This window comes from Falco peregrinus, chromosome 4, assembly GCF_023634155.1.
Source record: "Falco peregrinus isolate bFalPer1 chromosome 4, bFalPer1.pri, whole genome shotgun sequence".
NCBI lineage: Eukaryota > Metazoa > Chordata > Aves > Falconiformes > Falconidae > Falco > Falco peregrinus.
In genome coordinates this window covers 39,576,810-39,648,898 of record NC_073724.1, presented here as the reverse complement: position 1 = coordinate 39,648,898, position 72,089 = coordinate 39,576,810, and the positions used below count along the sequence as shown (strand labels likewise).

At 40.9% G+C, this 72,089-nt stretch overlaps 1 protein-coding gene across 2 annotated transcripts; it reads left to right on the top strand.

The window, feature by feature from the left end:
- Window positions 1-35,550: 35,550 nt before the first annotated feature.
- On the top strand, window positions 35,551-71,641 carry MED14 (mediator complex subunit 14). Of its 2 annotated transcripts, none has more exons than XM_055802004.1 (31): window positions 35,551-35,978; window positions 37,869-37,895; window positions 42,472-42,577; window positions 43,237-43,410; window positions 44,192-44,321; window positions 46,014-46,142; window positions 46,496-46,603; window positions 47,470-47,602; window positions 48,153-48,303; window positions 50,878-50,989; window positions 51,607-51,732; window positions 52,616-52,694; window positions 54,287-54,446; window positions 54,844-55,038; window positions 55,621-55,755; window positions 56,183-56,259; window positions 58,231-58,391; window positions 58,667-58,813; window positions 58,903-58,994; window positions 60,100-60,252; window positions 60,474-60,743; window positions 61,179-61,334; window positions 61,917-62,013; window positions 62,658-62,789; window positions 63,861-64,043; window positions 64,726-64,961; window positions 65,607-65,786; window positions 65,989-66,096; window positions 66,559-66,684; window positions 67,298-67,487; window positions 70,999-71,641. In XM_055802004.1, exons 1-31 carry the CDS (start codon window positions 35,797-35,799, stop codon window positions 71,070-71,072), a joined length of 4,329 nt encoding a protein of 1,442 aa, XP_055657979.1. In that variant the 5' UTR covers window positions 35,551-35,796; the 3' UTR covers window positions 71,073-71,641. The 2 variants fall into 2 exon arrangements, with proteins under 2 accessions (XP_055657979.1, XP_005234558.2); XM_005234501.4 differs by having other exon boundaries at window positions 61,902-62,013.
- The last annotated feature ends 448 nt before the right edge of the window (window positions 71,642-72,089 follow it).

Here is a 72,089-nt window from a genome sequence, read left to right as displayed (position 1 = left end):
TAATTGACAGCTTTTTAGGAGTTTCAGTGGGGCTAGGGCATCAGCGCAAATACATCCCAGACAGATGAAGCAAAACACCCCACAGTAAAATAAAACAATTGCTTTGCTATGAGAAAAATGCTATGAACAGCAATTAGACTTAGCATGCCATATGTAGAGTTAATTTCTGCAAAAATACAGGCAGCTCCTAGCTATTTTTATACCTATTTGATTGTAACAATGTCTTATAACTGGTATAGAGCCACAGCCGCATTTTCCTTTTCTTGATGGTGGTGTAGTTCAAAAGCTCTCCGGTTTTGCGTCTGACAAGCCAAAGGCATATACATTCTGATCTTGTCCAAAAAGAAGATTGTACCAATTTATCTCAATCTTTTCTAAATTGAAGTAGTTAAATTGATACGTGTGTGTGTGTGTGCAGCTGATGGTGTTCATCTACGCTTCTCTTTCAATTAATCTCTCTGACAGCTGCAGCACGCCCTGCCTACCAACCAGTCCTTTTGTGGGCTTGGGAGAAGTTCAAAGACTGTAACTAGAAAAGGACTGGGCTGCAAATAACACAAAGCAGAACTGAAACTAAAGTCCCAATGTGTTTTGCTTATTGCTCAGACCTCCTTTGCAGTGTGACGTCTCACTGTGCCCCAAATTAGGAGGCTTGCTGACAAGGACTGGTTGAAGCCAGTTTGATAGACCACATTTTCTAATGCTGTTTAAATACATTGCCCTTTCTAGAGCTGCAGTGCAGAAACAATTAACATTTACCAAATTCTAGCACAATTTGTCTTTGTAAGACTTGAGCCTAATAACCACCTCTACTGCTGACAGTCATTCTTGCTTTTCTCCTAAGGATTCAGCTTGACCAACATTTAGGCAGGCAGATGCTGGGCACTCCCATCGCACTGAGTGGTTCTGCTCACCCCCAGCATCTTGTCCTGGTCCCTGGGCTCCCTCTTTCTTCATGCTATTGTAAATATTTGTGCAGTTGCTCAAGGAACTGATATAGTTGGGAGGAAAAAAAAAGAAAAAAGGTTGCTTTCAACCATATCGGTCTCCTGATACTACTTTGTCATGTGGATATTGAACTCATTTTGCCAGCAGAGCGGAGGAGGTAGCATGGTTGAGTACGATGGTTGGAGGCAAGAGGAGAGGACAACAACACCCTTCAGTGGCTGTGCTGACTTGGATTGTTTGTCAAACAGTACACCCTTTAGTTCAACGTTTTATTTCACATGATGCCTCCTCCTAAGGAATTCTTCACAATCACTAATATTTGCCATGCTGACTAAGTGCATCTAGTGCCATCTCACCCTGGGACCTGAGCACCTGAGTCACCCTGGGGCTGACTTTTATTGCCTGGGATGCCATGCAGGAGTTCTGGCCACTGGGGTTCAACTCACCGTTAGCATCAAATATTCAGCAATAACAAATGGGCAGAAAGACTTTGCCATGGCCTATCTGAAAGACAGGAGTAAACCAAAAGCTTATTTGTGCTTACATGTTCCTGTAATTAAGACACTAGCACACTGAAGTCTTAATCCAATTGAAAGCTGTTTGATTACAGTGTTTAAAAGTGTGCCTTCATTATGAACTCAGTAGGCCCACTCAGTTTGTGATTATAAACATTAATAAGTGGTATAGGAAAATCAGGGCAGCCTGGAGGATTTGGGGATGATAACTGCTCCTGAGAAGGATATGAATGTGTTGCTTAGGAGTGGAGCTGATCGGAACCTGCTACCAGGCAACCTGGGACCTGAGGGAACCTTCTGGTATGAGGGGCATGACCTACCTAATCTCATGTCCTTCCAAAGGGAGAATAGATTTGAGAAGGCTTCCCCACCACCATCTGCTCTGAGCACGGACAGGGCAGCCCCTCGAGAAGCAGAGCAGGGCCATGTGGTCTTTTCCTCAGGGCTGCCAGAGAACCAAGTGTTGGCAAATGACTTCTACAGCAAATTTGGTTAAAAGTCTTTCAGCCTGGCTTTATCACGTGCATAGATACAAGAGAAATCAGGCCATCTCATTTAACAAAAAAAAGGCCCCAGCTCCTGGCTTGGTGTCAGTGCTCTTTGGATCAGGGCAGAGAAGTCATGATGGTCATGAAAAAGACCGTGACAACAGAAGCCTCTCTGACTCAGCATGGTCTTTGTTCCCATACCTGCCTTTTTGTTGAAATGTTAGTTGAGGTCCCTGGAATAGGGTTTAGGCTTGACTCAATTAAGCTCTTGCTCCTGCATGTAGTTTTCTCACCAGCTGCTTTGCTGGTCCATTATTGGTTCCAGATACTAAAGTAACAGGACAGAAAAGGGACCACAGGCTGGTGACTGTTTCAAATTACAATCTCCTTTTATAATGCCAAGAATGCAGAAGTGGTGATAAAGCACCAGTTACTTGAAAAGATTATGTATTAATGGTAAAGTAGCATTAAGGGCACTCAGAAACCCACAACCCGTTTTGGTGGAAGAAAGGTCTAGTCATCAATGCTGTCGTGGCTCACCTGGTAGCTCTACTAAATCACCATTTTGAAGGCAGCTGGAATATGAGATGATGGCCCAGGCAGGGTTTGTAGGCATCCATCTCCTGTCAGCACAAGCTCTGAAGTAGAAAAGGCAGCAGACTAGCATGTAACAGTCTCAGGGCTTTGAACTCTACCTGTTATTTCTGTCCTAGAGAAGAAGGCTTCCCATGCTTGATGGGAGCACATCCAGCACGTTACAGAGCAGCACTGGCCTCCTTCAGAGGAAATTTTCTAATGTTTTAGGAGGCTGGGAAGCAGAGGTTCAAGGTAAGCAGTGAAGTTACTGTAGTTGACATGTTACTTCCCATCACCTGAGGTAAGGTAGCCTGTTCTGAGCCTGCTTCAGCTGAAAGGTATTGTGCCTTGATAGAAAAACTCTCCCTGGAGGTTCAGCTAGGGCAGTGCCTGCCCTTTCCCGTCCTCCTGGCCTCATCTGTGCCTTCCTGCCCTCCCCATCGGTGCTCCTTGATGTGAGCCAGATGTGAGCGATGCTGATGTGAGCCAGACCAGGGAGCCAAAATGGTAGAAAGAAAATCCCTTCTTCTGAAGGGCAAGTTTTAGCTGACTCTCAGCAGCGCTAGAGGAGTCCCATCATCACTGAGGAGGAGGAGGAAGGGTGGCAACGGGAGCTGGGCACAGCAGAGGAAGAGCGGGGCTGCCTTTTCAGCTGCACGGAGTTGTTAGACAGGCTTCGCTGTAATGTCAAACCACACCTTGAGTTAGTTACACCGTGCCACTGTTGAGCCTGGCGATGTGAGTGTGTGGGATGGGTTACCAGCGGCAGCCTGACAGGCAGTAACATGGCCTTCTGCCATTGCTCTGTTTTATTGTCGTACTGTTTGTGCAATTGCCTTCTCATTCAAGGCCAGCATTACCTGCAGCCTTAAAGGAAGCATTCCCATTACTCGGGTGAGCCCCATTAGCTGCAGGGGTAGACCTGAAGAGCTTAGACCTCTGTGCCCAGGCCAGCCTGCAGCTGGATTCTTGTCAAATGCAGTCAGGGATGCTAAACTAGAATTACAGAAATATAAGGCACATGCTAAGCATGCATGCCTGTGCAGTGCTGTTACAGTGGAGGGTGAGGTAGAAGGACATTTTGGGACAAGACTGGTCTGTTCTAACTTCAGACCTCTCTCTACAGTGTAGACAGTTACACTGATGCAGCTGGCAAGGCTCCCTTTGGAGTCAAGGGAGAAAAACAAGCCCTTTTAGGATGCAGTTCATCCTATCCTGGTGTAGATACACACATCTAAAGGTGATAAATACTCCCCTGAAATTTTAAAAGGGGCTAAATTATCCACAGGCAATTATTTTTAAATCAAAGAGTTGTGCCCTACCAGGGCCTGTTTCTTTCCAGCTGACTCTGCAGAGAGCCTTCAGTGGCTTGCTGGAGCACACACTTGGCCAGAGGAATCGCACCATTTCTCTCCCAGGACCTGAAGGATGAGGAAATGCAAGCAACGTTATTTCTCCGTGTTTACAGAATCATAAACATATTCTCATCGCAAAGCAATAACCAAAAATTGCATCAGACTTGGAGGGAAAGGTAGTGATGAAAGAAGGGACTGCATTCCATTCTCCGAAGGACAAAGAACAAAAAAGCTTTTGAAAGAAGAAGAAAATTGCCACAAATTCAGCTTTGTTCTGGACTGACGCAGATACTTCTATGCAGTGAGATGCTGACCACACAGCTGCTTCTTTGCAGCTGAGCCTTGACACCTGTAATGAAGTTTGGTTTGGTTTGGTTTGCTATTAGCATCTTAAGATGTATTTTTTATTTAGAAAAGTGTTATATGGCTCCCTTTAAAACCAAAGGTAGATGCTACTCGATTTTTATTCCGAACATTAATCTACATTTAGGGCTGTGTAAACCCTCAAAGCGATAATTGTTCAGAAATAGCACTGTACTGTTCAGCGTGGAAGCCCAGGCCTCTGTTACAGTGTTTTACCAGCTACAAGAAACTGCCAACACACCTACATCTCCTGGGGGTATAAAGAGGCAAAGTATTCTTTGCTGCCAGCAGCAAGCCCTTGTGCAGACAGTTACACTAGCAACACAGCCCTTCCACTGATAGCACTCGTCTCCTCCAAGGGGCGGTGGTTCTGCTATAGCAGTGAGAAACCAAGGTTTGTCAGTTTATCAATATCCACAATAGGGATGTTTTATCAACAGAGTGCACAGGTTAGATTTTTGTACAGCTGCAGTACCAGAAGTAGTACCTATTGTGCTTGACCTTGATGTCTGTACATTTTCTTTCTTTCAGTGAAGGTTTTGACTGTTGATTTCAACTTGTTTATTCTGGGGCTATTGGTGATGGGCTATTTAGCGTATTCATGTCAACAAATACTCTTCAGAGAGCTTTTTAAACAGTCACACTTCATCACAGATTGCTAAACTTCCCTTGCATTATTTTATGAAATAGTATGCAGTCTATTCAAATCACATTTATTCTTAATATGTTTGAGACGCTTATGTAAGCATAAAACATATGTTTAAGAACAAGTTCTTGTCCCCCTTAAATTTGGCCTTCATCTGCTGTTTTATTTAAATGAGGGGGCACAACTGGCCATGGCTTAATAACATTTATCTGGTTTTGTAAAAAAACATGCACTCCTGTAACATTTCTGAAAGGAGGCAGGTTTACACTCTGACAGCTTCTTTCTCCTTAAGAAGAGTGCATAACCCCTTGCCTCTGCTTGGGACAAGAAAACATGTGAAACAATGCTGTAATTTAAGCCAGGCTGCTAATATTTGATCCTCCAAGGGTTAAACAGTGCCATTGCACAGTTTCAATTCCTCTTCATCAGAGACAGAAGTACACTGTATGAAATAATTTGTTTATATTCCTTTCCTATTCCAGACAGACTTACGAAGCACATTAATATGACTACTGTGTCAAACAAACACTCTTGCATTCCTTTAGCACAGTGCAATTGAAAATTGAATTTTTTGAAAGGGTTGGGGGGATGGGTTTGACCTCTTCCCTAAATGGAAGTAATCCTCAGAAAATTTTGCATTAGATAAGTAATTGGCCTTGATATAAGCCTTTGCCCCGCAGAAGCATTTTCAAGTGTTTGGAGTGATAAACTGTGTCTCCAGAGATCAGATATCCAGCAGATTGGTGTGACTCTGTCTGTGGCAGATGTGATAGATGCTGAAGTTTGGGTATGCATTTCAGGAGAGTAAATTTAGGATACTATTCAACAATCACTTTGGATAATGTAAAGGAAAATGCTCTTAAAGAAGTTTTATTAAGTCTATATGCCTGTTGGATGACAGACAAATGACTGCTAGAAGAAAAGCTCATTGACAGCTCTCAGCAGCAGCTTGTGAGACCATGATATAGATACATTCAGCCTGAAGCACCTGAGTGGGGGCAAGGTGGGGACAGGAGGGGAAATCAGGGATGTACAAGACTAATTCCAGACTGTGCTGCAACACGCTCAGCGTTCATGCTCAGGTGTGTTCTCTAATCAGTTGCTCAGGAAAGAGTGACAAGATTGGTGACAAACTACAGGAACCTTATTGAAGTTAATATAAGGAATAGAAGCAGGACAGAAGAGTCAGAGGAAAAGTATGGGAAGAGAAAAGAGATGCTGAGGGAAAGGGAGCAGAGAGAAGAATTTCTTCTACTAGACTAACCTTCCTCTCCTCTGTTGTCTTCTTTGGGCAGCCTAGTCTTGCTGTAGGGACAGCCATACAAGCTGCAATTTCACAAAGGTCCTTTGCCTGACCCTTTTGTATTCCCTCCTACTTTATTTCCTTTAGCCAAACAAAGTAGGAAACACACCTGCAAGGACTATATATGTATTTAAATGGTGCAAATGATAATCTCATGGAGAGAATGTCCTTGTTTCTTGACTCCACCAATCCACTCCTCTGCCATAGTAGGTCATTTCCATTTGCTGTTTCAATGCTGCTCCTCTCCCATAGCATGAATCATGTTCCCCCTGCCTGGCTTGAAACGAAGTCGGGCAGCTCTCCAGCCCAGGATGACAAGCTGCTGCTCAGGTTTTGCGAGCGGTGATTTAAAAGGAAGATGGGCAATTCATTGTGTGGTGGGGCTGGAAAAGGCTCTTCAGCTGGAGCAGAGGCATTGCAGTAAAAATTTCTTGCAGAGGAGAAATACTTGAATGTTCTTAATTTCAAGGAAACTGTTGGCAGTTTTTGTGGGTTGCTTGCCAAAGATTTATTATGCATGTGTATTCAAATAAAGGCCATGATATTTGCTTAACAGCAGGAGAGCATTAGTGTGTGACAATGCTGTCTTGCAGGATCTGGCCAGAGCAACCTTTCCATGCACTGTATGGAAAAAAGTCCCCTGAGTTAATTTCTCTTAAAGATGACAACTCAAAACTTCCTTCTGTAGTTTCCTTTAGTGCTGTTACTTACCTTCATATTAATTTTCTTAAATCATTTGCAATTATCTGCCTTGGCTGTGCACAAACTCAGCCTCTGAGCAGTGCAGTTTACAGCCAGGTAGAAATGGGGACACCGCCACGTGGCATTAGCTGTATTCCCACACCCCAGGAACATGCCTCCAATTCAGGCAGTGCTCGATAGGCACAGATTAAAACCACTGAAGGAAGGAAAAGTTTGCTTAATGCTGAATGGGGAGTAAATAATAAAGTCCATACCACATGATGATTCAATGGATGAGAGAAACCCTGAGAGCTTATAGAGACCCCACGGAGGTAAAAACAGAGACTTGAAAGACTGCTGATTGACACTTAGTATTTGAAAGACATAAACAAATCCTAGTTAAGTCTCTCTGCTAGGTGAATCACTGCCACCAGTATTAAAATGTCAAAAGATACTAATGTTCAAAATGATTGCTGAGATGGCAGTTCTCTTCTAAATCCCTGTTTTCAGTTGCTCCACATCTTACCTTTGGAAGTGAAATTTCTCCATTAGCCTTGTCTTGGAAATGAAAAATTGGGGACTTTTGAAACTCAATTTTAAACAGTGCTGCCCAGCATAAAATAGACTCTGTTGTTCTGAAAAATGTGTGACTGCCTGACATTTTCTAGAAAAGCTGCTGGCTTTATAATTTTCAGTCTTATGATTTTGGCAGGTTGGGAAAAATGTGCAAGGAGAAATACTATACAGATACAAGGGCTTAGGAAAAATTGCTCTGTTTGGCAAAAGTTGGATTTCTTTTTTATATTCAGAAAAAAAGGAATTTCTGGTGACACAGATACACTTAAAGAGTTTTGAAACCATTCTTTCAGCTACAAAAAATTACCTGATTTTATTTAAAGGGTTATTTGGAATCATCATACAGCTCCTATATAGGCATGATAATACAAGTCTTGTAATCTGAGCGAGCGCTGCTCGGATGTGCCTACTGCAAAGCCCAAAGCCCAACTAACCCACCAACTGGTTACCTGTGGTTGGGCTTGTAGCACTAGAGCTGGGGGGGAAACAAACACTCCGGTTGCAGTGGAGACAGGACCACAGCCTGAGAAGAATTAATTGCAGGCCTTGTGGTGATGGGGGCTTCCGAGAATGCACTCACCAATGGCCTGGATACATTTGAAAGTAAGGATTTTTAAACCCCACGAACATTTGGATGGCAGTGAGGAAGCGCTGGTTTTGCACCTCTGTGTGGAAACGGCTGCTTGTGAATGATGACTCCATTGACTGAAATTTTTGCCCAGAGACGTAGTTATTGATCAGTACCTGAACTGTTATTAACAGAAAAGCAGCACTTTTGTAACAGAGCAGGTATCCCACTTCTGGAGCAGGGGTTTTCCACCCATGACCCGCAGCTCACTGAGCCCTGTAAGGTGACGGTGAGCAATCGCTCCCTGCTCTGCTGAACCTGATTAAAGTGTTTCCAATTAACAGCTCAATAGTAACAGGGGGCCTGCGAGGGACTGTAAAGGCTGACAGTGGTCTGCTTTTTTAAAGTCTTTAGGAATCGCTGCTCTCACAGCAGAGGTGTCTCTTTTAATTATGTTTCAAATTACTCCCTTTTATAAATGGTTAAGGACACGCTGTTAGGCAGCCAACCGGTTCTCCACCTAGGCAGTAACCTCTTGCTGGCACAGATTCATTTTGTTTCAGCAAAGTACTTAAGTACATACTTAACTTTAACCACCTGAACTGTCCCACTGGAGCCACGGAGATGACTCATGAACTAAAGTTAGGCCCTGCTTGTGTATCTTGCTGACTGTGGGCTTCTGCAGCATCTACTGCCAGATGTTTGGGAGAGGAAATGAAAGAAAGTCTGTAGTGGACAGTTAAAGGAATAATTTACTAACAGAGGAAACTTTGTATTGCTTCCAAATATCTGAGAAGTGATCTAACGTGACTGTAGATATTTTGGTAGTCCAGACATAGGTTTAAACCGTATTTAGCTCAACTCAGGTCTTGATCTTTTATGTTTATTCCTGTGGTTTCTTCTTTAATGCTCCAGTCTGTCTACAATGGGCTTTATCAACTTTGGAGTTTTGTCCTAATTTATGTATGCATTAATATTCTTCACACACTTACTATTAAATACAAAATTGCTGGATAAGAATGTATAATAGAAGAAAGAAAAATGCTACACTCAGTGGATGTAACCCTGCATTGTCGAAAGGCTAGAGTAAAAGATGGTGGGGTTTCCAGTATACCTCTACTTTCACAGTCCATACACTGGTTTTCTTTTCTTTTTTCCTTTCCAGAATACTCATCTTTCATTTGGATTGTCTTCCAAAAGCTCCTTAAGGGAACATAGCACAATGTTTGCACAAATAGCATAGTGTTGCGATAGTGTTAACAGGAGACTTCAGCCTGAAAATCTCACAACAATTTTCTATGCCATAAGCAGCACTCATTACAATAAGGTCTTTCATTCAGATTATACAACCCTGCACAATGCCCCACACCGGTCAGCTAATACAGTCAGAGCTCAGTTTTAAATGCAACCCTTCCCACAAATCAACACACAGGCCGGATACCTCTGATATATTATCTATAGGATGAATGAGACAATTGTCACTTGATAGGACCTCATGCATTTTGTAGAAGTGCTGTTCGTTTGTCTAGCTCTGGGTTACGTGGAGTTTTAGAGAAAAGTATCGCAGACTTGTGGCAGGCTGACACAATCTCAGAGACAGCAAGTGAAAGATTTATTAGGGGAATCTCCTCCTTGTGCACAGCTTTCCCTGGGGGCTGACGCTTCATTTCTTCCTGGTGCCACCTCCAAGGGCTCTAATTCCCCAAGTGATGGCAATAGACTAAACCTCGCCATCTCCTGTCTTCATCACCAGCGTGGACTTAACCCAGTGCCTCCTAAAACCACCCTGGACTGTTCATGCACAGGCAACCACCTCAGATCTTCGCTGAGTTACTTCCACTGGGACAAATCGTCTAAGCTGCTGTTCCATTTGCTGACAATTTCTGCAGAGAGGTCAAGCACTGGCTGGATCTAACACTCAATTTAAAAGCAGGTTGCTCCAGCACAGTCCTGAGACAGGCTAGAAGGGGACTGTGTAGGAAGCTAATGCATAGCTGGGGGATGTTCTGCAGGGGAGTGGAGGCCTGCAAGACAGCTCTTTGTGAGCACCAGCTCCATTTTGAAAAGCACTGGAGAAACAGTACACAAGAGGCCACACTCAAAATATAACTGACTGCTTTAAATTCCTTCTGTATGAGTTCTGCCTTTCCTTAACGTCTGTGGGAACTCTGCCAGTAATTGCCCTTGCACTATGGTTTCTCCCTTTATATTAGCGTCCAGCAAAGCCTGATCTCCACATTAACTCAGAAGATGGCACAGCACTGATTTCTAGTCTGAAAGAGCAAACAAAGCTATTGTATGTACCTTATTCTTGACCATAGTTTTATCCTATATGACAGCTAATTTTTAGTTATGTCATATCCTATATGGCAGACCTCTCTTCCTTGCTAACACTAGAAGGGAAACAAAGGCTTGTTGTTTCTCTGAAGTACTGGAGTTACTCTGAGTTTCCATCTACAAAAAGCCCTTCCCACCACTTATTCTGTCCAGAGAAAGATCATAGATAGCAGTGGCTGCAACACTGACTGATATTTTAGAAAGTTCCTCTGCTGCTGTTCGAGCAGAGAAGCCAGGAAGAGAATAAACAGCTACATTCTTCAGTACAGCTAGTAGCCCTAATTGCCCAAACAGTTCTTAAGGTGATCTTTTTTTGAATTGTTACTCAGCTTGCAGTCTCCTTACATACTATATGATATGCACAGCTACCATCAGTGTTGCTCTGTACTGAGTGTAGACTATAATTCAGAACAAAAATTAAATACTCAGCTGGGCAAGGGCATTCAAAAAGGTCATATACTGTTCTTCTCTGGTGGAGAAGAACCTTCTGTGGTAGGTAGTTCCTCTCTTTTGTGGCTTTTGAGCAGGGTTTGAGCAAGGAGCCATCCCCATCAGGGCTGGCAGCTCTTGCACAATGGCTTCTCAGTCTGGGCAAGCAGAGTGGCTGCCATTGGTACTGAGCTATCAGTCTGCTCGGAGCTTTGCAGTCTGGGCTCATGTTCCTAGGCAGGTGGGTCAATAACAGCAAGAACTTTATTAAAAATAGATCTAGGCTCATCAATATCCACCAATATAGATTTTTTTCAGAGCACATGACCTTTTAAAATGTATTAGCTTGTATCTGGGACTGCCTTAGCTTCCAGTCTACTGAGGTGCTTACATAACATGCAGAGCCACTATTGCTGTTGCTTGTACTGGACTGGCAACCTCTCACCCTGCCATGAATGGAGAAGGAAAGGGAAAGGACACACAGTCTCCTTGGCTCCTTGTGCAAAAAGCAGTGTCAGCCCGAGTCCTGGCATTCAGGACTGGATCTGTGGGTCTTCCCTGATGGGGCTCCTGTCCATTATGGTTTGCTGTATATCGCAGCAAGAGACTTCTTACTCTGACCTGTCTCACTGCTTAGTAAAGAGCAAGAATGCCTTCATACAGAAAAGCTGCAGCTTTCTAAACACTGTTACAGCTCCTATACTGGACTGCATCCTAAACCTTGCTGGGGGATGGGACCAGGGCAGCTGCTGCCCCTATACCAGGTTCTGATGCCAGTGAGGTCTTTGGCACTCTCTTAAGGTACCTCCCTGGCCTTGGGATGCCCTGTGCTAGGGGAGTAGCTGCTATCACTTCAGAGAGGCTTCCCCTTTAGCTAAACTCAGCTGATGAGAAAAACCAGCTTTGTCCCTCCAGGGAGTTTAACTAACTTTTGCCTACTGTGGTTTGACTGATAAACTGAAATGTTTCAAGTGGCCCATCACCTGTAAGGAGGATTGGAAGAGTGATGCATGGAGTCGGGGCTGCAGTCAGCCCCTTCAGTCCTGCTCAGCGAGTGTGGTATGCATCTTTTAAGAAGCAAAAGGTGATTCTGGATTTGGATGGCAGATACTTGACTTGAGGGTAGGCTTAACCACAATAGCTTCCCAGCTCCAGGTTCTTTGCTGTAGGCATTGGATATGTGACTTTGCTACTCTTTTCAGGCTCAGTCTGTGGGGTTCTTTTTAATATTACTGTGTACATTTGTGGGTGAATTGTTTCATATATATTTCTGAGAAGAAAATTTGTTTTTATAAATGCATGGATGCATATAACAAAATAAACTTGTATATTAAAAATAGCAACATCAAAAGAGCTCTTATCCAAGTAAAGAGACTACACTACAAAACAGTTTTATTGAAAAAGTGTCTTGTAATGCTCATTTCATTCTTGTAAACAAGGCATCTTTTTAAATGTGGACTGCAAAAATTACACACAATACTTCGGTTCAGGAATCTGCTGGCTGATTTTCTGAATCACTGTTTTTAATATAGGGACTGTGGGCGTCTAGAAAGGGTTCTATATATAATTCTGAAGAGCCATCTCATTCAGCTGCTGCAACTTACTTTACCAGTTTCTCCTGATTCATTTTTTTCTGAATGCTGAGCATTTTAAGAGTACAGACTGAGCAAAAATGCTCTATATAGTTCATTATAGTTTGCAGCTCCCTGGCTTCCCAAGAGGTTATTATATCTCAGGCAGAGAGAAATAACTCTCACAGAGCTGTGAATAAGAAATTATTCCATTGTACAGTATTATTCAAGCAATTAGAAATCATACTGTGTACAAAATACTGTATCTCTAGGTGTAGAGGAATGAAGCTGGATTAATTAGCATTGATAATATACAACTGTGGGTTGGCTTCAGGGGTGGTGGGTTGGCCGATGTAGATAAAGTGCAGCTGTGGCTGGTTTTGTTAAGTGGTTGAGAGCCAATGAAGCAGCCGAGGAAGAAGCAAGGGAAGAGAGAGTGGGCCCTGGGTGAGTTGAGATGAGGAGAAGGCAGCAGAGGGACTGGCATGAAGAGTGTGTTGGTATGAGAGGGTAAAAGACCTTGTTGCAGCTTGATAGTTTGGAGAGTGCTGTGATATTTAGGTAGCAATTTCTGGTGTTGTATCATGCTTACTTAAGTGTGTAGCTACAGCAAAAGAATTACTATGTTAACAATACAACTATTTTTAAACAAATGGACTAACAGATTCAGAAAAACAACAATATACTGTAATTGTAATGCACCTTTCCATTGGTTTTAGACATCTCAGTTCCCCGTTCCAGAATCTCCTGGGTTCTTAATTTCCCTGCCATTCATAAACTTTCCATCTGGTCAAAGATAGTGAGGTATATTTCTTTAAAACTCATCACAGCAACTTGTTAAAGCATGGAGAGGTTCATGGGAAGTAAGAGGTTACATCACTTTCCTTCCACAGCACTCCTGACTCTAACTGCACTGAAATGCCCCAAACCTGGTCCTGCGTTTTTCTTAGCTAGTACAACAAACTGCCATAAAAATAAGCAGAACATTTCTAAATATTTCCTTCTGAAGGCCTGCAGTCAGCTTTTTTTCTTTAGAAAATTAGGTTGTATCAGCATATTAACTTGAAGCATTATGTTAAACCAAGTTTTGCAAATCATACAGAAAGGTTAAGAGGGCCAAAGCTTAAAAATCACCCAACTCTTAGGGTGGATGTCATTTATAGGCAGAAGCAGAAATAGACTGATTTCTTTTTAAAGTCAGTTAGGATACTTATATTGGTATCAACTTCTTTCAATAAGCCCCCAGGCACTTTACATTGATATTAATGAAAAAAATCTCATGACATACCAGTGAGGTATGGAGGTAAAAAAGCATGATTAATGCCTACCTAAAATTCACATCAGTCAGTGCCAGATGTGACCACAGAAAGAAGAGTTCCCATCTTGAATGATTCTAGGATGTGGCTGCTTAAATAGAAAATTTTTTCTCTAAAGAAGTGGGAGATTCATGGTGTGTGCTTGTACAGTTTGAAAACCATGCTCAGCTGTGTAGGTTGGGCACATCCACGCTCTAGACCTTTTTAAAGCCCAGAGAGCAGCATGGTGTTACATCAGTGTTTCCTCACAGTATAGGAGTGAGGACATGACTCTTGTACTCATTCCTTTGTAACTGCTCAATACATCTGGCAGGGAGCCCATCACCGAAGTCTGAGGTTGGTGCCCCCTGCCCTGTGGCCTCTGTGTCCCGCATCCCTGAGAAGGCAGGAGACACACTATGAGTTAAGTCTTGGTGATCCTTCTCCACAGCTATGCCCTTCAGATATTGCCGAGGGATTTCTTACTGTACACTGAAATTGCCAGGCACGCTGGAGGGGCTCAGGAGCACCTTTGATGGGTGGATGGCTGCAGGACTGGAGGATCCAGTGCTGAAGGGCATAGTCCAGGAGACACTGGACCAGTCTGGCCCAGGAATCCCAAGGTTTTGGGAAACAGTGCAAGCCACTCTCTGACACTGGGCCTCCTCGCTATAAAAGCATCCATAAAAGCCCCAGTGTCGAGGTGAAGGAAAGAGTAAGTGTGAGAGAGGCAGGAAAGCACAAACATTTCTGTATGTAATGTCTACATTTCATAAGGCTTTCTGTTACCATGGCAATGAGCATGGTATAAATACGTAGACAGATCTCCCTTGTGGTGGTGCATTCTGCTGCTGCAGGGCCAGTCTGTGTACAGACATTCTGAGGGCTTCTTCAAACCCTCACTCGTAAAGCTGTCAATGTTTTTGTTCAATCACAAACCAATAGCCCAGTGGGGAAAAGGGCTCTTTCCACTTTGTTCACCACAACTTACTTTCTGGCCCCTCCAAATAAGCAAATAAATTATTTTTACATGTAAAGATGGAGGATTACATCCATCTTATTAATTTGTATTCAGGCTAAATAATCAATAGGAAGAGCTACATTCTGGTAGCTTTAGTTATATTTGAAGTCAAACTCAGCGTAAGCATTTCCAATAACAATTTTGTGCAATCAAAATTGCTAATGCTGTTGAATTCTGAATTGTAAAGGAGTTTTAACAGATCCAGGTTAGCCAGTGACAGAAGCATAGCCTTAAGCTAAACGCAATAATTAAAAAAAAGTGTCTATGTTTCATAACACAGAAACCCTTCAATCGATTTTTCCAGGATATGTGCAGTCTTGCATGAGATGCAGACAGAAATAGGTGGATTTTGTTTTAAAATATTAAGTATGATCCTATGTATAGAATCTAAACACCTTATTTTAAAAGGTTCCTTATTGATTTGGCAGGTATGTTAATGGCAGTGACCAGATTTGCCAGGACACTGCTTTTTGAGTGTACAACTGAAAAGAGAAAAATGAAACAGCAGAAAGATATATACATATGTTCCCTTATATTACATCTATGCAGGATGACAAAATACTTCAGATGGGGAAAAAGCGTGTCCTCATTTTGAAATGAGGTTTGCTCTTACACTGAGGCAGCTAATTCAAACTCAAATCCAAGCTATGACAAGAGAGTTGGTATTTTCCACATAAATCAACTGGGTAAGTTATGTACAGGAATCCCACATAGGGTGACCCAACCTGTTGTGTGGAAAGCACGATAAAAATGTCCAGCTGCCTCATTTTATCTTACAGTAGTTAACAGAAGATCAAGATAAAGTGGGAATGAGAGAAATGTTCCTTGAAAGAAATCCATACTAGGATGAATTTCTTCCTATACTCTTCCAGTCCTGGTAACAAGCATATAATATGGAAACAGATGGGGCTGGGAGCAGGAGGAAAGTCATGGAAAAGCCAGGCGATGGGATGAAAGAAGCTTTTCTGGTACCAACACCACATCAGTTCTGACAAGTTGAAGTTTTCCAAAGCAGCACTTACTCTCCCTTTAACTTCTGAATAATACAGGGAAGAGGTCAGTACAGCCCAAATGTGAGAGGGGAGAAGCAAAAAAAGCGAATGCCCCTCTTTGCCTAATTGGGATGGGTTTGCTGATGGTATCTTGAAGAGTAATATTTTATTAATTTCAAATCCTTGGCCCTCTTAAAATTAGTCTGAACTTCTTCCTCCACCAAAAAGGTTGTTTCCTCCATCTCCTCACTCTTCATTTCTAAGGCAAACAATTAAAAGTAACAAGGCAGAGGAAGAGAGACCACCAAAGGAGCTTGGAAGAGGAAAATCTGTGATGGCAGCGAGTGAGAGCTAGTCAAGATGTATGTTTAGCACACTGAGTGTATTTGAGACAGAGTTCTAATAGAATTGTACTGTAGTCACATGCTAAAACTGAATAACAGCTTGTACAGCTCTTCACGCTAAATAATGTCCTGATCCTGCAGTACTTTTAAATTGAAAACTCATCCAAGAATTGAGAAACTGAATTGACCTTTCTTTGATCATAGGTAAGGTGATTCATATCATGACTGGAGGGGGAAGGGGATATTGCATGCATGAGTCACTTCTGTTTGTTATATGACAAGCACCTTCTCCTAATTGGTTGCTTAACCAACTTTCATTTTCATCTGCCACCTTTTGACCATGATAGAACATGTAATCCACAGTATGTGGCTTATACTTGCTTCTTAATGGTGAAATAGATTATGGAGACTGCTCAGTGGCCTTGAACAACTTGAGAAAGTAGTAGAAAATACTTGCTTGTGCTGGCAAAACACTTCTCAGCCATTAGCTTGATTCTGAACTGAGACCCATCATCTCAGCTGAAGCCAATGCGGATGCAAAAGTGCATGAAAAAATGGTTTCCTGACCACCTGGTTCTTTCAGCCATTAACCACTTCCAATAACAAATATCCCACTCAGACCTATAGTCTATTTAGCCTAGCACCCCCTTCTCCAGTAATAGCCAAGCCTGGATGCCCAGAAAAGTTCAGAGAAAGACGGCAAGCATATTCCAAACATTTCCCTGTCTCTAGCAATCTGTAGCTCAAGGGTTTGCCTGTTCTTATACTCCTGGGACTGATTTCCTGTACCATGAGGATATTCTTTCTAAAGGGACAAGCATCTGCCTGCAAACTACAAAGACTACAACTGCTCATTGCTTTTGCCCTGTGTGCACTTTCACATGCTCTCCTGAAGATCAGAGACCATGACATTCGCCAAAGAAAGTGAATGCTGCTCTATAGCCCTGAATGTTCCAGAAGTGCTCCTAAGAGACTCACTGTGTGCGGGAACTTTCCCTAGCAATTTGTCGAACAGCAGAGAAAGGACTGTCCCTAAGAGCTGAGGCTGCTGCTTTCATGAATGAAGTACGTATACGTCTACATACTGATAATGGCTCCATCATCCCAGGTGATGCCTGTTAAATTTGGGCATGGTCCACCAAAATGAAGCAAAGTTTGTTTGCAAATTGGGATATGCTAATAGAGAAAAAAAAAATTAAAAACAATCTAAAAACCATACTACACTGAGGCAAGCATTACAATTTTAAAAGTGTACATTTGGTGAATGATAAATAAAAATACTAGTATTTTTTACATAGGTTTTTTTTTAAACATTTCCCTTCCACACAAGCAGAACGTTGTGTCCCTGATGTGCCAGTATCAGTTATACACCAAGAGAATTTCTCTAAGAAGCACTTTTAAACTTTTAGGTCAGAACATGTGCACCAAGGTTAACAAGCTGTTGCGGCAGGAACACTGTCACTTCCCTAAGAGTGACAGTGTCACCACTGTCTGTTGGTGGCACACTCTAAAAAGACACATTCTTCCACAAAGCCTTCCCAGTAACTTTGGGAAGCTGCAGGGAGGATATCATCTGATGTCACATACTCTGATGTGCCAATATCAAGGCCATAAAACCCAGGCAGCTGGACAAAGTTACCCTTCGCAGGCTTTTGCGTATCTGTCAGGAGCGGAACATGGAAGGAACCCTGGAGTGTGTTAGAGCCAGTTTTATAAACAGCAAGAAGGGGAATGAAATGCAATTCTCCTTTTCCTCATTCACTTTCAGGGCTGTGGATGAGTTGGGCATGCCTCACCACAGCCTTTACAGTGAGTAAAGGCATTTTTTCCTCTACTTTATCACCAAGAGGTGATATCCATGTGACAGCTCTGCATTCAGCTGGCACCTTTGACAGTCTTGCCTGCACTCTGTCCACCAGCACTCGAAAGTGGTCTGTAACCTCAGATTAAAGGGGTGACTCTAAAGCGCTTGTGCATGCTGTTGCCTGATGGCCAGCTACTCCGTCGAGTCATGCCTGTGGGAAGGTTGTGGTAGCCTAGGAGAGTACTCCTACAGGTAAATAAGCACATTCAGAATAAGAGCCAGGATACCAGCAGAGAATCTGCAGCAAACTAGGACTATACCTATGGGGATTAATAAGGGAAACATTTTGCCTACTGCCAGAGATTTCAAAATGGACAGGGAAAGAGGAAATATTTCTGCAAGATACTAAAACCTAAAAAAAAAATAAAAATAGCAACAATCCTTTTGCAACAGGATCCATAAAAATATACTCAACAATCCAGGGAAATGTGGTACAGTTCTCTTCTTACTGTGCTGTTATATGCCTTGATATTAACTATAAAGGCAGCAGTGTGTGTGTGCCTATGAGTGAGTGTGACAACACTTAGGAGGATAAGAATGGAGCTTCTTTCTTTCTGCCTGCCTTTTAATGAATGAAAAATGAAAATTCAAAGCCTTGCTGTGTGATACTGATCTCCACATTTGGCATCTGGGATTGATTCTGCAGGCCTGCTGTGTGCGGATCCCCCTCCACACCTCTGCCAAAGCTGCAGGCGCTGGCAGAGCAGCATCCAGCCCCAGGTGCTGCTGTGTTCCTGCTTCCTGGGATATCATCTCATGATAACCAGAAGGAAAAACAGAACACAAATCCAAGTGGGTAGCTGAGGAATTGGCTTATAGAGTTAAATTTGGAATAGATTACAGCAATGCCCAACTACCAAACTATTGCATTTGCTAAATATTGAAGCAGATAATGCAAATAATTGCAGGTAAAAACAATTATTTCTGAGAATATGGAACAACAGGACAGGGTACTGCTTTGCTTATGTTAGGCATATTAAATCAGTCTTAGCTGGTGTTGGTAAGTCTGTCAATCCACAAGAGGGGGAAAAATGCCTTAAACGAAATAAGCGTAGCAGGAAAAAGAAAATCTGTATTCAGGATGGTGCTCTGGGTACTGGATTGCAGCACTGATGGAGAGAGTGGAGGTGAAAGGGAGAAGCGCATACTATTCTATATAGCTGTCCTGACTATCAGGCAAGGTAGCTGAGGCAGTGTGGATTATTTAACTTCAAATAGGTGTGTAAATAAAAAGCAAATGCTACCTCTGTTCCTTTTAAGCTTTTTTAGTCGTTTTTTTTAGACTCAAGAATTGAGAAACATACAAGGAAGCTGATAATGACGTACCTGGATGCTGTATTCAACGCAGTGACCTGAAGGCAACCCTCACCCGAAGGAGTGGAGGGCACTGACAGGGTAATATGCTAACTCCACTTCTTTTGTTCTAGATGAATAAGGTAGCATTTTTAAAAGCATCCAAGTGCTGTTCTGGTTGAGAAGTCATATGTCTGAGTTAGCTCCATGTGGTGCCACACTTAATAACCCCTGCTGAAAGGCAGGCCCATGTTCGCTTGACTGTACAGTCTTCTGGACTGGAGCTGGCCAGTAAGCCTTATTTTCAGAGTTACTAAGTGCCATACAAAAATAAATATTTAGACATCTATACATACAAATGCACTCTTGATAGGTTTATAAAAGTTAGGCACCTGCTCTTTAATCAGTGTGAACCTTAAGTAATGAAATCCTTCTAGAAATCCCACTAAGCATGGAGTTTGGTATTCCACCTAAATATTCTGTAAGATCCGTCCCACTGACTGTCAGTGAGTGTATGTATGACTCAGTTTTCTTTGAAAATGGGATGGAGGGTTCTGTGTCATGTAAATACTTGTATTATTTCTATTGTATTCAGCCACCTGAAAAAGAGATCAAATGGAAGATAATACACATGATCTCTAACATGCATCAGCCTATGGCCAAGACTCATTTCCTCTTCCATTGCTTCAAGACATTGTGTCGTGAGGGTGAACAGATGTCCAAGGCAAAGAAAGATACAGAAAGGTGGTGGCATGTCCAGGTCAGCAAGGAGCACAGCTCCTGCATCACTACCAGCCACAGCCCATGGTGACAGGATCAAAACCATTTGGTGGGGCTGTCCATGCTGCTGCACAGCCCTGGCACAAAGCAAGCTGATGCAGCATGCCAGTGACATTGACCCATCAGGTCCTACAGAAAGCAGCATTTTCTGCAGGAATGGAGGGCAGTGTCCTTTGACCTGACAGAGACGTTCACCAGTCATCCTGGAGATTCACGATAATGAGGTTTCTGGTGCAACGGTCCAAATTTTCCTTTTAATTCTATCATTATTCTTCTTGCATTAACTTAGATAACCTTGGATTTATACACACATCTGCAACAAACTCTAGACTCAGTCACTGGACTGGCAGTCAATAACAGTCAGATGACGGCCTGGCCTACTTTATATGTCAACAGCATCTTGGTCGTGGTTTAACTCCAGCTGGCAGCTGCTCACTCATAATTCCCCTCCCCTGGTAGGATGGGGAAGAGAATTGGAAAAAGGTAAAATCCATGCGTTGAGATAAGAACAGTTTAATAATTTAAATATAATAGTAGTAGTAGTAGTAGTAGTAGTAGCAGCAGAAGCAATGAAAAGGGAGACAACAAAAAGAGAGAGAAATAAAACCCAAGAAAACCCAGGTGATGCACAATACATTCGCTCACCACCCACTGACCAATGCCCAGCCAGGCCCCCAGCAGCGATCAGCCCCTCCTGGCCAATTCCCCCCAGTTTATATACTGAGCATGACGTTCCATGGTGCGGAATATCCCTTTGGCTAGTTCGGGCCAGCTGTCCTGGCTCTGCTTCTTTCCAGCTTCTTGTGCACCTGCTCACTGGCAGAGATTGGGAAACTTGAAAAGTCCTTGACTTGGGGTAAGCACTGCTTAGTGACAACTGAAACATCAATGTGTTATCAACATTATTTTCATACTGAATCCAAAAACAACACTGCACCAGCTAGTAGGAAGAAAATTAACTCTATTCCAGCGAAGCCAGGACAATCTTACAGCTGAATAAATGGCTGATTAAGAGCAATCAGTGTAGAGCAATCTGTAGAAACTGTTCTACCAGTGACTGATAGGCAGACTGCCCTTTCTTACCATCTGAGGGATTTGCACTTGACCAGAGTTTTAAGTGTATTTATGAATTCCAGGCTTTATTATTGTAATTCCCTATTCCTGCATATACAACTGCCAAATTTAAAGTGAAAATTCATTCAGAACATCACATCTTCTCAAAGGCACAGCCTGCAACCATCAATACCTCATCCTTTATATCCTATTCTCTCCGCTGCTGCTACCCTGAATACTGCAAAAAAATTGAAAAATACCATTTTCCTTTCCAATGATTTCCAGGGGAGTAGATAATCTACTGAAGGGCTGGCTGCACAGTGTGTCATTTGGATCTCCCCCAACAGCTCCAATGGACAACTGTAAAGAGTAAGTTCATGGCAGGGCAACAACTGCATCTTTTAGAAGTGAACAGGAACAAGCTACATTTGTTTTGAAGGGAAACTCAAGACAATTTCTTCAGCTCTGGCCCTACTATTTACCATTTGTGAGGAATACCTAGACTCCCGATGAGTTCTATAGAGCCACATACTTAGAAAGGGTGAGAAGAAATTGCACACATACAAAATGCACAGATAGGGACACACATCTCCAAGCATTCTTTAAAAAGCTGCTCAATTTACTAGGTATGATAATACAATCTTCTACTCTGGAAATATCATACAAAGGTTTGAACTACTTCAGATAAGAGAGGACTGTTGCAGTGTCAGGATTACCAAGTACTGAGTGGAAATGCCACTGATAATTAAAGCACTTTATATATATATATATATTAATTTTTTATTTATTTTTTTTAAAATTAAATAATGCAAATGTCCTTCTGCAACCAGTTGAATTCCAGCTGGAATGGACATCCCAAAGGGCAAAGCTGTTAGCATGCATGGCTCTGCAACACAGCACAACGGCCACATTTCCTCCCTGGGGCGAGATGTAGCAAATCTCAAGGGAGCATCGCACCCCTCCTGCACTGCAGAGTTCACCTTACGGTCTCAGACAGAAAGGAAAAAGTCCCAGGGTTCAGTGGCGTGGCAAGAGGCCAATGGCTCAGCTATTTAATTAACATAGTAGCTAGTGTCTTCCATGGAGAGAAGGTTGTACCTGAGAGGTTACAACCAATATCAACTCTGAAATTACACTTACAGCCTTGCTCCTGCAAGAGGGAAGTTTCTCCTGTGTTGCATTATCTGAAAGACAGCAACTCAGTTGCACAGGCCCCTGAGGGTGCATTGATTACTTTAAAAGGCTCTGTGAAAGGTAATTATGAAAAGATTCATTACAGGGAAGACATCCTTAGGGACTGCAAACTGAAAAAGAAGGTGGAACATCACAGGTTTAGGCTGCTGCCCTCTCCTGCCTTCCTTGAAGCCTCTATTGGCAAGGTGTGGAAATGGTCTCAATTATCTCCAAAAATGACAGAAGATGAAGGCACTCGGCACCTTGCACAATCAGGTACTTAATGTTCTTACCCTCCCTGGGGCTCTGCCGCTGACAGCAAATGAACTGATGGCTCCTGCTGCTCCCACCAGCCCAGTTCCCTGTGTCATCCACCTACACACACTCACACATTCATTCTCTCCCTCATAATTTATTAATTCAATTTATTTATTTATGTAGGTCATTTTCAGTAGTAGTTGTCCAAATAATGGCAGAAGTGAAAAGAGCAACAGAGAAACAAAGTTAGGGAGAGAGCTGGTGGCACGCAGGGAATGGCAGGAAAAACTCAGGTCTCCTGAGAACAAGATGTATGCTACAGGATTGTCCCTGATTTTCTGCTCAGGCAGAGCTTGAGCAAATTCCAATGACATCAGCTTCACCAACCTTTGCTCAACTGATTTCACACAGCCAATTCACCTGGTGCTCATGCTCTGCTCTCTGGACTTACATGGTCTTTCTGATGGTGCTTGAAGCCTTTTAGAGCTCTCCAAAGAGTACTTCTGCTTTTAGAGACCATTATTTTGGTTTTCTGGGCATTTAGTCATTTAGTCATTAACTGTGTTTTAAAGCTTTAATCCACAGGGGTCTTTGTAGTAAAGAACAGGCATATTTACATTGCCTAATCTAAATTAGATTACCTCCTTTTATTTCCTTTTTAGCCACCCTCTAAAGAAGTTCCCTTTTCTACATTGACTCCAGAGGAGCTCTAGGGAAATTATCTTCATAAAGATGTAATCAGACAAGGTGAAATCAGCTGATCTAAAGGCTTTCTGTCGTTGAAAGAAGCAGTCTTGCTCCTTCGCCTTGCGTACTTTTTCCTGACTTTTTCCTCTGCCTTCCTGTAATTCCGCCTCCGTGTTGCCCACCCATGCTCTTACAGTACTTTTGACACTCAGCTGACCCCTTGCCTTGCTGATTCAGCTCACTGAGCTGGCAGAAAATAAATCCAGAGAAGTAAAAAAAGGAGAGTTTTCTGATGGGTTAATGAACTGGATCAACTCAGTGAATATGAAAGTCAGCCCAAGGGTGAGTCAGGATCATGTAGGAGAGACTGTGAAGGGCAAGGAGGATTGACCCTTTTCACAGCAGAAAGTGATCAAAAGAGCTCAGTTTGTCTCCACTAATGGTATCCCTAGTTAAGAATATAATAGAGATGCCTGGAAATAGAGGGAATTTATCCTCACTGTTCTAGCTATGCAGTAATGAATTTATATTTCATTTTCTTTCCCTTCTATGCTCAGCTGGCACATTCTGCCACAGTTCATAGCATGAGAGTGTTCTAGAGACCCCCTTCCAGCACAGCATCTGTACACCTCTAGGAAAATCTGTCTCTTGGGTTGTTACAGCAAATATATGAAATGCTGAAAACCATCAACTATGACCTCCCCTGTTACAGAGTCCAGTGGAAAAGCACATAAACGGAGCTAAAAGCAGCACAGTTGTCAAACTGTGAAAGTGATTCCTCTCTGAAATGAAACCTTGGCTGCTCTGTTTTTCAATATCTTCAGACCAAGGCTGGACACTTTCTTCAAGATACAGTATGTCAAAGACAAGGTATACCTCAATGAACATGTTATGCTCAGTAACAGGGTTAGTTCAGTGAAACTGAAGTCTGTGATACATAGGTGGTCAAAGGAGATAATCTTATACTCCATATATCTGTAAAGTACAGATTACACAAAGAAAAAACAAGAGACTAAAGCAAGACTTTTTGGTTAATGAGAACAACCAGTTCCCATTGTTCTTCCAAAACAAAGAGGACTTCTCCCTAGACCCTTCATCTTGGATTAGTAGTTTGTTCCTAGTGATACCACCATCCCTCCTTACTTAACAGGAGGAGAGCTCCCTTTTTTTTTGATCTGTGGACATGAGCACCAAACCAGCAATTACAGAAATTGCAGGTTCTCTCTCTGTTTAGAAGAGTAGATTTTGAATGTACATGTGGCATCTCAGTATCCCGCTAGCAATGTACTGGAAATGCTTTTGTCATTTCTGCTTCTCTCATGACAGTAAGAAATTATGTGCTCTGCCCCAGCCGTTCATGCATAGGCTGTGACAGAAGCACGTGCAGAGTGCACACTCCAAAGAGTGGAAAATTATGCACTAATTGGAGACTTTTGAGTCCCTCAAAATGTAATCTCTATTCTGATGACAAAATTTGTGGAAGATACTTTATTTCAGCAAGGTTCTCAGCCTCTCTTCATGGGTTAAGCAGAAATACATTAATTTCCTATCTTCATTGTAAGTCTTTACATTCAGAATACATGCAGAAAAATACAGTCTGAATGTCAGATATTAAAGTGGTATTTGCCTGCCCTAGCAATACGTTTGATAAAAAGCACCTTTTTGTAGGGCTCCTTAAACCAGAGTCCTCCAGTGGCCTAATCAGTACCCTAGTTAGCACTCGTTCCCATCAGTCATGACAAGTTATGGATCAAATTTCTCCAGCCTCAATTTAAAAGTAGTCTGGCTTCTTCTGGCTTCCTACAGTTAGTTTCTTCATTTCTCTAACTTTCTCCCTTTTTCCTATGACTAACATATTTTTTCAGAGTCAAAATTTGTCACAAGCTTCTACCCATGGTCCAGAACTACCGTGAATCGTGAGTCTGGTTCTGTAGCAAGCTGGTTTCATGTTGCAGCATCATACGTGTTAAGGCAAACCACATCTGCTCAGAGATGGACCATTTTAAGTTATTACTTGTAGGTTGTAGATTATCAGTCATTGAGAGAAAGGCTCAGATGACTCCTTAATTAGGAGAGTGGGGAAGGTCTTCTGACATACTGAGACACTGGAGTCAGGTGGGAGAAATACCATTTGCAGGTTGCTCTGCTTCAGGGAGTTAATAACTTCACAATAGTTTGAGAGTTTTGTGTTTGAAAATGAAACAGTGCTCTGAAGGGAAGGACTAAAGACTACTGAATGAAAGTGTTCTGGCTAGAAGACAGGCTTTCCTATTTGAGGGGCAGGGGAAGGGAAGGATGACAGCCCCCATTTTCAGTGCTCTTTGCTACTTCTCCTCCACTTTCTGAATATTGTGAATTATGACTCTTACCACAGGAGAGAATAATGGCCCTGGTCAGGTTCAGCCCTCCCTGCTGCTATGTACGGTGTACACAGACACACACCTCCACTGCCCATGTTTGTGTATGTACACAGGAGCCCTATTCACATCAGCTAATTTGGGCATCAAGATTAGATGCAGTTCAGAACACGTGAAGAGTCCAAGTTCTCCCATACTCATGCCCCATGTAAAATACTTCGAACTGATAAACACTTGCCATGTCATTCACTTGTCCTTTTGCTCCCTTCTCCAAGAGGTCCTAGAAAAAATTTCCTCATGTAATGTACTTTTACAAACAAAGCAGTGATATAATACAAACATAAGTTATGAATCTCTTTAACAGACAAACTTGGGGGTAAAAATGAAAGGAGAACTCCAGATAAGGGCTCAGACTCAGCACTCTCTGGGGAAGTTGTTATTGTTTTCTCGTCACATTTTAGACCAATAAATACCTCATGCACAGAGATTTGTTGCTCTTTTCTGACTGGATTAACTGTAATTAAGCTAGAATTTCTTTGCATAGAGAAATGGGTCTGAGCAGCTATTCTGCAGCAGATATTCTGCACTATAGGTCTCTTTTCACCTTTTAAAAACAGGTTAAGCTAAACTGTGTTTAGTGTCTAAGGTCACTCTTCGTATGGAATGGAAGGATCTATGTGCGGAAAAGTGCAGAATAATCTTGTTTTAAGTACAACTGTTCACTGATTTCCCAGCAGCTTTCCCATGCACATAAACGCATTCCTAGAAATGTTAGTTTCCTTTTTATCTACATTCTAGCGAGCCGAAGGAAGAGGAATTGGTTTTGGTTTGAATTCCTTGTTTTCCTGCAGAAAATGTTTAGTGGGGTATTACTGTCCCTTGTTCTAAATACTTACCTCTTGTTGTACTGGTATTTTATGTACTGTACCTCTTAGGAGTCCTCTACGAGGTGCTAAAGAGAGAAAGAGGGGGTTTTGCATATGTCTCTGTAAGTAAGCACATTATACACTTAAGAAAAGCAAAAAAAATCATCAAAAAGACCTCTGTACATTTCTCTCTGCTCCAGAGCAGCCTTAACACAAACTACCTGAAAAGTCTAGTTTGTATGCTAGTGCAGAGAACAGGTTTCCAAAGGCCTGCTCTGGAGAGCCCTGATTAGATAAACATGGTTTAGAGGACTTTGTTTTCATTTGCAGCTCATTAGAGGCAGCCCAAAGCTAACTTAAGCCTCCTGGATGGGAGATACTGGATCAAGATAAATCCAGGCATAGACAAAATAGAACTGTTTACACTTGATACAGCTGTACCCTGAGTTCCCACGTGATCAAAAAATAATAAGCCAGCAAAGGAAGAGGCACTGTCTTCAGAAGCCTCAAACCCCATCCATTCGAATTGCTGCGATCCAGCACTTGCAGGGGTACCTGCACTACAACACTGGTCAAGGGAGGTAGCCCTCTCGCAAAGCACCCTAAATCTATGAAGGTGACTTTACCCTGCTACAGCTTCAGATTGCAAGAGGTTAAACTAAACCAAATTCTCCTCCCGTTGCAGAGGATCACACAAGCAAGTGGTGAAGGCAGGCTTTACCAGTTCCACCTAGATTGCAACAAAGGGCACCCTTTAGCCAAATTAAGAAGGCTACATTAGGGGGAGGAGACATATGCCTGTTCAACTAATTCTATTTCAAAATTAATTTAGTTAAATCAGTATAACTTTTGTGTGTGAGCAAGGCTTATTGTCAGAAAGCTAATTGTAAATTAAAATGAGAAATAGAGCAGTGTCATCCATTACAAAGGAGACATGGGCTGAAAGCACTGCTGAATTTCATGATGGCTTCCAAAAATACCAGAATGCAAGGATTAAGTACAAGTGAGTTAATAAGGTGTTATACTGCATTCTGAAGGCTGCTTAAAATTAGCTGTGAACGTGCTTTTGCTTGTCCTAAATACACTGCAGAAAGATACCGTAATTTTTTTGCATCTCTCTTTCTTTGAGCTGTCATACTCTAAAACAGTCTGACTCTGTAGGCACTAGAGGGAGAGAGATAGCTTTGCTGTTGCTCTTCTTTCCGATCATGCTCTCAAGCCTGAAGGAACCAATTTTAATAAGTGACGTACAGAGGTGAAGCTCAGTCATTTCCCCATATGATTTATTCAGTGTGTGCTATGGCGCTATTGCACAGTGCAGTACTCTCCATTGAAAAGGCATTTTCCCAAGAACTGCCCATTTTCAAGATCATATTATTTTCTAAAAAACAAACTTTAAAGACAGAAGGGGCAACAGCTTTCCCGGCTGAACCTCAACTTAAAACGTTACCAGGTGTTACCAAGATACTACTATGTCTTCTGCATTCTACAGCTGTGCAGGAAGGTCACCATTGTTAGTATCTTGCAGACTCGCACAGCACTGCAACAAGCCAATCAGCGGGGCTGGGAACCTCCTTCCTCTAAGCTAAAATGTAAGTTACACAAATCGCGGGCTATACCCAGATCTCAGAATGTGGTCCCTGCCCCACAGAAGTCTCTAAACAACTGCTTGGCGAGGCACTGCCTGACCCCGCACAAAGTGCTGCACATCCCTGTGGCACAGCAGGCTGTATTTAGTTAGGTGTAAGAAGTTTGTGCTTCCAGGAGAAGTAGGATCCTTGCACAGAGGTGGTTCCACCCTCAACCTGCATTGTCTGATCTTCCAAAACGGGCACTGGCCGGAACTGCTGCCTGTGTGCGTGCCCCTGTGACATCTGAGAGCAACCTGTTCCTCTTGCCTGTAAGCAAAATACCGTATAATCCACAGAGGACCACTATTCCTGCATTGCTATGGATGTAACATTCTGCCTTTTCACTGTACTTATCTTCCAATTTTAATGGACAGTGAGTAGTTGCTGGAGATTACTAAGTCAACGAGTTTGCAGTCACACAGCTAAACATGTAATCAGCTCTTCAGTCCCTGGAGCCAAACCTGTTCTGCATCCCCTTTTGTCAAAGCTGACATCTTGGAGCTTTGTGGCAAAAGTAGAGTTTAGATAAGTTTCTCCTAAGTGCTACAAAAAGTGCTGGTTTATACTTTCGGGGGAAAAAAAATCATCCCGTTCTAGAAGCTGTACAAGAAGGCAACTTCTTGGATAGCAACGTAGCCCAGAAACTTCCTTCACATCCAAAGTGTGAGCAGAAAATGGCAGCTCAGGAATAATTCTGTGTGCGCTTACTTCTGAGAGTGAGGGTCAGCGTTTAAACGTTAACTGACCACAGCTGTGGTTCTACAAAGCATTTGCAATTACGCATGTTCTGGTACCCACCCTTGTCTTTAGAAGAGTGTGACAGTTTGCACTGTCTCAATCTATGAGCCAGCAGCCGTTCCATACAATCGAGCTGTCTACTTCTAAGTTTAGGCCAGAATACTTCACAGCTGCAGTCCTTCTCCCAGCAGGTATGACTAATCAGATCTACTTCCCTGATATTCTCCCCATCTCTTCAGGGATCTATTCAGATAAATCCTTTTGGCCAAAAGCACTTTCCTGTTGAAGTGCCCACTTTGTATTTTTCCAGCATACGTGTATTTTTTCAAATTCTGTGAGTAACATTCACAGACTGTTAGGAAGAACTCACAGGTTATGGATGGTACTGTCAAGTTGTTCAAGTCAATGACTGAACAGTGCAATTCATCACTTCACTACCATGCACTGGATCGGGGTTCTTCCTCCTTTCTTAGCTTTTTAAAGATGCGGGGTCCAGAAAAAATGTCACTGGTTTGCTCCTATTTCAGAACTACTTGTGGACAAAGCATTTTTAACTCACAGACAAAATGCAACTTCTATGGTTGAAATAGTAAATTGAGTTGTAATTAACTTAATTACAATAATAATGAAAATACACTATTTTGAGGATAGCAAGGCCTTTAGCTTGCTTTAGTCCCAGTCTGACAGAGACAAACCAATTTAAAATTTACAGTGGATATCAACACTGTTAGTATAGAAGCCCAAAAATAAGCTCAGATTAATACGGCTACGTTCAGCATTTTTAAAATAATCCGTTTTGCATTATAAGAAAGGGGACTTTTGTAAATTCAAATAAAATCAAAGATTCTATTTTATGACTTGGAGAATGTTTCTTTTCTTAAGTTGTTCACAACGTATAATTAGAACTGTAGCATACTTTACTACATGCTGCACAAGAGATTCTCTGTCTCACAGTGGCACACTGCCTCACAAACCATGAGTGACTGATAGGGGACCCTCAATCCGTTACTCTATGTTTTTCTACCATTCCAAAAATCAGTTGCCAAACTAATCCTATGAACAAAGCAGATAAAAAAAGAGATGTAACTTATAACTTTAAAACTTAGAGGCTGGGTTGTTTTTTTTTAATCGGTTCCCTTTGTACCCCTTTTAATAAACAGGAAAAAAAGCAGAGCACTTGATGGTAACTAGCTACAAACCCCCTTCCCCTAACACACACACACACTTTTGCAAAGAATGCTCTACTGTAGGTACAATAGCCCTGTACAATTCACAAACCAGTGATTTGTGCCCTGAAGTACTGTATTGTCAATAAATAATGTAATTACTAATAAAGATAAAGGCCATAAAATCATTTGCAATTAAAAAGTCATTGATATTTTTCAACTGGACTTTTATCAGAACATCATAGATAAAGTCTTACTTTCATGCAAGTGCTACAATGGAAAAGTCAAAATATTTTTTTGGCTGTTGGTATGTGTTTGATGTATAGTAATGCATGATATCTCATTAGAATTTAAATACATACTTTGTATATATTATATATATAAAAAATAACTTTTATTGAATACAAGGTTGAAGGGACCCTACAGGAAAGCGGGAGAGGGACTTTTTACAAGGGCATGTAGTGACAGGTCAAGGTCTTTAAACTGGAAAAGGGTAGATTTATATTAGCTGTAAGGAAGAAATCCTTCACTGTGAGGGTGGTGAGACAGGGGCACAGGCTGCCCAGAGCAGCTGTGGGTGCCCCATCCCTGGCAGCGCTCAAGGCCAGGCTGGATGGGGTTGTCAGCAACCTGGTCTGGTGGAAGGTGTCCCTGCCCATGGCAGGGGGGTGGAACTAGATGGTTTGGAAGGTCCCTTCCAACCCAAACCATTCTGTGATTCTATGATAATATGAAGCATTGCAATAACTGCTATTATGTGTGGAAACTCTCCCATACCCTATCTGATCCTCTGATGTCTTCTGAAAAGGATGAAAGACATCAAACTCTCATTACTCATAATTTATATAGGCATTTGGATATAACATTGTTAAATGTTGCAACACTTTATAAATCAAGTAATTAACAAGAAAACTTTGCATTATATTTGTGTCCTATTATTTGTTATTATTAAAAGAATGCTTAAATGTCAAGCCCAGGAGGTGCTTAGGTGATTAAACAGTTCTATGATAAAAAACCTGACAGAAATGGAATGACCAAGCTCTAAAGCACAAACACGGGGTAGCTAGGAGGCTGTCTCATAGACTGCGATACGGTCTACCTCCCTCCCACTGAATTTGTCCCATGGTTCCAAAGAACAGTAAATTTTAACTTCTCTGGAAACAGAAAGTCATCTGCTGTCCTTCCCATTAGCTCTATAACACTGGTAGCTTCACGGCTAAATATCAACAGGTTTTGATCAACCAACAAATCCCTATCTGAAGTTAGGCTTCTAGGCTTCCCATTATGGTAACAAAGAGGACCCAGTTTAAAATATTTGGCTGCATGCTTGGATAAATATTCATGTTCAGAGGAGTGCAATCACTACTGTAGCTATTTCACAAGTGGGAAAGCTGAGGCATGGAGAAGAAATGGCTTGCCTGGAGTCACAAAGTATATTAATAACAATGTTGGAAGGAGAAGCCAATATTCTGATTCCTCAGCGCCATCTACACTGGAAAGATTTGGCAGTACTCCTGGGCTGGGAATGCCCAAGCCTTTCTTGAGCACAAACCTCCTTTAAGCCAGACTGAGCCGCGCATTAGAACAGAAGTACAGTCCTAACGTAGCAGACTCGTGCAACCTGACAGACATCTATCACGCAGTGGAGGGCACGATGCACATAGCAGGAGCTGGCCAGGCTGATGTCTGGAGACAGGTCAAAATGCTGGGCAGCCTCCGGTGAGGGTGTCAGCCCAGTTTCCCCCTACACCTAGCAGGTCCTCCTGCCAGGTGCTTCCCCAGTTCCCCTGCAGCTCAAAGACCTTGCCCATGCTCCATGATGAGATGAGCCAGGTAGAGCCTGGCAATCAAGCTAAATGTATGGGCCAGCCATGCCCTGCACATCAGGCCACTCAGCTGGACAGGGGTCCTAACGCCACACTGCCTGTGTGTGTGAGGTATTGCCTGTATGCAAGAGGGCCTGAGGCAACAGCCAGCTGCGTGCATGAGACTCACCAGGCCTGTGCTCTTCCCATCACTACTAGAAAATTTGTCATCGGCTTTAAACAGCAAAACACTGAAACCTGCTGAATTAAGAGAATGAACACAAATGAAAATACAGTAGAAATCTGTATTTAAGCAGCCTGGAAAAACTATATGAACACAACCATCCTTCCCTGCACTGCAAATGGGCACTGCCTACCTCTTAGCAAAGAGCCAACAGGAAAGCGCTACAGTAATCTCAAGGTTGTTAAAATGTCACTGCTTTTTAAAAGTGCTCAACAGCAGATTCAGAAGGTTTGATATCATTAATCCCAGTAACTGGGCAGTATGGAAACAAATCAACTATAGTTGATCAACAATAAACAGACAAATAAACCACAGCTATCAAATAAAATCAGATTATATTTTATGCTGAATTATCCTCTCACTCTCACAAACTGCAAAATTCTGTAACTCAAAACTAATCTTCCAGAGCATACAATTTAGTGACACACACCACTGTATGAAAGAGTACAATTTGGATTAAGTTTCAGCATTATTCATTGCTTCTGCTTGACTATTCTTCTCAAGTGCACCACTGTATTTTACCTGGAGTCTATTTTGTTATTTGGAGAATTGCACCCAGAGAGTGCTATTTGCCTGAAGTATTAACTTAAGACATTTTGTTATCTACGTGCAACAAATTTGACTATATAACAACCGCAGGCCTGATCTGCAATCCACAATCAGATACAGTGTTTTTCATTCATGCACTTAAATGTTAAGAAATCGATTGTCTAGAAGACTGAAGGAACCAACACCCTCAATCAGAACTGAAGCTTCATCGTCCTTTTATACAGCTTAAAAAATCCAACTTTGTTGGTCACCTTCAGGGAAAATGGTACATTATACAGAGGTTATCCATAGTCTACCTAACAGCTGTGCAATTCATCAGGTCCGCGTGAAAGCACTGTGCAGGGAGCCTTCTCTGCCCTGGAAGTCCTGTTACTCTTTCCATCAACCCCACTGTCTCAGCTTTCTCCCTCCTGTAGTTTTGCCTTTTCCATGCCAACAGACTTCTGAAACTATTTCCAATTCCTAAAAGCTGGGTTTCTGAATTTAGACACAAGGCTCATCATTCTTAGAAGTACTTCCATCAAAGAGTAGTAAGCACTGCCAGCTTCAGAAAGGCAACAAGAAGCAGCAAACGTTATCTCTTCTTACACAAGTATTATGTAGGCCAATCACCTTTTTGAACTCCTGATACTCATCTCCAGCTTACTGTTAGAACACCTAGTCTCCCAAAAGCATGATTGCTGTACGCACACAAGCATAAGCCTTGAGCTTCTGAAATTTCTCTGTGGCTGCTCCTCCTTTCTTTGAAAACAGCATCAAGAGCTTCTTTACTATGCAGCCATGTGAGAGGAGAGCTCAGCCTGATCCCTGCCACAGCTCTGATTAACCTTTTATCTTTGAAAGAAGCAGAGAAAGGCAGCCAAGCTGAGGATATCCCCCCCTCCCCAGCCAAGGCTGAAAAATTCACAAAGACCAGAGCTTCTCCAAACAAAAACAGCTCTAATAGGGGAAAAGTGAAATTGCATCACAACAATTTCCCACCTGCCTTTTCATCAACAAAGTCTGAGCCTGTGCCACTGAAATCAATGGGAATTTTATTAGGGACTAAACTTGAAGAGATTGGAAGAAGGAAAAAAACCAATATACAGCCTGCATTTCTCAGTTACAGCTCTCATAGATAGCATAATCATATTCCTGTGCACGTAAATCAGTATTTTCTTCAACGGTGCAACTAGTTGGCCATAAAATGGCTACACTTCATTTATTCATGCATGTAGAGAGAAAAAAGATTTTCAAAAATTTGGAAAAACCCTTCTTTGCAATGGGGAGGCAAAAACTTCCAATACATTAAGCAAATAACTTGTTTGTATCACAATATGATCCAGACAGTACTTGTCATTCTGTCCTTTAGAATTTTTATAAACAGCACAAAATAGGTATTTCTTTCACCTATATTGAAAAAAAAATTCCTCCATTAACCTGAAAAAAAAAGCAAAGAAGAAGAAAAACTTGTGTCTAAACACATTTTAGTGATTTTAGGAGTAAAAAATTCCCAACCAACCATCAGCATCCACCCCCTTTGAGCAGGGAGGCTCAAAGACTCACAGGTTCATCTCTCTGTCTCTGAAGCAGCCCACAAAACTGCAGACTGGCACAGCTCACAGCTGCAGGAATTGTTCCCCTTCCTAGCCCCATGGATCAGGCACTGCACTCCACTACAGGTGGTTTCTTCTCTCCTTAAAGCTGAGGCATCGCCTAGCAGCCTGTACAGCAACACAGGAACTGATGTGCCAGCAGGGAGTTAACAGTTTATCTTGCTCAATACAGTTTTATGCTCCACAGAGGCTATGGGAGAGGGTGCCTGCCAGCAAAGGCGCTCCTTGTCAGTTGGCAACTGGCGGGCGCATAACCTGGAGCAACAAACATGCTCTCCATAGGAACAGAACTGACTATTCTTGCTGCTGACATAGGTGCCTTAATAATAATTGTTGTTGTTGTTGTTATTATTATTATTAAACTGCTGATTACACACTTATCAGATTGAAAAATGTCTCCTTTTATTTTTTACTTTCCTCTTGGAAAGAGATGAGTCAGAGAAGAGGGTTTTAAAAGTCTGCATTTAATACAGAGGAAGTAGGATTTTTTCTTCTTTTTTTTGAACTTTGAGGAGTTTGCATATTTACTGTCAACAATGTGTCTATTTCAGGGATTTCTTTGTAATCATAAGGCAAGAATGTATGATTTAACACCTGAGTGAATCCCGATACAGAACACCCAGGATTTATACTGTTCCTTTCCTTCCGCAGTCCACCTCGGTAACCTGTCCACAAAAAATCCATCTTGAATTGTTTACAGACCTTCCCTCTCCCTTCAGGAGTGTCAGTTAATCTGGAAGACAGAAATACGCAAAAGTTCCTATAGTTTGGCGTTTATCACCAGATCCCACGAGCACTCTGCCCCTTTCCCCAGCTTTAACTGTGACTTCCACGGCAGAGGCACAGCCAGCTACCTCTAGCCGATTACCCGGCATCGCCCTGCACCCTTCGCAAATGCTTCGCATTTCCCAAGCCGTTAGGGCGGATGAGCCAGCCCAGCGCCTGACACAGGCCGGCCGTGGTTTCCCTGACGGCCTGACGAGCCGCCCACAGGCAGAGGGGCCAAGCCTGTCACCTGGCTCTCCTCCACCCCGTATTTCATTGACGCGGCCAGGTACGCTGGGGAAGCCATCCCCGCCCCCGCCCCGTTATCTTTTACAGATGTTTCAACGGGGCGCTGCCGGGAAGCCCCTCGGGGAAGGCAGCCGGCTCCGGCCCTTGCCCCGAGAGATCGCTCCCGAGCACGGCGCCATCTCCCCGCCCCGGCCGCGCCTCCCCCCTGCCGTGCCCCGCGACGAGGTAGCCGGGCGGGGCCCCTGCAGCCTCCCCGCCACCGGGCCGCCGCACGACGCGCAGAGCCAGCCCCCCGGGCACGGCCCCCGCCCCGCCGCGCCCGCGGCCCCAGGAGCGCCGCGCCGGGCCGCCCCCGCCGCCACCTGCCGGCCCCGCCCGCCCAGCGCCGCCCCAGCGCCGCCCCGCCCCCACCCGCGCCAGGCTTTCCCGGAAAGGTTCTCTTTCCGGTCCGCCGCAGCTGCTCGCTTCCGGTTCCGTGTCCCCAACATGGCGGCGGCCCCTGCGCTAAGCGGGCTCTGAGCGCTGCGGAGCCCCCTTAGTGCCGCCGCCGCCCGCTCCAGCCCCGGGGCCCGCTCCCACTCCCGCCGCCAGCCCCCCCGTTCCCTCCGTGTGGGGCGAGTCGGGCCGGGTGCCGGTGCCGCCGGGAGCGCCGGCCGCCCCGGGCTGCCGAGCGGTTGCTGCCCGGGGTTGAGGCGCTGCCGCCTCCGCCGCCGCCATGGCGCCGGTGCAGCTGGAGAGCAACCAGCTGGTGCCGGCCGGCGGGGGCCCCACGTCAGCCCCGGCCCCGCCGGCCCCCGGGGCCGTGACAGCCGCCGCCAGCCCCGGCTACCGGCTCAGCACCCTCATCGACTTCCTCCTGCACCGGACCTACGCCGAGCTCACCGTGCTGGCCGACCTGTGAGTGCCCCAGATCCCCCCTGGCCCGCTCCCGGGCCTCTCCCTGCCCGGCTGCCGGGGCTGGCAGTGCCGCCTTCCCAGCATCCTGGGAGGATGAGGAGGCCTCGCCAGAGATCCGTCCCGGACCGCGGCCGGGGCTGGTGTGGGGGGAGGTGGCTGCTCCTTCTGCCACCCTGGGGAGGTGGCCCCGTTCGTGCAGGCTGGTCTCTGCATCGGGCTGTAGGCAGGGGCCTGGGGAATGCTGCTGAGCTCTGGGATCTCCTATAAAGAGAGACTATGATTGTGAGGAGTGCGGAGCAGCTGGATGCAGATTGTCTGGTGAAATGCTGAAGTTCGCCCCCAAGTTACCGTGAAAAAACCCAACTGTGGTGTTTGTACTGATATCAAAAGACATGAAACCAAAACGTGTGAAGTGTAGATACTTTCATGTGCTGCAACTCTTTGAGTTGCCTGTGTACTTTCAAAAATACCGTTTGATTATTTTGGGGAAATAAAATAGGTTATTCACATTTACTTGATGATCTGCTTGCTGATGATGTTGCATTTGAAGTGGCAAAACAAAGGAATGTTTTGGGCCAAGAAAACCTTTCCTGAAAGCATTTGGACTCTGGATAAACCTGTTTCCCTTTTACTTTGTTTTACATTAGAGGTTCTTGTGGAGAATTTGTGTGTTTTAAGAAGTGACGTATAGAACAAATAGAAAAAAATAGGTATAGATCTTGTGAAATGCTATATCTGGTAAGTATGCAAATAGAGTTTTGCTTGACTTGGGGTTAAGAGTGTTCAAACTCTGGAAAGGGCGAGGAGTTCTGGAATTTTTGGAAGCTCTTCCAAAGCAAACTAAATGTTAGTCAAGAAGTGTTTCTGTACATTTATGGTATATATGGACAGTAGTTGATACTGCATGCATTCTTGTAGGAGCATGTGTCTGTCTTGTCTTTTATTCTTGTTTTAAGGTCCTTTAGACTTAATGTAATTGTATCTATTTTAATTTTTTTTCTATTTTTATAATTATATATATAATTAAGGTGCAAAATAGAATGTGTGAACAGCACACAGGGAATGCTTTGGGCACTTTGATTCTCCAGGTAGTTTTTAGAAGCTGTGTGATATCCCTCCAAAAGCAGAGTTTTCCAGTGTATTTCCCCATAAAGTATGGATTTGACTAGTAGAAAACCAGTTGGAAGTATTCTTCTCCTTCCCTCCAACAGAATGATTTCTCATTCTTTTACTAGCCAGGGCCTAGAATAAAAAAATAAAAATTAAAAACAAAACAAAAAACCCAGACTCTTTAAATGGGATGCCTGTGATACCTGTAAAACATTACAGAAATAGTACTCTGCAGTAGTGTCTCACACAGGTTGTTAATAGAATTCTGGAGTATGGCATTTCTCCACTTTTAAATTGAAAGAAGTTTCTTTTCCCTTTTTAATCGGGCAAGTCAGGAAACAGTCAGTTTTAACACCTGCTGCAGGTGGTTCTAGGATTGCTACTATGGATTAATTAAATCTGGTTATGGGTGCTTAGTGAGCGTCATCAATTACAAAGCACAGGCAGTGATACTACGTGGCTCACTGCATCAGCAGAAACCTTGGGATTTCAGCACCCTTCATCAAGCTTTTAAATTCATTTGACCAGTTACAGCTTACCCAGGACACGTTAGTGACAAGTGCCCCGCGGTGCTACTATACTCCTGATTTTATTTCCATCTGCCACTTAACTAGGCTGCTTTCTAAAGCTGTCAAGCTACTTCCTTTATCAAACACGTAACTTTATTGTATTTAGGAAACATTTACAGTCATAGACATTTTGAAATGCTGTAGAAGTTCCTCTTGTACTTAGTTGAAGGTTGCTAACAATTATTTTTTTTCTCTCTGCTTTTTTACATAGATTACCAAGGAAGACTGATATGGAAAGGTGAGTTACAATAAGACAATCTGTAATGCATGTTAAAATACAGAATTTGTTTAGGATGTTAAGATAAATATTTTATTTAAACAGTTCAATATTATTCTCTTAATTTTAGATATTATACAAGAAAATAAGCCTTGTCTGTCTTGCTGTCACTACATAGTTCAAGATTTTTCTCAGCATCAGTGGCAGTATAAGTTTTTGTTGGGTTTTGGTTTTGTTGTTGGGGCTTTTTTTTTTATTGCACTGTTCAGTAACGTACTGTTGCTGTTACAGTAGGTAAAATCTGTCAAGGGCATTTTTCTCTTCATTAAGCAGTAAAGCTGATGGGAAAGGGAACTGGAAAACCTAAATAGATTCTTGTTAGTGTGATAAAGAAACTTTGTTCAGAAGAAGCAGTTCAGAAATGAAAACAAGTTAAAAACCTTTTTTCTGCTTTTTTCCATATTACCTGATCTTTGTTATCATGAGCACTGTTTTCTGCTTCTGTCCTGTGTGGTTTTTGAAGTGTGAGGATTATTAGAGAACAAATAGAAGAGAACAGAACAGGCCCTTTTTTCTTTCCCATTTCCCAAGATGAAAGAACTTAACTTACTTTTTTGTTTGTTTGAATAAATTTTATGGAGGTTGTTCAGAAAATTGTTTCCTTTATTTGTGTTTACATGCTAATTGGACTAATTTTCTTTGCAGACATATAACAGCTATGATATTCCTAAGAAAGTTAATAAAGGATTCTCAGTACCGGGTTGATCATTAATTCAGTTACCTGAAATCTTCCAAAACTCTCATAACATATTGTGGAATCAGTCCCATTTTCAGGGAATCATAACCTGGGATAATTTCTCTTATCCTTTTCCTTATGCGTAACGTTTTATGAAGACAAACAGTGTGGGTTTTATTGGGGGTTTTTTTGTTTGTTTTTGTGCTTGTTGTTTGGGTTTTTTTAAAATATTACTCTATTTGCTGAGGAAATTACATTCAACTTCGTCCCAGAGCTCCCTTGTACTGGGGCAGGAGGGGGCTAAGGCGAGGGGCTTCTCGCATCTGTATGTTTAGTATTTCTTGGTAAAGCTGGAATCTGCTTTGTGGGGCACACAGGTCTGGAGCAACAACTTAAGTCCTAATGGATTACAGATAAAAGAAAATAACACAGCCTTCAATGGTTACAAAGAATGTCCTGCAGTTGAAGTTGTCTTGAATTTAAATTGTCACATCCTTGTTAGCTTTGATATACGACTCTTCTTGGTAATGTGGCTTTCCAGCTCTTGGAGGAAATCTATAAGGAATGTAGTTTAATTATCCAGATTATTCTGTTTTTTCTAACTTTGAGAGCTGTAATGGCAGCAGTAATTTGACATCAAGTTCTGTTTCTTGAAGCCTGCCTGGTGACATGGCATGCAAACTTTGGTGAAGATGTGATGGTATTATGCTCTAATAAGGATCACATAAAATCTACATTCATTATTACAGTACCTAGCTAAAAGATGCTGTGATAAGAAAAAATGATAGGAAATTACACATCATAGTATAATTTGGCTTTCGTTTGTAAAGGGTCACTTATTAGTTATAAGTGATAGGAACAAATAACTTGGAACAAGAAAGAAGTGGTTGGATCTGTCGTGTAATATTAATAGTGCTGAGTTCTGAGGTAAATCCAGGGGCTTGCTTCTTGATAACAGAGAGCTTTTTTTTGCTCAGTATTCTTTATATTCTCCTTTTTATCCTCCAGTGAAGTGTAATATGGGGGAAACTTTTATCTGAACACAGTAATGGCTGTGTAAGATTTAACTGGAACTTGGATTATTATGACTTTGCAAGGCCCTATCTTCTGTTGTGCAGAAATGGAAGGTAAAACCTTACACCTGCATTCCTGTATGAACAGTTCCTGCTGAGAAGTATTTAAAAGAGAAGTATTGTTAAAATACTTCCAAGAACTATATGAACATACTGTTTTCCTATAAGTAGGCAGTTTGCCTACTGGTTTTACATTAGTTAGTGAACAAGACTGTCACTTATCAAATTTGCAGCAAAGACTCATCTACACAAGATTAAAAAAACCTAACATTCAGAAATGTTGTAAGAACATGTTATTTGTGACTTCAACAACAGTGCAATTACATACCTAATTTCTGTGTAAGAATGCATTCTGTTCTTTTCTAATGACAAAATAACTGTTATTTCACTCCTTTCATAGACATGGATAATAATTTTGATTGGAATAGTACTTTGGAGATACCAAGTCCTACCCTCTGCTTGAAGTAAAAGACAGTTTTAAAGTTGGTTCCTGTTGCTCAGGGTCATATCCAGTTGAATTTTAAGTATCTTCAAGGATGGAAATCCTGAAACTTTTCTGGGCAACCTACTTCAGTCTGTACTGAAAGACTACTCTCTGTGTCTTTCTTTGTCTTCCTAATGTCTGACTAATTTTTCACTGGTTTAGTATGTGGCTGTTGTCCCCCAGCCTTTTGCACCTTCGAGAAGAGTCTGGTTCCGTCTTCTCTGTAACACACCTTCAGATATTCGAAGATGGCAGTAGGATCTCACTGTAGCCTTCTCAAGCAGAAGCAAATTCTGCTTTCTCATCACCTCTTGTATGTCATGTGTTCAAGCCCCTAACCTACTTCTGTACAGCAGTATCTTTCTTGGCTAGGGAGTATAAAACTGCATGTAGTGCTTCAGCTGTAGTCTCACAAATGCTGATGTAAGGTGAATAATCACCTTTCTTTGCCTAGGCTGCCTGGTGCTAATACGGCCTGTCATTGTTGCAAGGGCATGTTGCTGGTGCCTGTTCGCCTGTCCACCAGGACCCCCAAGTCCACTTCTGCAGAGCTGCTGCCCAGCTGTGGCCCAGCTACTGCTTAGCACCCAGCCTATGCTGTTACATGAGATTATTTGGTTCCAGATGCAGGACTGTGCGTGGGTTTTGCTGAACTTCATGAGATCACTGTCAACCAGTTCTTCCAGCCAGCTGAGGTCCTGGGGAGTGTGTACCCTTGATTTCCGATCACAGAACATGTTTGAATTTTTCATGCTTCATGCTGTTTTCACCACAGAGGTTTGCTTGATATTACTAGATTTTAGCACCTTCTATATGGAGTGTGTCTGAGAGAGTACTGGCTTTCTAAAGTCTCACTGTAGACATCTTTCAAATCCCATAAATTTATGGGTTTTTAATCTTTAAAAATTGTCAACATCTTGTTTTCATAGTTACTATTAGCGCCGTATGTACATATAATGGCTTGTCCACCACTTGAAATCTTAGTATCGCCATTCTAAAACATACGCTGTAGAAAGCAGAGAAGTTACTGGCTTAATGCCCAAGTCCTTGGATGAGGTTTGTAGTATGTGATGCAGATGGTAGTAGTTGTGCTTCTGGCCTAAATGTTCATCTGCTACAGGCAAATTATACTTGCTGCACAAAAAGAGTTAAACTTGTTACACCAACACTTTCAATACAAACAGGCTCTGTCTATACTATAAGTAGCGTTTTACAGATTAGGATCAGGAGTTGCAACTTTTGTTTGGTAGAGGCTAATATTGTGTGCACTGCGTAATACTGGTTTTGTCCAAATGCATTTGTTACTTTAGAACACTGTATGAGGAAAACATCTTAGGTGTGTTGTTTTGTTTGTTTGGGTTGGTTTCTTTCAAAGTAACTAGAAAACTGATGAAATTAGTGTATTGGATGTGTAGAAAGGGAGGAAAATCTCTATAAACAGCACATGAAATGATATTAGTGTATGGTATTACAGATTACATTGTAGATCTGTGTGTCTTGTTTAATGCATCTACGATGTAGATCTGTAACAACAGGATGAAATCTTGATGTGCTCCTGTTACATTCTGTTTTACAAAAAAGACATGTAAGCAGACTCTGCCTCATTTTGATGATCTCATACAAAGCATGGTGGGAAGAATATTGACTGTCGGTAATTTCTCCTTATCATAATTCCTTTGCAAGGCAAGAATGGAGAGGAAAGTAAAAGGGGGGGGGGGGGAGGGGTTATGGTCTCCACCACCACCCTGTTTCCTGACATAATGGTAGCATATTGTAACACACTGTGTAAAGACGTCTTAAAATTATTAGAGTGAAATTTTGTTTAGTATCAGATTTATTTGTTTTAGTGAATGTCAGTGTAGTGTTACTGCCAGGTCTTGTAACCCTTAGGTATATTGTCTTGTATACTTTAAACTTAATCATAAGCCCTGGGGGAATCCTTTAAAAGGTGCAAAAATAACCCGGTTGTGTTTACTACGGAATTGTTTCTCTCAAAATCAGTGATTAATTCATGTGAGTATGCTTTTTTTGTTTCCCCAGACAGTCTCGCTTGGTTAGAATCCGTGTATGTTGTTAGCATTTAGATATTCAGAACAGTGAACTTTCTTTCCCCCCATGTTCTAATCAAACAAGCCCTGTATTAGTGATGCCTCCATTAACACAGTTAAAGTTATCATTACTGGTTTTTATTGGCACAAAGTTAAATTGCAGCTTTATTATATATCTGATTGCTGGTTTAAGCTTTATTATATATCTGATTACTGGTTTAATGTACGTTTCTTTTTTTTTTTTTTCCCCCCCCAGAAAAATAGAAATAGTGCAGTTTGCAAGTCGCACTCGTCAACTGTTCGTTCGTTTGTTAGCCTTAGTTAAATGGGCTAATAATGCTGGAAAGGTGGAAAAATGTGCGGTAAGTTAGCAACAGAGTTGGGTATGAGATAATCTCTAAGTGAGATGGGATTTTGGTACACCCTGACTTCTCCTTATTATAAAAGTTTTTTTTAAAAAAAGCCTATTTCATAGGCAAATGAATATTGAATTATAAACAATTTTTTTCCATTTAGCAACTGTATAATCTTGTCTTTTAACAGTTCATGTTCCCAAAAACTCTTCAGTGGCAAAAAAATGGAAGGCTTGTCTGCACATAGTTTCCGGAGTGCTTTGGGTTTAGGTGATAGGACAGGGAAGATGGTGATCTTGGTGTGTTGTTAGTTGTTGCTATCACTTTCATCCTGCTCTTGGTTAAATAAGAGTAAAATTCTAGAATGTTGCAAAAAACGAGCCTCTAGTCGATTACAAACAAGTATGGTTGCATTCCAGTGGCAATCATCAGACGAAGAGCTGTGAGGCTCCGCAGCATCAGAAATGGCATGTGGATTTAAAGTGTCCTTGCATACAAATGTAAGACATGGCCTTTGTTTTATAAATGTGATTACTTGAATTGGAAGCAACAGATAAAATCATTGCAGTATATGCAGGAGATGAACTGGATATAAAAGGGCATTGATTTGTGCATTTTTTTGGACACATACCTTTCTCCCCCACCCACCCCCTTCTTGTCCTCTGCAGATGATATCAAGTTTTTTAGATCAGCAAGCCATTCTGTTTGTGGACACTGCTGATCGTCTAGCATCACTAGCCAGAGATGCTTTGGTCCATGCTCGTCTCCCTAGTTTTGCAATCCCTTATGCTATTGATGTTCTGACAACTGGATCATACCCACGTCTGCCTACCTGCATTAGGGTAAATAATGCTACCGTATGTTGCTGGGGGCGGGGGGGGCGGCAAAAATCCCCTGTACAGTATCAAATGCATGTTGATGATACTAATTGTCTATGTGCAAATGGAACTGTAGTTTAATACAGGCCTAGTACCAAGTCTCTGCAAGTTTCTCTTGCAGAGCACTTCCTATTTGAACAAATTATGCTTTCCCAGTAAAACATTCCCTCCATTTAAACTAGTTCTGCTTTAGAATGAGTAGGGTTAGCAGCACTTCTTCCTTGTTTCTTTAAGTATTTGCACATGCTAAGCCACCATCCTAGAAGAATGAAGTGTGAACAGGAGTTGCTAACATCTGTTGTTCTTAGAGCTTTTGCCTGCTTTTTGGAAATGTACTGAAACACTTACTAGCTCTCTTTAATGCTGCTGCCTTTTCTTACTGTTAAAATGCAGAATAAGAGGATTTTATGAAGCTATATAAACAGTAGTACCTGTGACTTGGATCTGTAGCTACAGATAAAGATTGGTTGTCAAATCTTAGTATTTAAGAACAAGTTTAGCCTGATGTAAGGCCCTGAATTTATGTAATTGATTCAAATTGAGTAATTTGACTCAGTGATCATTTTCAGGTAAAATGTAATCAACTAGAAAACAAATCTGAGTGTAGGATATAAAACTTCACCTATGTGTAATGACCTGTATTTATATTTTCAGACTTCCAGTCTGGTTAGTTTTCACCATTGCTACTGTCTATGTATTATATGTGCTTGAGTTACGTAGACTTATTTGTGATTGTTTTTAACAGGATAAAATAATCCCTCCTGACCCAATAACAAAGAGTGAGAAGCAAACCACACTTCATCAGCTAAACCAGATTCTTCGACATCGACTAGTGACTACAGATCTCCCTCCACAGCTGGCAAATCTTACAGTTGGTAAGAATTGGAATTACTTTTTGAAGAATATATTATTGGAGGCTGATTTTAAATTGTTGCTTTAGTGATAAAGCAAAGCTAAAAAATAGCTCAAGTGAGACCATTAGACATGCTTCATCTGTTAAGACTGGGATCCTGTCTCTGTCTGACATCAAAATACGTGTTTTCCCATTTTGAAACATGGGAGCATTGGTAGTATTGCTGAAATACTATTTAATTTTAAGAAGAAAACCTGTGCAGGTAACGGCAAAAGGTTGTAGGCATTGTCTTGTTCCTTCAGCAGATGTGTTAGTCTTAGGCCTAACAATGTAACTGCTTTACCTTAAGTGAATTTTAAAATGCAGTTTAATTAAACTGTTAGGTCTTCTGTAGAAACTCTTTGAACTTTAGCTTGAACAATTCATTGTAATGTTGCTTTTTGAATCTGTTGTGATATTAATCTTCATGCATAGAATTTGTTCATATTTATGTATACCTTTTGTTCTGTGGCTCACTGCAGTGCCAGATCTCTTAATCTGTTTTCAGATCTCTGTTTTCATTTAACCCAAGTAGTGATAGACATTAAAATGACCTTTTTTACAGGAAAGATGGCTATAAACCACGCTAGGTTATTGCAGAATCGCAGAGAATAGGGCTGGAATGACCTAGTCCAAGCTTTTAACTAAGACAAGGTTAGGCATGTGTAAACCATACCCCACAGACCTAGAACAAAGATGTTTCTGAAAAATCTTAGTAGTAGTTTCACTGGATCTTAAGTGAACACTTGCAGTATCACTATTAGAGCCGTGTTTGTCTGATGTAAATATAAATGGGTATATGTCTGAGCTCTTCAGATTTTTCAGTTAACATTTCAATGACTACTAGTTTCTGGTTTGGGGTTTGGTTTGTTTTAAGAGCATGTCTGAGATGCGTTTGAAAACAACACTTCTTGAGTTAAAAGGTTAAAATTTCCGTAGGAATATTTCTGTGTGTCTATAACTGTAAAAATATATGGCATGTTTTGTTAAGTGATTGAGAAGGAGGTTGACCTACAGGTTATAATAAGAACTTGTACTAAACTGGTTGCTCTGCCACTCATTCTCTTTATGACCTTACTTACATAGTTTTGACAGTCTTTGTTCCCAGTTCTTGAATCTGATAGCAGAGCTCACAAAGGTGTGAAGATATATATGTCAATTTGATAAATAGTGTGCATGTATATAAGTTATGCAAAAGATTATCTTCCTGGCATGAAAATGGAATGACAATATTTTAATGTTAAATAAATGGTTTGCAGTGAGTTGTGTTTTCAGGGCTAGATTTCAGCCTGTGCTGAGATCATGTTCCGAACCTCTTTTGAATATTGATTGAAGTATTCATGGTTTGTATAGCAAAGAACTGGAAAAATGAAGCCAGATATTTTGTGTAACTTGTCATGCTGGTAGTCAGGTCAGTGTTAGTCTGTATTATAGTAGCAGAAGTGTTAACAAGTTACCGTAACTGAAGTACTGCTGTTCAGGACAGTTTGGTACATCTGTCCATGCTGCTTATTGACACCGGTTCTGTTGCAGAAGCAACTGTGAAGTCTTCAGAGCTGCACAGAAGCATATGCAACAGAGTAGAAACTGTAGGGAAGCATTGTGAGTGCCAGGAACTGCCACACTGAAGCATCTTAGGAGACTGAGTGAAATAAAACATTCTTTTCGTTCTTAGCCAATGGCCGTGTGAAGTTCCGAGTTGAGGGTGAGTTTGAGGCCACCTTGACAGTGATGGGTGATGACCCTGACATCCCCTGGCGCCTTCTGAAACTGGAAATTTTGGTTGAAGACAAGGAAACTGGTGGTAAAAAGAAAAAATCAAACCTTTACACTTCCTTTTTAACATGATGTTAATCTCTGATAAGTCTTGTTTATACTGGGTCTTTTGCATATCATAAATTAAGATAATGAAGCTGTGTATACTTACCTTGTTTTCACCTTGCTCTGTGTGCCTTTAATATCTTAACAATGATAGACTGTGACAGTGTAGTAGACTGACTGAAATTTCCAGAGTAAACCAAGGATTTTGTTAGAAATTCTGGTATGGGAATTGCTCAGTACAGTTGTATCTTTTTTTTTTTCTCAAATATATTAATTTATTATATTAAGTACCTAGTTTCCTTATGTCTAATGTGAATTCTTTTTAATTCATGAAAGATGGCCGAGCCTTGGTTCACAGCATACAGATCAACTTCATCCATCAGTTGGTCCAGTCACGGCTGTTTGCTGATGAAAAGCCACTTCAGGACATGTACAGCTGTCTGCGTATCCTTCTGAAAGTTACTTCTGAATAAGCTGTTTAATGTACCCTTGCTGCTCTTGACCCGCAGCTTCCAGGAAAAATGTGTTCCCTGTTAAGCTGGGGGAAGATGTCTGGATCTGTAGTAAAAATGATGGCCAGTTATTCTCAGGTGCCAGCCTGTAAGGTTTGGTTTTACACAAACAGCAAAGGTAAAGGTGAGGTATTCAAGACAGCAGGTTGTGTGCTAAGTCAGTGCAGCAGTGGCTGACAGCATGTGCTGATTTGAGAGATAGAATACAGTGCTGACTTGGAAGGTATGGGAGCTGACAATTCTTGCTACCAAGAACTGTAGTAAACTGATGGTGGTGTGTTACCTGTATTGCACCTGTGTGGATAGTAAGATGAGATACAGCATGGGCAGGAAGTACTGCAGTGATTTGCTGCATGCAAAGGGCAAATGGCTTGACAATGTGAAATGGGTTTTAGTGAAACAGTTTCTACAGAAACAAACAGAATCATGTTATTTTAAGGTGACCGTGGGAGATGAGGTTAGTGGTAACTATAGGGTGAATTGAATTTCTTTGTTAGTAATCTTTTCCCTAAAAGATGATTTGAGCTAAAAATCTATGAAACAAAGCTGTTGAGACATTCTTGTCTAACACCTAGAGAAGAGTTTAAAAAAAAAAAAGGGGGGGGGGGGGCGCAAAAAAATCTTTGAGAAATATTTGAAGTTGTTTATGTCTTTAGCTTTGGGTTGGTACATAGTATGTTTTCAGACAGCATCTTTTCCAACTTCTGTGACAAGTGGATTTATGTAGCGTACAGAAACAGATTTATGTAGTGTAGAGACTTTTTGGTGGTCTTACATTTTCTGAACTCCATTCGTTAGACTCCTTCTGCTTAGCGCTTCAGTTGGAAGTCTTGCATTCACAAACTTTAATGCTGATTCGAGAGCGCTGGGGAGACCTTGTGCAAGTGGAGCGATATCATGCAGGGAAATGTCTCTCACTCTCTGTTTGGAAGTAAGTTAATTTTAAAAGGGCTGTTAGCAAACAATAAATGCAGTAATAGGAGAGTTTTCATTTACTAAGCTTGAGCCATAATTTTCAGAATTGTACTTCCTTTTTGTTGTGAGACTCCTAAATTCTTGTAATTAAGTACCTAAACATGTTGCTTAACTTGCAAAGAAGTGAGGGTTGTACATCAATGTACAGGAGAACAATGGATATAGTTATAAATCAGCTTGTATTTATGCAGATATCTAAATAAATTGATTAGTTCTTTGTCAGCCTTTTACTATATTTATTTCTTGACTATTTATTGCACTAGGTAAAATATAAAAAAGCAATCCAGATGCAGTTCTGTATTGAATTTACAGGCATCTAAAACTTCATGTAGTTTCAGTTTACCAACAGTTATGCATTTAAAATGTAAACTAAACCAAATACTTTTTTCAGTTCAGCTGACACAATCTTATTTTTAACCAGATCTCTCAGAATCAAGGATTAGCTACTGAAAGGTGTATTTTCTGCTATTGTAGTTACATGGTTTAATTATTCTGTTTATTTTAAGTCAACAGGTGCTTGGCAGGAAAACAGGGACTGCATCTGTTCATAAGGTCACTATTAAGATTGATGAGACTGATGTCTCAAAACCCTTACAAATCTCTCATGAGCCTCCACTGCCAGCCTGTGACTCCAAACTAATGGAAAGAGCCATGAAGGTAAAGGTTTGCTTTGCCATAGGCATGTATTTTTATAAATCAAAAACTTAAATATTTTGCATTGTCATCTTGTTTCATCTTGATTCTATTTAAAGAGCTGTTTCTAAGATTTCTAGTGAGCGGTTACTCTAGGTCGTGTTTATGTTGGGACCCAAAATCGTTACAAGATACTGGCCTTGACTTCATCTTAAACATTACACCTACTTCACAGTGCATTATATGACACTTAGGAGGCAGAATGCTGAGGCTGGGAGGGAAGCAGCAGCAAAATTTCAGTTATGGTTAGCATTTGGCTTGAAATGCTTTATGGAGAGACAGTTCCTCCCTTTTGAGTCTTGGAGATGCTGTGTAAACTCGCTGTGAAAGTCATCTTCCCCATGTCGCTTGAGTTGGCAGTACTATTCACTTTAGAAAATCTTATGATTTGGAAATCTTGTGAAAAAAAGCTAATCTGGTTTGCTTGTTAAAAGTGTTAGGTAAAGCTTACACTATCACTAATCAGTTTATGGCATATGGCCTATCTGAATGTGCCTTTATGTAGTCCAAATTCCTATATGTTAAAGGTGGGATTGTTGAAATGATCCAAAATAAGTAATTGCAGGCAACTTCCTACTTGGATCAGGCTTCACTGGTGATAATTCTAGATCCTGGTTAATGATATCTAAGAGAAACTGCATTTTAGGTTTTACAGTAAATCTCTTAAGTTCCTTGGCCAGTCTGGTTGTGATGTATCAGAATGTGTGTTTGTCATTATTTCTACACTGTTTGGGTTTGAAAGTTAATAACCTGGAGTGAATGGTACAGTTTTCAAACTTCCAGTACAGTTTTTCTGCTGGGAAGAACTCCCCAGCTCAGGTTCTTCACCTGTCTTACAGAACTTTCTATTGATGACAGCCTTCACCTCCTGTACGTACTTTGTATTTGAGCCTCTTGGCCCATCTTCTTTACCAGGTCTGACAGATAAGTCTATATGGTGAACGTCAAGAACTTTATGTTTGGCTACACAGGAGTGAGAGAAACCTAGCGGAGTATAGTCTCTTTCTACTTCTAGAGTAAAAATTCTACTATTAGTGTAATAAATATATACTGAATTTACTCATTTAATAGCCTAAATGAGCATATTTAGGCTACTAAATACACAGTTAATATAGTGAAGATACTGTATTTATGCCTAAACCCAGGAGAATGAGCTTTATCTAGAACATCTGCTGAAGTTCCACTGGAGCTGACATAATGTGAGCTTACTGAATCAGGTCTGCAGACTGTAGATTAGGATATGAGGCCACTGTAAACTTGAGATTTGTCAAAGTTAATGCTGACTCCCTTTGTAACTACTTGCTCTGAGCTTAAATTCATCAGCCATGGTCTATACACTTCTGTTCTAGTGTTTGAATAATGATCTCAGCTTCAATGACGTAGAGCGCACACTGTTTCTGTTTATTTAAGATACTATATAAAACAGTGGCAGGAACAAATATGTTTGTCTAAGCATGTTATTATACATTAACCTACTGAAAATTTGATGTAGCTGTAGAACATGTAGTCACTTGTTAGTGAGGAAGATATAACTCATAGCAGCTGCTGAGTTGAAATGCTTTTGTAGATGGATAAACACTGGAAATTTTTTTAAGGCCTTGTCTTGGAGGGTCCTTGGGAGGTCCTCTTTCAGAGGACGGTCATTCTGGTATATATGAAGGCATGTACTGAAATTCTGTATAAATCTGTTCTGGTATAAACCTCTTCTGCGTTTATCTCTTATGCTAGCATAAAATTTGAGAGTAATTCACCTCGAACAGTTTTAAAAGCAATGAAGTTAACTAAAAAAAGATTTTGCAGTAATCTATAGCTCCATTTATGCAAAATATGTAAATAATATGACTGTGATATGAGTGGATATCAATGTGAATGCTTGAATTCATGTTGCACAATTAAGCCACAATGAATATAAGTGATGGCATAAGCTTCAGCACTGGCAGTGCAACAGCCTCTAGATGCAAGCCTCCTGATACTCCTGGGTTCAGTAGGATTGGTCTTATTCAGTGTCTGCCACTGCATCTTCACTGCATTGTTACCCCATTAGCAGGACTAAAACTAGCGAGTTGTATTTCATGCTACACTTGCGTATGTGTTTGTGTAGAGGCAACCATATTCTAATGGAGTGTTACTTTGGGGTCAGGGGGGTGGGGAGTGGGGTGGTTTGGTTTTTTCCTTAGTTTAAGCTAGTTATAAACAGATTCCTGCTAAGCTGGAAAATAGTTCAGCCTTGTTCCAGAACAAGTAGGTCTGCACACAAAGCAACAGCATAGGTTGTGAAACTTCATTTCTTTTACATTTTCTTCTAGTCCTCTCTCAAAAACCCTCCCACTGCCTGCTGCACAGACACTTATGTTTGTTTGTCATACTTTCTAGTGATCCAGATACTCAAGTTAATAGTTCATCTGGTTAACCACAGTCCTAAGCAAATTCTTTCTGAAGTGATTATTTTATTGACTTAAGTAGCTTTGTTCCAGTATGCTAATGTATGAAGTCTACACATCAAATTTGGACTTGCTCAAGTACATTCCTCTTTTACAGATTGACCACCTATCAATAGAAAAACTTCTAATAGACAGTGTGCATGCAAGATCTCATCAAAAACTCCAGGAGCTGAAAGCCATTCTTAAGAGCTACAATGTTAATGACAATTGTATGTGTTTTCTACTGAAGTTTGTTTCAAGTTAATTTCTATTTGTGCCTAGGAACACTTCCTTTTTTCTTGGTATTTCTTGTTTTTATTAATTTAAATAAAAAATAGGAAAAAAATGGGAGATACTCAGAATTAACAAGACTGCTTTAAATTATTCTGCATTGATAATTGTAAAATATTCATACTTCTGAATGCAGTGTAATAGATGAAACTGGTAGAGCATTGTAGTCCGAGTTAAAGGGTTAAAAGTTGTCTACTGTAAAACATGTTCAGAATTGAAAGTAAATCCTTCACTGTCTTGCTAGCTTTGGATGAGACTTTGCTTAAAGTGTTGTTGAAACTACTGGGATTTAATTGAGCTTATAATTGTGAAGCGGTGAGTTAAAAGATACTCTGGGATTAATCATCATCTTGAAATTTGGCCTGTCTTTTCTTATTGGTTTGTTACTAGCACTCTTCACAGAAAAATTCTTATATTCAGTTCCCTCTTTATGTTAACAATGAAATAATGTGCAAGTGAAGATTGCTTCTATAAAAACAAACAGATTTTAGATTATAATGGGCTAAGTGATAAGCTTGAATTTTGTGTAAAATTATTAACATCAATTTTTGTTTAGCATTCATTGAGACAGCTCTTCCAACTCTCGTAATTCCAATTTTGGAACCATGTGGTCGATCAGAGTGCCTGCATGTATTTGTTGATCTCCACTCTGGCATGTTTCAGCTGATGCTGTATGGTGTTGGTAAGTAGTTGCAAAACCAGGTTGTATTTAATATCTTGCAAGAATCCTGCACTATGAGGAAATTTTGTATGAATGATTCTGTTAAATCTGCCAGCTTCTGGAAGTAAATAAGGGTAAATGCAAATGCACGCTGCGCTTGAGTCATCATCTAGGTATTTGAGTTTGAGGAATGGAGAAGTGGACCTTTGTGCTTAAGAGTCACAGTTCAGTTAGGTATATCTTAAGAGGACAACAGACTAAATATTGTTAGGCATCATTGCAATATTCTTTATGACTCATGATTCCTGGGTTGGGCTCTTAATGGATGCAGCCATTTCATATAGGCTTGATTGAGAATTGTGTTATGTGACCTTATCCATCCTGAGTTTCTGTTCACGTCTTAACTTCAGGTTTCAGATTACTTAAGAAAAGAAGGAAAGTGAGTTCTTTCAGAGTATTTGCCTAATAACATACTGCTGTAGTTTTATAAGCATTATGGACGATTTGTCATGTATCTTAATCTCTCTCTTCACAATGAGCCCCATGGAGAAGACAAGGGGCAACAATTACAAATTGTATCAGGAGAATTTTCATCTCAGTATAAGAAATTTTTTACAGTGAGAACAATCAATCACTTTATCTGCTCCAGGGACATGGAGGAGTCGCCATCACTGGAGGTTTTCAAGATCCAGTTGGACATGGTGTTAGATAATTTCATCTAGGCTCTCTTCCCATGAAAGGTTGGACCAGATGATCTTTTGAGGTCCCTTCCAACCTCAGCTGTTCTATGATTCTGTGATTGATTGATCGATTGTTAAATTAGATGAGACATTTACATTAGAAGGTCAAAATTTTGTTTGAAGAGTAGATGTTAAGACCATTCACTCACCTAATGTTCTTGCAGATCAGTTGACACTTGATGACATAGAGAAGTCTGTTAATGATGATATGAAGCGTATCATTCCTTGGCTCCAGCAGCTCAAGTAAGTGACTTAAATGATTCACTTAGTTTGCATACAATGAATCACCCTATTTGTATTTTGGATGATCACACTTGCATGGCTTTGTTTTACCGCAGTAGGGGATATACTTCTCGCTGTTCTAAGCAACCTTGAGTATTTACCATTTCCTCTAAATAGGTGGAGGAAATTCTGGTTTTGTTTGGAGTAGATTCCATAGTCCTCCTTTAGTCTGCACCCGTACATGTAGCCTCACACATTGCTATGCACACGCTCTGCGTTGAAGTCTTTTCACTTTAAGTCAGTAGCAGATCATTTGCTTCCTGAGGATCTGGTTTTGTGTTCACATTCGTTTCTATCCCCTTTTATTCTGCTTTTGTTTCTACAGCTGAACTCTGCTTGTTTCTCAGCAAGAGAAATCTGCCTTCTCATAATACAGAGGGAAAAACCAGGAAGTGGCCTAGGATGATTTAAATAATATCTGTTTATCTTCTAACACTTGAGCCCTTGCTGGTTTAAACCTATCATTTTCTTTCCATAAAGCCCTGATATTTAAGCACAAGATACATTTGGCTGCATAAGAGGTTGTAGTGGATAATACAAATACAGTTTACATCTGCGTGAAAACTAAGTTCCACCTGCTCTGTTGTTTTGGAAATTCCCAGTACTTTGAGCTAATTGCAGGGTGAGACCTCTGTTTGAGAAATTTTGCTTCTAAAAGAAGCATGATGACGCATGAAGCACTGGCACCCTGGAGAAACTAATCAACCTCCCTTTGTTATAAATAATGTACTTGAGATAATGGCTTGGGTAGTCCTGCAGTTTTTGAGGAAGCCAGGCAGTCACATGAAATGTCTTTTAGGACAGCTATATGTAACATCTACCTACAAGACCGAATGTGCTGTTGTGATGGATGATAATGTTGAGCTCCCACATTTTCCACTGCTGTCTTCAGTGGAAGTTTGACTGAAAAATCAAGCCACATGTGTCTGAGCCCCTTTCAAGCCTAGCTAGACTTTCTGTCCTTGCCACTATAGCCAAAATCTATTGGAGTAGAACAAAGTTTAATTCCAAAAATTAAAATAAACTTGGTGTCTTGCATGTGGTTCTTCATGTCCAGACTTATTCATGTGAATGAGTTTGCTTATAGCACAATGCAGAGTGACGTCCAGCTTGGGTGACTTTTTTTACTGTATCACTTACCAGCTTATATGAGCAAAGATTTTCTTTTCTATACCAAAAAATAATGGCAGATTCCAAGTTGTAAAGTAACTGATCTACATGTTTTTTTCATTTATCCTTCTTTTTTATATTGCAATTTCATATTGTGGCATATAAAAACTTATGTATTCTCTCAGTGAATAATCTTAGGGCTTTTTTTCTTAAATTAACAGCTGTCTGTAACTCAAACTGAAGACAAGATGTAAAGATAGTAATAAGAAAATACAAACTCATTAAACTTTCTATGTGGTTTTCTGTATATAATTTGTGCAGCAATGATAGATATTGACTTAGAATATGACTGACTTTTAACTTGACACTAATGCTTTAAACAGTGGTATACTAGAATAATGTAAATCAGTCTCAGAGTACTAATACCTTTATTTCAATGCAAGGTTCTGGCTTGGACAGCAACGTTGCAAACAGTCTATAAAGCATCTGCCAACAGTGAGCAGTGAAACTCTTCAGCTAGCTAATTATGCTAGCCATCCAGTGGGAAACCTTTCTAAACACAAACTGTTTATCAAACTCACTCGCCTTCCACAGTACTATATTGTAAGTAGCTGAAAAATGCTCCTATCTTTTGTTCCTAGTCATGGATATACCAAACAGTTTGTTTGCTGTACTCTTATCTCTAATATTACAAACCAAGTGATTGATGTAATCCTTGGCTCTCCCTTTTCCCTCCCTTCTCTCATTCAGTAGGTTTGTTAAGCAGTCAGGCTTATAGAGAAGAGGGGGCATAAAGGTTTATTATTCAGTAACCTTCATGTTCTCTTTATGTTTCCTGAAAGTGTAATAGTCTTTCTCTTCTTGAATTCCTTTACTAGCCACAGTATTAATATCTTGAAAAAGGCTTAATGTCTTGTCTTTGAGGGGGAGAGGATAGGAGCTGATGTAGACATATTCTTAGTTGAGGGCTTTCTCAATTTGTTGCTCTGTTTAAATATAGGTTGTAGAGATGTTTGATGTTCCTGGCAACCCCACAGAACTAGAGTACAAGTACCATTTTCTCTCTGTGAGCTATGCTGAAGGAGATGACAGCCCTGCTACTGCACTTTTGCTACAGCAGTTCAGACCAAACATTGAAGAGTTGGTACTAGACACAAAAAGTGGGAAACAAATGAAAAGTGGTGTCAAGCGCAAGGTATGTACTTCAAAAGCCATTGGGCTAGAGTGTGAAAGCTGAACACACGTTCTGAGCGTCAGTACCAGCTTTAGTAGTGTTGTTTCAAAGTTTGTATGGCTGACATCTTACTTGTATTGCGGCTTGGTTCTCTGGACTGCTTCCTTAGGGAGACGTTGGGAAACTATTTTGTAACTGTTGTCTTTCAGCTCATGCCAGGGCTTCTCAGCTGTTCTGAAGAGCCAAAGCAGAGCACTGTGCTGAGGTAGCTAGAGTAGCTTGTATGTGGAGAGCACTGGTATCTGCTTGATACGCTTTGTGCCATGTAGGTGTAGTCTTTGAAAGACTTGCAGAGGCTGGGAAGAGTTACTTCTTGGTGTCAGGCTGACATGGCTTAGTGATATGTAAATACTGTTTTAAGGAAGGTAGTGATTATAAAATTAGTTTAACTGAATTGCTTGAGTCCTGAAGTGGACCAGATCCTTTCAGAAGTTTGTGCTCGGAATATGATTCATGTAAAACTTGGATGAAATTATTCTCTGACATCTTTTCAAAATGTTTACTCCAAATGAATAAGTACATTTATCTTTATTTTAATTCTAGTTATCTGGTGATCCATGTTCCATAGAGCCTAAGAAACCAAAACGATCAGGAGAAATGTGTGCCTTCAATAAAGTGCTAGCTCATATTGTAGCCATGTGTGATACAAATATGCCATTTATAGGGCTTCGTATGGAGGTATGTATTAAAAAATATTTTGTTTTCTTCTTCCCCTCTACTACTCCTGATTCTCTCGTCTCGATGTGACTGTTTGGCAGATTTATGGTCATGTGTTCTCTTTGGAGTTCCTCTGCCAGCTGAGCCTGGGTGACTAGAGTGACACTGGGTTGCTCTAGTCTTTTTAGATCTGGCTCTCCAATACAGAGCACTGCAAAAAGCTTCAAAAGTTGAAGGAAAAGGGAAAATGAGAGGATAAGAGAGGCACTTGTGGGAGGGACTGGGAAACAACTTTATACTAGATTGCACAGACTGGTTTTTTGCTTTCCAGTGCTTGAGGATGTGAAACATCTGTCACTCTTCGGGAGCAAAAAAAAGCCTTGAAAAAGTTACAGTTGTTTTACTTGACTTTCTTGTTTGGGATAACATTTTTCTTGTTTATTCCTAGTTATCTAATATGGACATTCCTCACCAAGGAGTACAAGTAGAAGGAGATGGCTTCAGCCATGCAATACGTTTATTAAAGTAAGAGGATATGTTCTGTGTTTCATTTTATTACTGTACATATGTTTGAGAGAAAAAAAGGATTGTTCAGAGTAACACTAAAAATATCAGGGTGGGAGGGATTTTTTGGTTTGGGTTTTTTGTTTGAATTTTTTTTTAATTCAATGTTGATATTTTTAATTATTGTGTGTCTTGTACTCTTATGTGAAGCAGTGCTGGGGAAGGAGGAAAATAAGAGTAGACACAGAGCCAACTAAAATCAGTTTCCTCCATTAGCCTAAACTGGAGAGCTCTGAAAGCAGTCTGGCAGTCCTCAATCCTAAATTCAGGCGGGGCTAAGGAAGATAATGGTGACGATTCATGAACATGTAATTGCAATTTTAGGTCAGATCAGAGGCCTACATACTCCATATGTTGTTTACAATTACCAGTATGTGATACAGCAGAGGAGAATGCAAGGAATCCTGGAAAAGACAATTGCATGGTAAAAACTTGTAGAGGAAGCATCTGAGAATTATACAGTAATTTAAGAGTGGAAGGGACCTGTGGAAGTCATCTGGTCCAGCCGTCTGCTCAAAGCAGGGCTGGTCATCTGCATTTTTCCAGTCTCCAAGAGTTTTTATGCCCTCCCTGGGCACAGCAGTCTCAAATGGTGACTAGAGGGGAGCAGTCATTTGATTGCCTGGCTCATACAGCCCCAGTGCGGCAGTCTGTCATTGCTGCAAGGGCATGCTGCTGACTTCTGTTCTGTCTCCCAGGCCCCAAGTTTTTTTTCCGCAGAGCCGCTGGGCAGCCAGTCAGTCCCCACTCTGTGCTGTTGCTTGAGGTTATTTAGGCCCAAGTGCAGGACTTTGCATTTGTTGAACTTCACGAGGCTCCTGTTAACTCATTCCTCCAGCCATCTGAGGTCTCTCTGAATGGCAGCTCTGTCTTCCAGTTGTACTCCCTCCCCTACAGTAGGCTGTAGGAGGCAGTCCCTTCCCCAGTCCTTGGAGTCATCTGCAAACTTGCTCTTCCTTTGCATCATGCAGGTTATTGAAATTGGTAAATAGCATTGGCCTCTGTGTTAACCCTGAGCAATGCCAGCCACAATCAGCTGTCCTGCTGATTGGACCTGCAACTATTGACCACAGTGCTTTCTACCTGGCAGTCCAGCCAGTTTTTCACACTTCCTGGAGCCTACTTCAGGCCTCACCAGTTAAACTTTGGATTGTGTTATGAAGTAAAACAGATTGTATCAGTTTAAAACATTAAAAAAAACTCTCAAACCACAAAGACACCTTCTAAAGTAAAACCTTCGTAACTTCTTCTGTGCTGCAGAAATGTGTAGTTATATAAAGGCATCAGCCCATAAATGCATCAGCCCTTACCTTTTTAACTTTGCATATGAGCAGGGAAGTACTGAGAAGCTGTGAGCTAAAGTTAAGGGTGGTACATGAAAGTTTTGGATAGACTCTCAAGGGATTTGGAAAAGTTTGGCATGTCTTTACTTAAGCTTTATTTAGTCTGTCCCTTGAGCTCAATTCTCACATTGGGATATGAGTAAATTAGTGGGCACTAAGATAACTGCCAGGTTGTTGCGTTTAGAGTGAGCTTGTTCTAGAAGGCAAACTGATTTCATGAATTCAGGTTGCTATGGAACTTATTTTCATCTTTTTGGCTTGTTTCTCTGCATAAAAGATTTTTATTGGTGTGCTCTTACTTTACCAGGAGATAATGGCAATTCAGCAGATCCCTTAACAGTTTATAATTTGCAGGTGTTGAATCCATATAAAAATTGATTTTAACTCAGAGTGCTTTTGTAAAACACTAGATTCCTTGAAGAGGAATAAGACATCTTGCTGTGCAGTCCAACTGTCTTTGCTGTTGATTTGTCCATTCTTTCATGTCTGGACTTGGAAGTCCTTCAGGACAAGTTAAAGGTAGTATTTTTAGTTTGGAACAGTACAGTGTATAATGGAGAGTATTTTTTTTTTTTTCTTTCATGAATAGAATTCCTCCCTGTAAAGGTGTAAATGAGGAAACACAGAAGGCTCTGGACCGATCTCTTCTTGATTGCACTTTCCGATTACAAGGTAGAAATAATCGCACGTGGGTGGCTGAGCTGGTGTTTGCAAACTGTCCGCTTAATAGCACTTCATCCAGGGAGCAAGGTACGTTTTATTTAGGGAGACTGGTACATTTTGTTTCTTTGTGGTTTACACTGTCTGTTGCAGGAGTTCTGATGTTTTGGCATTACTGGTAACTGTCTGCTCTTAAGATTTCTGATAAACCAGTGTACCTGAACCAAAATTTTGTCTGCTGAGTTGATGCACTTTTATTATTTAAATATGCTTCCTGGTCACTTGCTACAGTTCACTCATTGGCTCTAAACCACAGTTTAGGAACCACTAGTTTAATCAGTATTCACCACCTCCTAACACTGCAGGACCAACCCGTCATGTTTACCTGACGTATGAAAACCAATTATCTGAACCAGTTGGAGGTCGTAAAGTTGTTGAGATGTTCCTTAATGACTGGAACAGTATCGCTCGGCTGTATGAATGTGTCCTGGAGTTTGCACGATCCTTACCAGGTACAGAAATCGCCTCCTTTTCATTAAAATAATGTGCTTACAGATAATGATAGACTTCTCACTAACTTATTTCCCTCCTCTCTTCAAAGACATACCCAACCACTTAAACGTTTTTTCAGAAGTTCGTATCTACAATTACCGAAAACTAATCCTTTGTTACGGAACTACCAAGGGGAGCTCAGTAAGTAATTCCTAAGTGCACTTAAATGTGTGTTTGGAAACAGAATGGGAGGGTTAGAGTTCTCAGAATTGTGCAACAAAATATTTCTTGGTATTACATTACACTGAATTAGTATTGGTGAATGTAGAAAAGACAGAAATAGAGGGTGCTAGATTGCTAACTTGTTAGGTTACCAGATGTTCGGAATTTGTATAAGATGCCTTAAATTGTGGGAGGGACAGTTGTGTGCTCCTGACTGATGAAAGCTGGTGTCGCAGCCTTTTTCTGACAGGCTTATGGTAAGTGTTGCTACTGGTCGCTGCTGTAGTGGGATATATGGGTATATGTAAGCTGAATGTGTCGTTCTGCCTGAGGAGAAGCGGCTCTAACAAAATTTTACATGTAGTGCTGTGCTTTCAAATGAGGGGGTCCTTAGTTACTTTGTAGCAGTGCTGTTCCCTTGTTCAGAATTCTAGCTTACTCTTCAGTTTGAGTACTTACACTGGTACCTTAAATGCAAGGTAGAGGCGGAAGTACGCACACATTTATTACAGACTATTTTTTTGTGTGCAACTGATGCAGAGTAGCTGGTACACTTGAAATTGGCTTCCTGGAAGGCTTTTGGTTTCAGATTCTAAGCTGAACTTTTAGGAACATTTCTGTGTGCATTTTATTGGGACAGTTAATAAGTAGCAAGAGTAGCGGTGTAGAATTAGCATGTCACTTCCTTACATGTTAGCATGTCCAGTTCTCATTTTTGTGTAATATGACTAAGAAAACCCATCTACCTCCAGCAAGTCATTAATCAGTTCTCTGAAGCATGAATCTCTCAAGTTTAGTTTTTTCTGTCTCACCTTTGGCAGAAAAGGCTTTTTTTTTTTCTTTTTGGTTGACTTGCTAAAATATTTCCCCAGTTTTGTGATTGCCAACAATCCAGCTAGGTAAATGGATGTTAAAGGAGTGCACCCCCCCTGCCCCAACCTCAGCAGCTTTTGAGGGAGGTGAGTTAGGAATCTGTGAGGTTTGATGAAAAAAGGGGGAAAAAACTTAAAGCAGACCATCTTTCTTGTTATAATCTTGTAGTTGTTCTAGTTTCCAAGACCATTTCATGTTCTTGACATTGCAGATCAGCATTCAGTGGAATTCCATACTCCAGAAGTTTCACATTTCACTGGGAACTGTTGGTCCAAACTCAGGTTGCAGTAACTGTCACAACACAATTCTGCACCAGCTCCAGGAGATGTTTAATAAAACGCCAAACGTAGTGCAGTTGTTACAGGTAACATTTTAAAAGCTTCTGTCAAGCAAAATGCAAGATAATTAAGAGCTGAGTTCTGCTTAAACTGTTCTCTTCAAAATTGCATGTGTGTGTTGTTATGGTTTATGGATCTCATTGGTAGAAGGTAACTTGGGGAAGATTGTGTCCCTGCTATGCCCCATTTTCTCTGACCTTTACTTAGAGGTAAGCTACCTGATCTGTCAACATCTGTTCTCTCTCAGGTTTTGTTTGACACTCAGGCTCCATTAAATGCCATCAACAAACTTCCAACTGTGCCCATGCTGGGTCTGACTCAACGCACCAACACTGCCTATCAGTGTTTCTCAATTCTGCCACAGTCACCCACGCATATCAGGCTGGCTTTTAGGAATATGTACTGTATTGACATCTACTGCCGGAGTCGCGGTGTTGTAGCGATACGTGATGGGGCGTACAGTCTCTTTGACAACAGCAAAATAGTTGAAGGCTTTTACCCTGCGCCTGGATTAAAGGTGACCATTTTTGTGTTTTCTGGCATGTTGTAAATAGCTTCTAACTTGAAGTATGAATCTCATGTGAAGAGCTTTGTGAGGCTTTTCCTTATTTTTAAGGAAAAAAGAAAAATGTTATTTCGATTAATTAAAGATATTTCATGTTAATAAGCAAGATGTTAATGTTTGGTGGCAACACAAGACCCTTTCTTTTTTAAAAGGAAAGGGGAATAAAGCTTACATATCCACTGAGAAGATCTGTTTATGAATTGATACATTTTGCAAACTATTTGTACTGTATATAATGAATGCCTGCTAGTAGTTAGTTCTAGAGACCTGCCTGTTTCTTACATCCTGTAGCTGATAAAGATGGCATAAAAGCTCAGCAAATACTGTGCTTATTTATGTAATAAAATTTAAACAGGGAAATTGCTAACAAAACTGATTTTTCCACAGACATTCCTGAACATGTTTGTTGACAGCAATCAGGATGCACGAAGACGATCTGTAAATGAAGACGATAACCCACCTTCTCCTATTGGAGGAGACATGATGGATTCTTTGATGTCACAGCTTCAACCCCAGCAGCCACCACAGCAACCACAACAACAGGTACCCTCCAGGCAAAATAAGAAATGTTTATTGTCTTCCACAGCTGTAGATTTCTAAAGACTTAATGTTTTAAAAGGATTAGCAGTAAAAAATGGAAGGGCAGACTATAAAACTGCTCTGCTGTGGAATTCCCCTTGGGGCAAAATGTATTAATTTATTTTGCCATTTCTTATTCCAGTGTAAACAGCCCATGGTGTATGAACAGCAGCTTTGGAAGGTCACATGAGACTTGCTGCCTTGGAAGCGAAGGGCTGAGGGAGGGAAAATGACTGTTTAAGATAAAAGATGGGAGGGGTAGTCAAGAGGCTTTGCTGTTACAGGGTGACAGATAAAACCGAATGAAGTGCAGAGATACTGTGTCTTGAGGAGAAACTGCAAGAAGTCACTGTGGAAAAAACAGTGAGCACTGAACAAGGTGATATAGAGACTCAAACAACTACACTGATGGTCCTATAAGATTTCATAGGTGGAGACCAAACTGTCACTAGTATTCTCCTGCGCATACTTAACTTTAGTTTTAGTACAAAATGATCAAAAATTCTCGTTGTCCTGTGTTGACAATTTCAGCCGTTTGCAAAACAGGCAGGAGCATCGGGAGCATATCCTCTCACTTCACCGCCCACCTCCTATCACAACACAGTGACGCCATCTCCATCTATGATGCACACGCAGTCACCAGGTAAGATGGCTGAGAGTTTGTATGCTGATCATGTGCTGGAAATGTGCCTTTGTGCATGCCTGCTTTTTCTACTATTTGAGCTGTGTTTAGCTCCAAGTTAGCCAAAAGAATGCACCTTATATTGTGGAAAAATAGCAAAGCAAAATCCTGCCATGCATGTTCTAGAAAGTACATTTTGGAAACTTAAAAAAAAAAAAGAAAACCAAACAAAAACCCAACATTCAGTGAAACTGCCATCTTTAGCTGTGTAATGTTTGGAACTTTTATGGCTTGCAGCTTGCTCAGGTCAAAACCTGTTAATTTTCTATACCTGCTTCTTCAGAAAAGCTTTTCATCACCAAAGCCCTGCTTTCAGCTCCCAGCTGTTATAGTACAACAGCTGAAAATATTTAAATTTGGGGAAGTGCTGATCGGGGGGGAAATGCCATTCTTCAAGCCAAATATCTTGGAAATTTTCCTTTGTGTGGTGAATCAATCTGGAAAATACAATGCTCATGTGTGTACAAAATAAAGCCTTTGAGTGCAAAACCAAATTCTCATTTGCTTGCTGCATCCCTAAAAAGGAGATGGCTGATAGAAAAAAAATTTAACAGAAAAATGGGAAATGTGTATGTTGAGTGACATGACATGATGTCTTTGATTAGGAAATTTGCATGCTGCAAGCTCACCTAGTGGAGCTTTAAGAGCACCATCACCAGCATCCTTTGGTCCAACTCCTTCACCTTCCTCTCTTGGAATCACAATGGGACAAACAGCTAGCTTTGCCAGCCCACATGGTGAGTTCTTTACTGGCAGGTGTATATATAGTGACAGGGAGGGCATATTGAATCTGCTTCTTTAAATTAAGTCTTCTGGAGCAGACCTAAGCCAATTACAACATACGAAATTTTCTCAATTAACTTAAGTCACTGTTTTTCATACATGTGGGTGTAACTTGACAGGAGTCAAAAGCAGCTGCATGGCACGTTGAGATGTTCCTAACCTTTTAAAACCTGACTACCAATCACTCTTTTCTGCTTACTAATGTGGGGAAATTCCTTGTGGTCTTGTAGCAGAACAATGGCTGCAGCTTTTAGTGAGCATTGTCTCTTGTTAGATTAGTTAATATAATTTCACTGCTTATGCTTCCTGGAAAAATAACTGGAACAGGTTAGAAATTCAAATACTTGCAATTTGAAAACATTGTCAAAGTCTTGCTGGTTTGACATACCTATATGCAAGCAGTGTGCCTTTTGGTGGTTTCCTTTATTAAGTTTTTCTGGAAAGCTGCCAAAACAATTTTGTTGTAATCACAGTGCTTTGGAAACCATTCCATTGATCACAATAAATGAACAAATCAGATTGTAATTTTAGCACACCAATTTAGCTATCAGGATGAGCAAAGTGAGATAGATATACAACAGACTGTTTTAAGAAGCTTGTTCTGATTGGTCTTTGTAGCAGAGTACAAAAGCAAATGTACTTTTGCAGAGGTAACTGCAAGATACTGAATAGATAAGGAGCAGTCTAGCTGAGGCTTCCACTTGCTAAGGAGCAGTAGAAGTCCAAGTCCATAGGCATATGTTCCTTTTAGTTTAGAACAAGTTATGTGTTGAATGTGCCAATTTGCCTTAATCTTCAATTTTACTTTACTTTTAAAAAATACAACCAGAAAACCCCTGAATCTGTATCTTGATTTTACACACACACACCCCCTATGTTTTTTATGTGTAATTTTTTATGTAAAATGTTGTCTAAAAGCTTGCAGGCACTTCCATGCTTTAAAGGTTTTGATAAGCCTTTTTTAGATTTCTAGATTAGAAAGCCTTGTACCTTTTAAAAAAATAACGGTCTTGTAACATCTGTAGGTACCATAGACCCAAGCTCACCATACACCATGATGTCACCCAGTCAGCGTGCAGGGAACTGGCCAGGATCTCCCCAGGTCTCTGGTCCATCACCAGCAGCACGGATGCCTGGAATGTCACCAGCCAACCCTTCCCTTCATTCACCTGTCCCAGATGCCTCTCATTCCCCACGAGCTGGAACAAGTAGGCTTCTTTATCGGTGTTATGACTGTGAAACACTCGTGTTTAACCTTTCTAGTTCTGTTCTTTTTGATAGTTTTGTGTGTCAGTGTAACAGTTCTTACTACCCTTGTGCAGTAAAATATCTAAGGAAATTAAGCCTTTATTCTGTCCTAGTTCAGATCTTCTATAACAAATTGGAAAGCTAGTTAAATCATACAACATAAACTTCAGCAGGATTGATACCTCTTGTGGCACTGTAGAAATTAGCGTTAAACTATTAAGCTCCATGACAGAGAGAAAACTCTTTAGAATGAAAGCAATGATAGGCATATTTGCCTACGCAAATACTAACTTTTCACATCAGAGTTGTAACGCTGCTTTTGCACGACTGATTTAGCTATCTTTACATCTCATGGAGTTTGTTGTATGAACCTGCTATCTGCTGGCATGCTGCAGGAAGAGGAAAAGAGTACGATTTTAATGTTACTGAGACTCTTTGCATGGGTGAAATGTCAAAACTCTAATTCTGTGACTTTGTCTATCCGTTGGCTATCACTAGGCAGCCAAATTCTTAAATAAGGAGGGCTAAGCTTTGGCCTAGAGGACTTATTGGTTGTTTAGTGACAACAAATAAAGTGCACACACATCTGGCCTTGCAACTTAAATCCTTCCTTAATGCAAGTACTTTTTTCCATATCAATAGGTTCCCAAGCAATGCCGACTAGCATGCCTCCACCTCGTAAACTACCTCAGCGCTCTTGGGCCGCATCCATACCTACAATCCTCACCCACAGTGCCTTGAATATTCTGTTGTTGCCCTCTCCTACCCCTGGGCTTGTGCCGGGACTGGCTGGCAGCTATCTTTGCTCCCCTCTTGAGCGATTCCTTGGATCAGTTATTATGAGGAGGCATCTTCAGAGGATCATACAACAGGAAACGGTAAGGTTTAGATTGTTTAAGTACTGACCTGTGAGTATGACTTTACAACTCTTCTATTTCGTGCTTCTGTATTCCATGTCTTTCAAATCAGTCACAAACTGAAACACTTCAGATACAGTATTTGCTGGTGGACTTGTGCTGTACTTCTGAATCTTGCCATCTAAAGTGTCAAGTGTTCTTTTCCACACAAATTAGAAGTGGAAAGCCTGTTTGGTCAGGTGGAATTTGATAACATACAATAGCAAAGACTGACCAGATTTTCAGATGCCATGGCTTCTGTGAGGGCAGCATGTCTGTTGGGAGTTAATCAGAACAGCCACAGGGTTACTATGGATGGCATGACTTGGCAGGACTGCCCAAGAAATTAGTTACTAGTTGGCAATAACTGAACTACTCAGTCATGAATATCGCTTTAGAGTTTGGGACAGACATTGTGTCCCTCTTCACTTTGGCATTGATTCAGTGAAAGAAGCCAAATCTTGCATAAGCTTCATTCTCAAATAATTTTACCTGTATATACAAATATCACATGTTTCTGTCTGGAAGAAGGACAGGTTGTTCACTAGAGTTTTGGGAGTGAATCTGTGTCTGTGCTCATGCTACTTAACGAACATCTGATCAAATGTGATACTACTTTTCATGCAGCTACAGTTAATAAACTCCAATGAACCAGGTGTAATTATGTTTAAGACGGAGGCACTGAAGTGTAGGGTTGCTCTCAATCCCAAAACCAACCAGACTTTGCAACTGAAAGTAACACCTGAAAATACAGGACAGTGGAAATCAGAGGAGTTACAAGTTTTGGAGAAGTTTTTTGAAACAAGGGTATGTACTCAAATCATAATGTTTAAATTTTTGTGCATTGCTTTTAATCTCTAGTGATGTTTTAACTTAATGGTGCTGCTGACTTTCATTGGTATGTGTAAGGACTGCAAAATACAAAATTAACAGCTGTGCATGGTGGTTACTGTATTAAATTATATAGCTGTTATCTAAATAGGCAGTACTAAATAGTGTCTGTCTTTAGGTTGCAGGACCACCTTTTAAAGCGAACACCCTAATAGCCTTCACGAAATTACTAGGGGCTCCAACACATATCCTCAGGGACTGCGTACACATCATGAAACTTGAGCTGGTAAGTTAACTGTTTTATTTGGTTCACCCAACTTCGGAGGTTATATTTAAAAAATGAAAAAGATGCTGTATCTTTATCTGTAAAGACTTATTACTCATTAGACATAACTACTCTAAATTTATATATATGGGTTTTAGTACTAATAAAGAAGTTTTCATTTTACTACTGGCTATCCTGGAAGCTCCTAAAATTTCTCCTTTAGAGTGATGATCTTGAGAAACTGCAGGCATGTTACTGCACAATAGACATGTGCATAGGCTGGCTGGAATCTTTCTGATTGTATTCTTGTTCACCCTACGCTCAATTCTTTCAGAACTGTTCTGGCTTACACTAAACCTGGCAACATCTGCAAGTTTAGCTAGAGGGGCACTTATTTCCTAATGTTTGCCTAGTTCGTAGCCATGTACGTCGCTGATGTGAGACCTTTTGCTGTTCTTTCTCTGTGCTGCTCTTTCTAAACAGTTCCCTGATCAGGCAAGTCAGCTGAAATGGAATGTGCAGTTTTGTTTAACAATTCCTCCCAGTGCACCGCCAATTGCACCTCCAGGAACACCTGCTGTTGTGCTGAAATCCAAAATGTTGTTTTTTGTAAGTAGAGCTATCTGTTTTAAAATTTTGTGGGCTGCATGTCTTTGGAATCATCACAGGTTAGTAGCAAAACACAAGCATGCTATATCTGACAACTGTAATTGCTAAAAATGTTACACCATTTGGAAGCCTAGATTTGTGTGCATCTCTTGTAAGGAGTTCAGTTAGTATTTCTATTCTTCCTCCTATGAAAGCACAGCAATTCTTCATGTTTTGTGTCCTTGGAGAGATATTGAAGTACATAAAGTTCAGTTCCCTCTGGGCTGCAGGTATCTTGGAATGCTTAGCTTCTGAGGGTTTTGTTCTTTGCGGCCCTAACCACCTAGATTAAGTGATATATGCATTAGTGGTGCTGGAAAAGGACAGCAGGAATGAGATGTTTAGAACAAATCTATGTTAGCATCAGTAAGCAGTGCTCACTGTAGGGTGCCTTTGAAAAGAAAATAGTCTACACCTACACCTGATTGACAACTTCACTGTTACAGAATTGATGTCTGAAAACTGAGGGGGTGGAAGTGGATGCTATCTATGGCCTGGAATGTTTTAACTGTATTAGAATTTATGCTGAAGTACATGGCCGTTCAGTTTACCATACTTCTGTATTTTCCTGCAGCTCCAGCTAACACAGAAAACAACAGTCCCACAGGAAGCTGTTAGTATTATAGTCCCAATTATTTATGATATGGCTTCGGGTACAACGCAACAGGCTGACATTCCCAGGCAGCAGAACTCTTCTGTTGCTGCTCCAATGATGGTTAGCAATATTCTAAAGAGGTTTGCTGAACTGAATTCACCGCGACCAGGTACTGTACATGTCCAGTAGATATATTCTCTTCACCCAGACATCTGTGACAAATCTCCAGTGTAAAACTAAACCTCTCTTAAGTCTGAGTTCTTCTTGGTTTCTATAATACTACTTTAGTGATTACAAACTCCTGATGTGACAGGCAATATGTAACTTACTAGTAAGTATTGGCAACACAGCAGAAGGTTACACTGGTGATTCAGGCTGGATTTTGCTGTTCTGCCCAAGTGGTAGAATGCACCTCTTGTTGGCCCAGCTCTTGCTGTGAGTAGGAGTCATGCTTTTTAACAAATTGGCCCAGAGTGAGTCATAAGAAATATGCTATGGTCAAGTGTCAGTTTTCATGGTTAATTATGAAGTTGTTGAGCTCAACAGTAGAATATAAAGGGATGTTGAAATAGTTATCAGAACTTGTCCAAGTGCTGTGAATGATTGGAGTGATTGTATGCTCCTTTGTCAGTGTGTACACTAACAGAGGTGCATACAGTTATGTCCACCAAATGTGCTGTGAAGTGTTTGAGCTAAATAGGCTGTTCTGAATGTTCAGTGGCTCCGTAGGTAGTGCCCTGTGAGCGATGTTGTGCTTTGCTTTCCCTCTTGTTTGTCATGCCCTTTTTTTTTAATTTTTTTTATTTCATTATCTGAAATTGAACAGTAGCAGGTTCTTTGGGCAGCATGTTGTCTGTAAGCAGTGGTTTGGGGTCCTAATACACAGATGGCTCTTGAGAACAGTAACTTTCAGTTCTGCTATAGTTACATGCTGAAGAACAAAACCTTTTTTCCAGTAACCCAGTGAACAGATTGAACTTTTGAATCCAGAGGTTGAATTCTACTTCTGTTCTGTATGATTATTCATCTCGTTGTTATGTGGTAATTTTAACTATGCTTGATGGTTTATTTCAGTGGCTGGAACATGAGCGATGTTTATCTTAAATTGGTGTGGATATGCATACATTTCTGAAAATTGTGATGAGATATAAATTAACATGCATTTTCTGTTTAACATATAGTAATGGTGTAGGTAGATAGGAGAGAGGAGAATAGCCTTGAGGACGTGTGGGATTACCCAAGAGTTCTGTATGTGGTACAGAACTGTTGTGTATACAGGACTTTTATTTCAAGGTATATTAACCACAGGTGTTTCTCTTGGAAGGCGCTTCCCTACTGAGTTCCCCTAGTGTGGGGAAGGGTAGACACTTGTTTTCCTCTTTGTCATTGCACTAAGTTGTGTTTTAAGGTAAACCCTCCACAAAATACTGCAGCGTAAGGAGTGATAGCCAAAACTGCTCTTGAGTATACCAGGTGAGATGTCTTCTCATGATCATTAGATAGATAGATCAGGATAGACAATTTTTATTACAGAAGTTTTGAAGTAGTTTGGGGATGCAATACAGGGAGCAGAGTATAGGCAGGGGAAAAAACACTTACAAAAAGAGCTTGTGGCCCCAAGCAGGACTTTATCCAGGCAAAGAAGAATGTACCTAGCTGAGCAGAGGACATTTTCTAGTAGCCTTTCTTCTGACTTCTAAAAGAAAGAAATTAGTCTGTATGGATTTGTTTGTTTATTTCCACCACCTTCACTGAGCCAAATAGGATCTTCCCTGCAGACACTTGAAATGCAATTTCCTGTGTTCTTACTGTCAGAACTTAAGTTATTATAGCTGAAGAAAGAGAACAAGCTACCTTCTTTGCCATTGAAGGGTGATAGGAGAGCCAACAGATGGAAGTAGGTAGTTGGGAGACAACTTATACAACAGCAGTACATGAGAGATCGCAGGTGCATATCCTTTCTTTTCTGATGCTATCATGCTGTACCCAGGATTTTCCTACCTGTGTTAGCTCTTCTGCTGCACTAACTGCAATTTGCTTGGTTAAGTGAGTTTTTCACTGTTTCAGTCAGAAAGGACCAGGGCTTCCCATCATGCACGTATGATATTGCTGGCACTTTCATTGTAACCCGTAATCAGTGTTGCCTCGTTTTGGCTGTATCTTTTTTACCTTTCTCTCTTTGTGAGAAAGTATTTTGTATTCAGCTTAATTTTCCTCTTAATAAAATGGTAGTGCCTGAAAAGTAAGTTCTTTTGGAAGAGTTTTCTTTTCAGATCTGTGGGCAAACACGTTCTGCTGTGTTTAACAGTAAGATGTTGACTCATTGTGAATATACTGTCTTTCTGAGACCACTTTACCTATGCCTCCATGGGGGGAAAAAATATTTTGGGGAAATAATTTTATGAACTGAAATGGAATCAATGCCCTGGAGTAATAGGGTTAAACTCAAGCTGTAGATCTACAACCTGCACTATGTAGTGGACATCAATCTGGTAAGGAAATGGAAGTCCCTACAAATGCTGGAGGTTGACCCTTAGAGAGGAGCTCAAGGGACTTGTGATATTTCTTAAAGTACTTCACGACTAAGCATTTCAATGATGCAGCGGATGGGGTTTAGCCCAGATTTGTAGCTTTGTTATGATAATGACTTGCCCAAAATAATCTTGGGAATCCTTAGTTTGGCAGTTAGGGTTAATGCATCCTAACAGGCTCTGCTCTTCTTTGCTCATACTGTTGCTCCTTCAGCAACAAAATTCAACACCTTCTAATTGATGTTTATTGAAATATGCAGGGAAAATTCAGCCCACGGTAACCAAGGTACAATAGTGGCTATTAATTGTATTCTTTTACCAGGAAACAGTAGATGAAAGTCACAGCTGCCTAATACTTCACCCTTTGTTCTGATTAAACCCTTTTGATTCTATTGTTTTTAACTTTTAAAAAAAATTTCAGAGTGTGTGTGTGTGTGTGTTTGTCAAAAAATGCTGGTATTCTAAACTTGGGACAGCTATGGCTGTTTTTTTCTCTCTGTACTATATCTCAGCCGTTAGAGCAAACGAACTTCAGTTTCAGTGTTTTATTTTGCAGTTTAGGTGTCAAGGGTAGAGCCAGAGCAATTTGGTTGAAAGAAACAGATTTCTGACTTCTGCCCAGTCTTGGAATTAGAAATGTTTCCAAAACTAGGCTTAGGACAGAAAAAATCTTCCAGCTGTTTGACTTGAGTCTTCCGAAATGTTTTGTTTCTGCTCTTAATCAATACAAATAGAACTCAAAAAAGTTGGGGGAGGGTTTCTTTATAAAATGTAGTGCTTTTGATTAGTAACGTACAGAAAAACTGCGATTGCAGTGCCATGTACGATAAATTCTAGTGTAGATTCAATCTGACCTTCAAAATCACCTAATAGTTAAGAGCTGCTTGCAATTTCATGACCAAGAGCTACCCTGCTGGGAAAGCCGGAGCTACTTCCATTTAAAATCATTACAAATCCCGACATCCTCGGAGGCGGCTGGGATTTGCGAGTCGCAGTCGCCACGTCTCCTCCAGCGCTGCCCGTACCGGGTGCTGGGAGCCCCGTACCGGGTGCTGGGAGCCCCGAGCCGGTGTCGCGCAGCCTCGGGAGGTGGTTGGAGCGCGGTTTGTGCGCGGGGGGACGCTAACCTGTCTCTTTTCCCTGTTCCAGGTGAATGCACAATATTTGCGGCCGTTCGTGATTTGATGGTTAATCTTACGCTGCCCCCTGGTGGGCGTCCGTAGACACTTTTAAAAGAAGGCTGAAAGTGAGACAAAACCGAGAAAAAAAAAAACAAAAAACAAAAAACAAAACAAAACAAAAAAAAAACAAACCCAAAAAAACTAATAAAGCCTTCGGTTAAAAGAGGACGTTTTAATTTTTCTTTTTTTTTTTTTTTTTTTTTGCCTCCTAAAGAGCTAACTGGCAAACTTTCAGGGATGCACTTTCATCAAATGAGTATCACCACAACTTTTGTATAGTGCTGTTGTATAGTGTGTTTTAACGGGATACACTTCAGACTAGGTAATAGATTGAAGTATCCGCTTGCTGGTAATAGATTTAATATTCTGTTTTATACTATAAAGATTATGAAAATGCCAAACTTGTTTGTTTTTCTGTTTTTCTTATGTTTTGGTGTAATAGTCTTTTTTTAAGGCAGGTCTGTCATTTTTGAATACTGTAAAACTGTGACAAACTTTATATTGAAGCTGTATTTTAATAAGACTGCTTTGAATCCTTAAACAATTTATTTGGGCTTGTTGTAAACATGTCCCCAAAAAGCAATATTTAATAAACTGGATTAAAAAATCTTGTCCTGGATGTTGTATAATCTTAAACTCTATTCCTCTCCACTGTAGCCATTGGCCAGATCTCTTGTATTTACGGTTACTTGGCTATTCCTGTATGTGATCTGCTTTCTGCACACACATGTGTGCTGCTAATGTAAAAAAAAAAAAAAAAATCTACCAAAACAAAACCTTATTTATTTTGTGGGTCTGAGTTGTTCCAAGTCATAGGAAAACGGAGTTTTTAGGTTTTCCAGATTGCGTAAATAACCAGTAATTACTTAAAGCAGTGCTTCATTTCTTAAAGTTGTAAGGAACAACATCTGTCCCAAAAGCAAAGATTAGTGGAAAAAAGCACCTTTTTTCATCTGTCATGGAGTTTGTAGTTATAGACACCTGTATAATAATAGACTCTTATTTGTCTTACTGGTAGGTAAGGCAGGTAAGGGTAGAAGCTTGAACCATATACCATGA

Bases quoted from the DNA above. Each gene is read 5' to 3' on its own strand.
- MED14 (XM_005234501.4), top strand. From the start codon at position 35,797: ATGGCGCCGGTGCAGCTGGAGAGCAACCAGCTGGTGCCGGCCGGCGGG. The intron at 42,578-43,236 runs GTAAGTTAGCAA...TGTCCTCTGCAG, and splicing joins GAAAGGTGGAAAAATGTGCG to ATGATATCAAGTTTTTTAGA. The intron at 66,097-66,558 runs GTAAGTTAACTG...CTTTCTAAACAG, and splicing joins ACATCATGAAACTTGAGCTG to TTCCCTGATCAGGCAAGTCA.